Source organism: Peromyscus maniculatus, chromosome 9, assembly GCF_049852395.1.
Source record: "Peromyscus maniculatus bairdii isolate BWxNUB_F1_BW_parent chromosome 9, HU_Pman_BW_mat_3.1, whole genome shotgun sequence".
NCBI lineage: Eukaryota > Metazoa > Chordata > Mammalia > Rodentia > Cricetidae > Peromyscus > Peromyscus maniculatus.
In genome coordinates this window covers 13598484-13659431 of record NC_134860.1, presented here as the reverse complement: position 1 = coordinate 13659431, position 60948 = coordinate 13598484, and the positions used below count along the sequence as shown (strand labels likewise).

General features: G+C 46.5%; 4 protein-coding genes across 4 annotated transcripts in view; 2 read left to right on the top strand and 2 right to left on the bottom strand.

Annotated features, from left to right (window-relative positions):
- Nucleotides 1-579: 579 nt before the first annotated feature.
- Cdhr1 (cadherin related family member 1) lies at nt 580-21096 on the top strand. The gene is made up of 17 exons (XM_006976738.4): nt 580-841; nt 1361-1456; nt 2321-2466; nt 3493-3543; nt 4770-4859; nt 7158-7244; nt 8467-8583; nt 9654-9797; nt 10181-10259; nt 11427-11527; nt 13177-13380; nt 13840-13992; nt 15888-16052; nt 16758-16825; nt 17393-17621; nt 18243-18500; nt 18993-21096. The coding sequence occupies exons 1-17, from the start codon at nt 787-789 to the stop codon at nt 19527-19529; spliced, it is 2580 nt and encodes an 859-aa protein (XP_006976800.1). The 5' UTR covers nt 580-786; the 3' UTR covers nt 19530-21096.
- Nucleotides 21097-24673: 3577 nt separating this feature from the next.
- Nucleotides 24674-28816, bottom strand: Lrit2 (leucine rich repeat, Ig-like and transmembrane domains 2). Its single transcript, XM_006976739.1, has 3 exons — nt 28707-28816; nt 27631-28412; nt 24674-25431 (listed from the first exon to the last, which is right to left on the bottom strand). The coding sequence occupies exons 1-3, from the start codon at nt 28814-28816 to the stop codon at nt 24674-24676; spliced, it is 1650 nt and encodes a 549-aa protein (XP_006976801.1).
- Nucleotides 28817-37889: 9073 nt separating this feature from the next.
- Nucleotides 37890-45139, bottom strand: Lrit1 (leucine rich repeat, Ig-like and transmembrane domains 1). Its single transcript, XM_015995571.3, has 4 exons — nt 45018-45139; nt 42589-43055; nt 40472-40777; nt 37890-38863 (listed from the first exon to the last, which is right to left on the bottom strand). The coding sequence occupies exons 1-4, from the start codon at nt 45137-45139 to the stop codon at nt 37890-37892; spliced, it is 1869 nt and encodes a 622-aa protein (XP_015851057.2).
- A 3285-nt stretch (nt 45140-48424) lies between these two features.
- The window catches only part of Rgr (retinal G protein coupled receptor), a 13513-nt gene continuing 989 nt past the window's right edge, over nt 48425-60948 (top strand). The window contains exons 1-6 of the mRNA XM_006976683.4: nt 48425-48542; nt 50357-50513; nt 51411-51532; nt 54583-54736; nt 56504-56621; nt 60845-60948. The exon at nt 60845-60948 is cut by the window's right edge and continues 10 nt beyond it. Coding sequence (XP_006976745.2) covers nt 48464-48542; nt 50357-50513; nt 51411-51532; nt 54583-54736; nt 56504-56621; nt 60845-60948 — 734 coding nt within the window. The 5' untranslated portion in view covers nt 48425-48463. The remainder of the gene's footprint in view (nt 48543-50356; nt 50514-51410; nt 51533-54582; nt 54737-56503; nt 56622-60844) is intronic.

Below are 60948 nucleotides of genomic sequence, written 5' to 3'. Positions count from 1 at the left end.
TCTCACCTCAGCTGATGAATGACCCAACACGGAGAAGGGTACAGGGGACATCTCTGCTCACACTCTAGTGTCAGAGATGGAGGGTCCAAGCCCGGAACGCTCCTGGGCTTTCCTGTTCCTACTCTGTTCCGATAGTATCCTCTCTACTCTTGCTCTTTGGTCTAACTCAAAGCTAAAGGGCCTGTTTGAATTGCCAAGACAATGCCGCTTTTCAACACCCTTTCTTTCCCTCCATGCCGCCCTGGAAGAGGCTGGGCTGTTTTCCTGCTCACTATTTTATGTTCATGAATGCTTTGATTAGAGAGGTCTGACCCCCTGAAAGCCACAAAACAAAGTTAAATAAGGCAGGAAAATTCCTGCGCAGCCGGAGCCCCACCAAACCACGGGAAACCCTGAATTTCTTGTGGCTTGCTCAAGGTAGTCTGGGGCAGGCACACAGTCCCTCTGCAAAGCCCCACCTCTGCACCTGGCGCTCCTGGGTTGCTAGGTCACAGAGGGCGTGGTAGGAGGGAGGCAGTCTTGTCACGCCCTCCCGCCCGCTGCTCTAAGCTGGTCCCGGTAATTGGTCTCATTAGTTGTCTGACCGGAGCCATCCAACGGTGCAGATCCCGGAGCGCTGTCATCCGCTTAGCGCCCTCGCAACACCCGCGCTCCCTCCCTGCCACCGCTGCCGCCGCCGCTGTCACCTGCATCGTCGCCTCTGCTCTCCTCCCGCGCCTAGGGCATGCTCCGAGGTCCAGCACCCGGCCTCGGCAGTGGCCAGGCTCTCGACCAGTCTGCAGAGACATGAGGTGCTGCCCGCGGGCCGCCCTGGTCCTGGGGCTGCTGCGCATTTACCTGGGTGAGTGGCAAGGGCCCGGGAGGATGGGTGTTGGCGCTTCCTAGGGAAACACGGAGACTGAGGCTGCACTATCCAGTTGCAGACTATGGGAAGAGGGCAGCCAGTCTTCCATGCGCGAGGCAGGGCAATGGGACACTCCCTGGGTGCTTCTCCAGAGGCTGAGAGCCAGCATCCCCACAGACTGGGATGTTTTGGCTTCTTCAAACTCGAGCTGGGAGAATAGGGGGCTGATTTGCTGGCTGCCCTGGCAAGGCAGCAAGTGTGACCTTGGGCGGCACACTACCCCTCTTCGAGCTCTTTGATGGGGTGGGATTGTCCTTCACCTTGATTCTAGGTGCCTGAGATAAAAGGTGTCCCTGTAAAGCTTGAACCTAGCCCAAGCATACTGTCACCAGGTACCCCAGGGAGGAACTCCTTGCAGGGAGACAGAACCCCTCTCTCATTAGCTGGGTCCAGACAGGTGATTTTGCTGGTGTGAAGCTCCCTCGAGATGTCTATTTGTCTTCATTCATTTCCTAGCCCAGGCCAACTTTGCCCCTCACTTCTTTGACAATGGAGTGGGCAGCACCAATGGCAACATGGCACTGTTCAGCCTCCCAGAAGACACTCCTGTAGGTAAGAAAGTAGCCTTGGCCGCTGCATCCCCGGTCTCTGAGGGAGTTTTCCCCAGGGGAAACTCATCTCCCCAGAACTCAAGGGCACGACTCGTGACTCCTCGCAGCCTATGGCATGCTCATGTCCCACGGTATGGGCTCCCATGGGTACTCTGTTTGTGCTTTGAATGCCCCAGGGTAATAGCAAGGAAGGAGGTCATTGCTGCTATGGTGCCCTAAACTGGACCCCTCCTAGAGACCAGGATGAAGACCCAAAGATGGGGGTGGGCTGACTCCCTCTGAAGCATAGTTGTGAGGAGCTTGCTGCTTTTTAGGGTGTGACCTTGAGCAAACATATTCACCTCCACAAGCCTACTTTAAAACCACCCAGGAATAACCAAGAGATGTGCAGAGTGGTGGGTAGAAGGAGAGAGGGAAAGTTAACACCCTGTACTTCACCTTGTCAAGGTTTACCTAGCTCCTGGGAAGAGAGCAGAAAAACATAGGTGCTGGAATTCAGAAATCCCCTAAGAGTCAGCCCCTCCTCCAAACAACTATGCTTTACTCCACTTGGCTCCTGATCCCAGGGACCCCTCCAGCTTCCACTTCCCAGAGGGAATTCATTCCAGGCAGAGGGAAAGTCACTACAGTTAGACACCTCCTCCCCAGGCTGTATTACAGATCGCCATCTGTAAAGTGGCTGATAATAACATCTGATAACTTTAGAGAATTAAGATAACATAGGAAGCAGCCAGCAGGGGTGAGGCCTGGTTGGGCTGTCGCCATGGCACTGAGTATTTACAGCGGAGTCTCTAGCTCTGAGCATCCGATATTTTCAGGAAAAGTTGGGTCCCAGGTTCCAGATATTCCCTTTGTCTCCTTCCAGGTTCTCACGTGTACACCCTGAATGGGACTGACCCCGAGGGAGACCCTCTCTCCTACCACATCAGCTTCGAGCCCAGCACTAGGAGTGTCTTTTCTGTTGACCCCAGTTGTGGAAGCATCACCCTGGTGGAAGAGTTGGACAGAGAGGTACAAAGAAGAACAGGAGAAAATTGGGGCTACGGCTTGCTTAGTACTCAGAACCTCTGTGCTGCTCTCTGTGGGAGAGGGGATGAGGGAAGGGGTGATCTCTACACTCCAGCTCTTCCCCTAGACCAGTCACATTAGCAAAGATTTCTTTATCCCCCCAGGGTGAACAGTCGCAATCCTTCAGTGGCGGCTCTCAGCCTTGCTTGTCTTTAAAGCACATTCAACTAACAAGCCAAGCAAAACAAAATCAGTACTTGGGAGTTTCTGAAAGAGCCCCACCTCAGAGTAGGTTTTTAAGCCTGACCTTGGAGGAGCCCCACACACCACAGGGACTTCCACAGGCGAGGCTAGAGAGGGACTGAGAGAGTGCATCTGAGTTTGGGACACCCTGGTTCTGGGTACTTCTGAACCGTGGAATGATAGAGCGTACATACATAATTCAGCCTTGGCCCTGGGGCTACAGCTATTTCTGGTTCCACAGCAAAACCCACTAACCACAGGTGAGTGGAGGGGACAGGAGGGGGGTTGGGGGGACGACTGCACTCAGCACAGTGGTGAGGGTTTTGAAGTGGAGGCAGACTGCTGCCAGCACACTGCCCTGCATACCTATGAATCTGGTGACCTCCTCAAATCTTAGGAAACACTTGGGACACCATGAACATGGACCATTGCCAAACCCTGGACTTTAGAGAGGTGCAGACAAATAAGGGAGGGGAGGGGAAAAGAGAAGTGAGGAAAACTCCTCTCTTGGGTATACCAGAGTCGCCCCCTCCCCCTTCTCCAGCAGGGCAACATCTGTTGGGGACACAAGGAGCCCTCTGGATCTATGAGAACTCTGGACACACATAGCCCTCCCAAATAAGGTCTCAAGCCTGGCGGGAGGGAGCTTCACAGGCCTTGCACACTATCACAGTCTTGTTCGGCTCCTGGGCTCCTTAAAACAGCCTTCTCTGATGGGGCTACAGCTTAACATAGCCTCCAGTCTAAGCTGCTCCCAGCTTCTCGCTCAATCTCTTTGCTTCACAGAAGGAAGATGAGATCGAAGCCATCATTAGCATTTCCGATGGCCTGAACCTGGTAAGTCAGCCTTTATCATCTATGCCTGAACGGGGCATGGTTCCTCTTCCAGCTGTGGCACTCCCTGAATGAAACAAGCCAGGGACCGTGCAGGCCTGCCCAAAGTGCCCACATCTAAGGGGCACAGTCATGCCATAGGTGAAGGAAGAAAAGGGATAAGCGGAGAGCAAGGCTTCGCTTCACATGGGTCTCACCTACACCACGCATCTTCTCAAACCTGTCTACTCATTGCCCATCTGCCAGCTTCTGCTTCTGGCTCTTGGCCCGGGGGTGCCAGGTGTTCTCCCTCACTTCTCCACACCCACAGCCACTACTTTCTGCCTGTCACTTCGGTGCTGACATGATTACAACAGGCCCCAGGGGCTCCCTGACCACCCAATATGCATTCAGAGGGCTGTCAAGGCTTTCACTGTGAGACATAGAATTGGCCGCTCTCCAGTTGTGAAAGCACTGACAGCTGGCCCTCCCCTCCCTCAGGATGAAATCCAAGTTGCCCTGCAAGGCCTCCTTGTCAGGTACCATCTGTCTCTCCTAACTCTTCTCCCCATCCATCCTGCCAACCATTCAGACAGACTCTCTGTCTGTGCTCTGAATTTTTTTTGTGTCCATCTCCTCTTGGCTTTGCACATTGACCCCAGCTTCCCAGTTCATTTCTGCCTCTTCCCTCTGACAAACTTGCACAGGGTTGATACCTCTGGTCCCAGAGGCTCCCAGGTGTCCACCACCACAATTCAGGATACTTGCAGGACCTCTGGCGGAAGCATTCAGCATGAAAGACACATTGGTAGAGGTCATGGGGAAAGACTTTCTCAAGTGTTTCTATTTAGAGCATTACTCTATGGACTTGTATATTACATCGCCATTCTAATGGTAACTCTATGTGCTGATTTCTCCCAATGTCTAAGCCACTGTGGTCCCTGAAAATGTCCCATCAAATGTCCCTCTGTCTCTAGAGTGAAACGAAGTGCTTGTCATCAAAGGGTTGCTGAGCAATATTTGTTGCATGAATAAACAAAAGCAGGATGGAAAGGAGGAGAGAGAGGGGGAGAGAGAGGGAGAGGGAGAGGGAGAGAGAGAGGGAGAGAGAGAGAGAGAGAGAGAGAGAGAGAGAGAGAGAGAGAGAGAGAGAGAGAGAATAGTAGAAAACATCTTTTTAATAGTAAGCCATCTTTTTAACCTCCCAAGAAGGTCTTCCTGCTCCGACTCCTGACTCTTCTACTCCTCAGGTGGCAGAGAAAGTCGTGATACTGGTGACAGATGCCAATGATGAGGCGCCCAGGTTCATCCAGGAGCCTTACATTGTCCTGGTTCCAGAGGTGAGTGAGGGGCCCCATGCAGGGACAAAGCTCCCATTTGGGTCCCGGCCTGATCCCAAGGCTGCCCTATGACTTGTGCAGAGGACCAGAGCCCTGGGTATAGTACAGCTATCTGTTACTCACTGCACCCGCTTGCTATTTTCACCATAACTGTAAATGCCTGCTTATTGTAGAAATGTTAAATGCATTTTTAAGTCATTTTCACTCTCCTACTTTGAGATCTCACTAAATTTTGTTATATTTCCTTTTAATATTCTTATGTGTGGTTATAGGGTTTTTATTCTTTTTGTTTGATAATTGTGATTCTTAAAATATGCTCTCTATATCTTGTTTCTTCATTTCATTACAATGTAAGAATTGTGTTATTTTGTTCCTTCATTGTCAAGCTTAGGCAATTAGCATCATTTTGATAGCTTCTATCAAGTGAACAGCCATCATACAATGATGGAACCCAAGAATCCCTTATATTTGGATATTTAGCCTTTAAATTTCTACTGTCACAGAAAACATCAACCTTTAAGCACAGCTTTTTTTTAAATTAATTAATTTATTTATTATGAATACAGAAGAAGGTGCCAGATATCATTACAGATGGTTGTGAGCCACCATGTGGGTGCTGGGAATTGAACTCAGGACCTCTGGAAGAGCAGTCGGTGCTCTTAACCTCTGAGCCATCTCTCCAGCCCCAAGCACAGCTTTTAATATATTCACTTATTTATTGTATGTGTATGTGACTGTGTGTGTACCACGTGCACACACAGGCCAGAAGAGGGGGTCAAGTCCCCTGAAACTGGGGCTACAGATGGTTGTGAGCTGCCATGTGGGTGTTGGAAACCAAACAACAAAGGTTCTAAACCACTGAGCTATTTTTCCAGCCCCACACAGACATGTTTTCCCCCTTTAATTTTCTTTTTGTTGTTGTTCTTTTTTTTTTTCTTTTCTTCAAGACAGGGATTCTCTGTGCAGCCCTGGCTGTCCTGGAACTCGATCTGTAGACCAGGTTGGTCTCGAATGCAGAGATCTGCCTCTGCCTCTCGAGTGCTGAGATTCAAGGAGTACATCACCACCGCTGGGTTTCCACTTTTAATTTTGATTGTTTTTGAGCTAAATGTGGTGACATACATCTGTAGTCTTATTACTCGGGAGGCAGGAATGTCACCAAAACCAAATGGTTCTGGTTTTGTTTTTGAGACAGCTTCACTATGTAGAAAGCATGGCTTTGAATTCTGCTCTTCCTATCTCCACCTGAGATCGTTAGTGTCCAGGCTGGGGGTACAGTTCCATGGAAGAAAATTTGCTAGTAATGCTTGGAGCCCTTAATTTTCCCCCTATAAAAAGAATCCATAAGATTGAATGAAAAAAAAATGAAGTTACTGTACTGATTTGCTCACATGAATTTTTTATTACTTGTTTTTATGAGCATAAGTATTTTCCCTGAATGCATATCTGTGCACCGCATGTGTGCAGTGCCTGAAGAGACCAGAGTTACAGATGGTTGTGATCTGCCACGTGGGTGTGGAGAACTGAACCCGGGTCCTCTGAAAGAGCAGTCGTCACTCATTTCTTACCTTACCAAAGTACTTTACTAAAAGGTCGCTTTGTTTGTCCTCTGCTCTATGATGCAAGAGAGCAACTGTCTCCATCCTAATGTTTGCTAAGGGGCCACTCGGAGAGTTTAGTGGGTAAAGGTATTTGTCAACAAGCTTGACTATCTGAGTTTGATCCCCGAGACCCACAAGGTGGAAGGAGAGAATCTGACCCGCATACAAGAGGCTGTGTGAGTGTGCGTGTGTGCGCACGCGCGCGCGCACACACACACACACACACACACACACACATACACACACACACACACACACACACACACACACACCCCTCAAAAAACAGGTCTTCTACATTAGTGGTGAAAGATACTCCATTCTTGCTGTAAACTGTTCTCTGGTGGTCCTGAAAATGCCCATGTTTATGGGCTGTGTCATTGTTTGTAAATTACATATTTAAATCCTTTAGCTCTTAGTTTTTGCTAAGTCTAGTTTTAGGCCTAGTTTGTGCCTCTCACTCTCCCCTTTAGGACAGCCTCTCTCTTCTTGCCCTCCCCCTTTCCCTCCCTTTTCCTTGTATCCACTCCCTCAGCTCCCGTCTGTCATCTGTCGCTGTCCCTCTCCATTCTTGTTGCTGAGTGCTTTGTCACCACTGTTCAGTCACCCTGCCGATCCCTCTGTTCCATGGCCCCCATGCCTCTGCCTCCTGCATCGTCTTGTCATTGACACTGACCCTTCTCTGTCTGTGACCCCTCAGAACACACCTGCTGGGAGCAGTATCTTTAAGGTCCATGCGGAGGACAAGGACACAGGCTCTGGAGGGAGTGTCACCTACTTCCTACAGGTAAGATAGGACACACAGATGCAACCAGGGCCTTGAGATGGAGAGGACACCTGGATGTTCTCCATTTCCATCACCAGCTAGCATGTCCCCCATGCCTGCCAGTGTCTCTGTTCTCAAGGGTACCCCACAGGGATGAAGACCAGAAGGAGAGAGGAGACTTTGCCCCCAGTAGCCCATCTTGGCTTCCTCTGAGTTGGCCTAGACCCCCCCCCCTCTCTTTAGGATTATTAGACCCTTGGCTCTCTACTTCCCCGACCCTTTCCCCTAAAGAAGTTCTGGACAAGTAGCACCCTCGCAGGATGCAAGAAATCCATTTAGGACTCAAATGGTCATTAGGAAAAAGAAGAGAAGAGACTATGCCAAATAAGAGAGCCGGGGTGCCCCAGCCCCCTCTTTCATCCCTCTATGCTGTGCTGGCAAAGATGAGGGCCTTCTCCCCTGAACCGCTGCCTTCTCCTGCTCTCCCAGGAGCCGCTGTCCACCCTCGAATGGCAATGGCTGCTGATTTTTGCAGCACATCCTATTCTTTCCATATTTGCTCACCTGCCCTCAGATTCTCAAGGCAATACAGCCTTGTGGCTAACACTACAAGTTCTAGAGAAATCCTCTGAACTCATAAGAACTAGAGAAGAACCCTTCCCCCTCAAACACACACTGACCACTCATGTTCCTTCAACACGTTCCTTAACTCTTCTGCTGGGAGTGAGAAGCATTGCTTATTCAACCAGCATGAGGCTTAAATGTGTAAAGCTTCGATTGCAGTATCTGGAGTCTATTTCCCGACCTTCCCCAACTGGAAGAGCCCCTGAGCACCTTAGCAGAGGCAAGTGCTTTTACAGCGTGTTCCTGGTCACCCACCATCTCCTGTCAGACTTATTTTTACCTGGTCTGGTTTGAAGGTCCACAGATCTCTCTCTTTCACTACTACACTTAAGCCCCAGCTTCAAACCAAATCAGAACACTGAATGTTTCTTCCTGCTACATGTTAGCAGGCTTTGCTGAGAGGGAGAGAGCTGGTTTCCCCTGAAGATGTAGAAAGTTGAGCAAAACTATTGTTGATGGAAAATCCTGAGTTTAGACAGGCAGGACACTTGAACTTGGAATCTATGCCTGGGAGCCAGGGTTTCTGGGATAAAGGTCAATGACTCCTTCAGTGGGCAGTGTGAGAACTCCTGCCATGGCCTGGTTGCTCCTTGAGTTCAGCTGCTCCCCAATTTTACAGAACCTACACTCCTCCAAGTTCACCATGGACCGCCACAGTGGTGTGCTGCGTCTCCAGACTGGAGCCACACTGGACTATGAGAAGTCGAGGGCTCATTTCATCACTGTGGTCGCCAAGGTAACAAAGGAAGATCTAGGGGGAGCATCCAGTGGTAATTTCATCCTTTGCTAGGTTGGAGCACAGTGAGGTTCTATGAAGGAGCGGGTATTTTCAACAGCAAGAAACACAATGTGGGCAAGGCGGGGGCCAGGAGGCAGCTGCTTGGAATCTCTCCTGCCTGAACACATTTTCCAGGAAGGCTGGTGTCTCTAGGCTAGAGGGGCCACATTTCCTTTTAGGGATGTCCTATGACTCTCTAGAAACTTAAGCTAGGTGCCTTCATAGGGGAGGGAGCCATGACACAGATCTGTGTGCCTCTCACAATCTCCAGAGCCTCTCTCTATGCAGCCAGAGTGGCTCATGCTCCTCTTCCTTGCCATGTGATCAGCTGTCCTCTCTGAACTCGGTTTCCCCAAGTGCCCACTTCTGAAGCCTAATGAAGTTCCTCACTTCAGTTTGGGAAGCACATAGTTGGAAGTTGGGAATGAGCAGGCCCTCAGCCAAGCCTCTTGCCCCAGGGAGAAGGAAAACCCAGCCGTCCCATTAGACTTACTGGATTCTTTGGTAGGAAGCCCCCTTTAGATCACAGCTTGGCTGTAGGCCACCCTCCTGCAGCCTGTACCAGGAGGCTGGGTACCACTCCACCTGCTGGCTGCTCACTTCCCTTACTCTTAAACAGAGGGGTCCCAAGTCACATTCCTGGGACTCCATGGTTGCCATCATAGACTGGACATATGGAAGGTTCTTAGGAGCTGCTTGAGGCTTGGTTTCCAGCTAGGAATAGGAATTTCAGTCTGATTCTTCCTCCCCGGCACTAATCACACATAGAGAATGTACCCGGAGGGTTAATCCTGTGTCCAAAGAAACCAGTCAGACACCTAACACAACGCCCCCACGGGGTCATTTCTTTGGCATGCCCAACACCACTGAGAAAGGAGAATGGACTCCAGAGACCCAAGAACAAATAGACACTAGAAGGAGCCAACTGGCTTCACAGCCAGGAGGTGGCAGGGGTATGTTAAAGTAGAGCCTGTCACCTAGAGGCCAGCTTGTCTTCACCTTCCTTCTCTGGCCTAATTCCTTCCCAGGATGGTGGAGGCAGGCTTCGAGGGGCTGATGTGGTGTTCTCAGCCACCACCACGGTCACTGTCAATGTGGAAGATGTTCAGGATACGGCCCCTATGTTTGTGGGTACACCTTATTATGGTTATGTATACGAGGACACCCTTCCGGTGAGTGGCTGCATCACCTACCCAGCGTTCCTTGTGTGACTCCCTGGGACTACCCTGAGGGTGGCTGGATTCACTGCACACTAGCCAGTCTCCCTTCTGGGAAGCTGTCTAGGAGTCAATCAGAGGCCAAAAGTTTCTGGAGACTAATGCTTTGATTCTGGGGCCAGGGAGTGGCAAAGTTCATTCAGGTGGTTCCTTCAGCCTTGGGAGACCAGGTGTGCAGAGCCCTAAGCAAGTCACAGCAGGGTCACCTTCTGGAGCCCCCCAAAGCCTAGCTTTTTTCCTGGGTGCGATGATGCCTCCTGTCCATGACGGGGCAGTGTTGGGTTAGGGGAGACACCCCTATCACCATCAGCCTCAGACAGTGGCTCCTGTTCTCCAAGGGCTCGGAGGTGCTGACGGTGGTTGCCATAGACGGAGACCGAGGCAAACCCAACCACATCCTCTACAGACTCTTGAACGGTAAGTGAGGTTAACCCTCTGCCACATCTCTGCTTCTGTGCACCTGGATTTTGGTTTCCTCACCTATGGGACCAGGATGACAAGAAGCTGGGGGTAGGGCATGGGGGCTGGTCTCCTCAGATGACACTTTGCTCTGTGCTTGTCATTACATCCAGTGAGAGGGAACACCACAGGGTCCCAAGAGAAAACGTACACTCTTTTTGCCCCAGACATAGCTGCCAATGGCGTGAGTAGCAACATGTCTCTCTCCCACATTCAGCATTTCTGTATTTTGTTCTTTTTCTTTTCTGTTTGACTGGGGCAGATGACTGAATGACTTAGATACAATGATGTTGTGGCATTTCCGTAATACTAGGCCTGTATGTAGAAAACAGGTCCAGAAGGCCGATAGGTATTGACTACTTCTTGATTTTAATCTAAGTCAGATGACTCTAGAATGTTCTACTACTACAGCTGGACAGCAGTCAAGCAGGCCACAGTGTCCCTGGGGCGGGCTCCATGGCCTCAGGAGACCAGGCCAGCACACCTGAAGCCTGATCCCAGATGAACTTACATCTGTAATGCACTACCCTTCCCCTAAGACATGCTGGCACACAGTCACCTTCCAGGAGTTCAAATAAAAACATGCTCATGGCCACCAAGAAATCACCATGTAGGGCTACTTTTCCAGGTGTCTTCCCTGCCCACCACCTCTGAAACTGCCCTCCAGTTACAGTACGCTCATCCCACATCCCTCCTCTCCTCTCCTTTATACCCTCCATCTCCTGCACCTTCTCCAAGCTCCTCTCTGTCCTTCTCTTCCCTCCTTCCATTCCCCTCTCTCCATCTTTCTTTCTTATCTCTTATCTCTCTCTTCTTAAATCTTCTTGTTCCTTTTTTACACACACACACACACACACAAACACACACACACACACACACACACTTTTATGTATAAGAAAAGGCACATGGGATGGATCCTGAGAACTGTACAAAAGTTCAAGTTCAGATCTGTACTGGCTGAGGGACGTTAGACAAGTTACTTGGCCCCTCTGGGCAAGACACAGATGGCTAACAGGGTTCCTTCTATGAGGAGCTCTCTGTGAGATGCCAGAGGACTGTGTGGCATGACTCCCATGCTACCTCCTATGACCTCGTGCTAAACTGCGAGACATTTTTCTGTGACAGAGAGTGATGGAGTCTTCGAAATTAATGAGACATCTGGAGCCATCTCCGTCCTTCAGAGCCCTGCCCAGCTCCGGAGAGAGGTGTATGAGCTTCACGTGCAGGTGACACCCCATTTGCTTGGCTTATCCCCCACCCCCTACTCTTCAGTTTTGGAGAGCAACAAAAACTGATGAGACCCAAGGGCTCAGTCTGGGGAGGGATTGAAATGTTACTCCAAGGAGCACCTACACCAGGCTGTAGCAAACACGTGCAAAGAGAAACATAAGATCACAAGCAGGGTTACTGAAAATGCAGAGGGTGCATCCCTCCGTGGGCTTGAGCCTGGACTCCATACATAGAGAGAGCTAGATGTGTTGTAAGCAGCAGGGAGCTAGCAACACGAACACATACATTCCTTTTGCTCTGGACTGTGAATGCTGTCTGACCAGATGCCTCAAGCACCTACTTCTGTAACTTCCCAGCAGTGATTAACTGTATCTGGAACAGTAAGGAGGAGTAAACCCCTTTCTCTCCCAAGATGCTTTGAGTCAGGGACAGCCACTGAAAGAAAACTAGGACAGGCATGGAGGGAATGAGACAGTCCCCTGAGAGGATAGTTGTTCCAGGAGAGGAGCTGCTGGCAACATCCGCAACTACAGAGCCTCAGAGGCTAAGGGTGAGGAGGATGTGGGGAGCAGGTGGAAGAAACAGCAGGGACTGGAGAAGTCTATGAGAATGTGCCAAGAACTGACTCACATAACCAAGGGAGCTGAGCCCTCTGACGCTAGGATGGTAGCGCCAGATGTTGTGTGGAAGTCTGTGTGAAGAACCTAAATGGGGATGGGTGAGAATTGAGTGGGATAGGAAAGAGAGACAGCATGCAGGGGCTTCTGAAAAGGAGTAGGTCTACAGATAGGTGTGGATTGGGGTCTGGGAGGGTCATTTTAGAGCAGTGGTTCTCAACCTATGGGTCATGACTCCGAAGACCATTGGAAAACACAGATATTTACTTTATGATTCATAACAGCAGCAAAATTACAGTTATGAAATAGCAATGAAACTAATTTTATGGTTGGGGATCACTACAACATGAGGAACTGTAATAAAGGGTTGTAGCATTAGGAAGGTTGAGAACCACTGCTCTAGAACATCTTTTTAGAAGTATAGAAGTAAACATCCTCATCCAGCACAGAAAGGAGCTCCTGGAAAAGGGATATTTGTCACAAGTTTCATGGGAATGTCTATGATCACCCAGTCTTGGCTTTACAGCCTGTATTAGTTAGCTAATGCTTCATGAGAAATCACCCCAAGCTTAGTGGCCTAAAACAATATACAGGGGTAGGGAATCCAGGTTCAGCTTGACTGGATCTTGGATTCCAAGGTCATTCACATAGCTGCAATCAGAGACAGTCAGGGCTGGGATCTCACTGGAGGCTTGGCTGGGGAAGGACTGGCTTTATGGCTCACTTGGTTTTTGGTATGACTCAGTTGTTCACTGGCTGTTGCCTATGGGTGACCATTAGCTCCTTATCCCATAACCTCTCTAGCATAGCTGCCTGCTTTGCGAAAGCCTTGGGAAAGGGAAACTCTGCTAGCCAAAAGGAATTATAATCTCTAGTAATCTAACCACACTGCCAGTCAAAAGCAAGCTTTCAGGTCAGGCCATGCTTAAAGAGAGGAATTACAAGGGTATGCACACCAAGAGGAAAAATTACTAGGCCCAGTAACAGTCTGCGTGCCACACAGCCATAGCCATCTGTTCCCATCCTAGGTGACAGAGGTCAACTCTCCAGGAAGCCCAGGTGCTCAGGCCATGGTCCCAGTCACCATCAGGATTGTGGACCTCAACAACCATCCTCCAACATTCTATGGAGAGAGTGGACCCCAGAACAAGTTTGAACTATCTATGTATGAGCACCCACCCCAGGGGGAGATCCTTCGTGGACTCAAGATCACTGTCAATGACTCTGACCAGGTATGTGGCCATGCCCTTGACATTGACTGGGTCTATGTCAGCGCTCAGTATCAGTGAGAGGGTCCAGGCAAGTCACAAATGAATGAAAGAAGATGGTGCAGCTAAGACGTAGTGGGCGAAGGTAGTCAATCCCATACTATTTGCTTAGACTTAATAATTAGTTGCAAAGTAAAAGGCAGTCAAAGCATGGGTCTTCTGCATTTGACCTTCTGACTGCACATATGTAAATGTCTTTGCCTCCTCCAATGCTCAGCACAGAGTCAGGCTGTATTTATCTTTTACCTTGCTTAATTGTCATGCCCTGCTAAATCTGATTCTTAATCAATTCACCTTTATAGAGAAAGACTACTCACTGCTTAGGGTTAAAGGCATGTAAGGCCTCCTCAGCTAGCACAAATATATAATGCATTTCTATTCTTATTTATCTTCTTTTTTCTCTCTTCAAACTCCATTGCCTAGGGAGCCAATGCCAAATTCAACTTACGGCTGGTGGGACCTGGAGGCATCTTTCGAGTTGTGCCACAAACGGTCCTGAATGAAGCCCAAGTCACCATCATAGTAGAGAACTCAGCTGCCATTGACTTTGAAAAATCTAAGTTGTTAACCTTCAAGGTAGGTGAGGCATTGCACTGCCCTGAGTGGGAAGGTAGGGCTGGGAGTAGGCTATCTCACATCACTGTCTGTATTCAGTGTGTGTGGGACCATTGTCATTCCCAGACCTGAGTGGTTCGACTCCTTTTTCCCAGAGTCTCTGCCCATCCTGTGGGCATGTGGACAATAGGAAGTAGGGTGGGGCTGGGGTGGGGACATTACCCTGCATCCCATCCTCCCCCCTCCCCCAACACACACAGCTTCTGCAAAGTGCTCACAGCCTCATTCTTACTGAGGTGCCAGCTTCTAAACCACCACTGGCTGAGGAATTTGAGAGCTGGGGAGTCGAGGGCATACCAATATACTCTCTATTAACTACCAATATAGTTTGCTGTGTCAATAGAGGGAGAGAGAAACTGTGTGGTTATCAAAATAGAGGTTTCTCAGGTGCCTTTGACATTTATCATCTGTTCCAGTAACAGCCTTTACAGAAGTGGGGAAATATATTTTTGATGTCATTTATAATTATTTAAAACTATGAATATGTATAAATTATTTCTGTCATATATTAACATGCGAGTAATATATTAATTAAGAGGGAAAATAAGTACTTCAATAATATTATTTAGCTCGTCATTATTTATAATTGTATACACACACAGAGTGTGAAGCCAGCGTCATGATAAAAAGTGAAATACTAAAAGGCTTTGTCTGAAGTTGGGAGTAAAAAGTAAAACACAAATGTCACCAAGATGATTTAGCTCAACGTTTGGAATGATGCCATTCCAGACAAAGAGGAAATAAGAGCCAAAAATTTTCGGAAGGAGGAGCTAAAAAGTATTATTGTTTTCTCAGAAAAGAAAATCTAAGAAAAATGATTGAAAGACTATCATAAGTAAAGCAAAGTCACAGCACAAAGTCAACACTCTACAGCAACAGCTTTCTTAGGAAGTGAGAGGAGGGGGAAGAGAATGTGAATACAGTGGAATAAGAGACACTTTTGCAAAAGTACTTAATGCAACTTTATTAGGAATTACCCTAATGAGAAACATGTGACACTTAAGTGAAAAATGCAAGTTTTCCCAGTGTTACCTAAGGAAGGCAAAGCTAGGAAGGTATTCCTGCCTTCAAAAATGCAAACCTCCCTAAGTTGGTTTTTGTTTTTGTCTTTTTGTTTTTGGGTTTTTTTTTTTGTGTTGTTGTTGTTGTTGTTGTTGTTGTTTTTAAGACAGAGCCTTGCCATGTAGCTCAGGCCAACATGGATTTCACTGTGTAGCTCAAACTCACAGTCCTCCTGCCTCTGCCTCCTGAGTACTGGGATAATAGGCAGGTAAAGCTATGGCTACTCAAGCCAAATTACCTTTGACCTAGAATTTCCTTTGGTGAGAAAACTTGATAGGATTATACTGGTTTGTATCTGGAGAAATCAACTCATAAGAACAGCTGGAAACTTGGATTAGAAAGGAATATGTAGATCCATAGAACAAGACAACCACAATAGCGATCCCAGGCCTGGGTACATTGGGAGTGACAAGAACACTAGGATGACAGACTCACAGGGAGGGATGAGGAGGGACTGTGAAGAAGGTAGCAGGGATGGCCCACCTGGAGCCAGAGTAAGCACCGGATGCAGGCTGGGAGTGGTGGTACATGGCCGTAATCTTAGTGCTCAGGAGGCTGAGGAAGAAAGCTGGTCAGTTAAAGCTGGAGTTTGTAGTAAGACCCTGACACCAATAAATAAATAGATAGATAAATAAATAAACAAACAAATAAATAAAAATGCAACTCCACAGCAACAAAAGACAGAGAGAAGAGCACACAGTTGCAAGACCAGTTCTCTCGGAGGGATGGGTGGTAGTGGGCTTTTAGTGGGTAGCTGCCCTCCCAGTCAACTGTGTTTCTCCATCTTCCTCCAGCTCCTGGCTATTGAAGTGAACACCCCGGAGAAGTTCAGTTCCACAGCAGACATTGTGATCCAGCTTCTGGACACCAATGATAATGTCCCCAAGTTCACCTCTCACTACTACATTGCCAGGATCCCAGAGAATGCTCCAGGGGGCTCCAACGTGGTGGCTGTCACAGTAGGTTGAGGACTGGCTCACAAAGCCTACAGTCATGAGCTGTGATCTTTTTGTTTGTTTGTTTGTTTTGTTTTTCAAGACAGGGTTTCTTTGTATAGCCTTGACTGTCCTGGTACTAGGTCTATAGAGCAGACTGGCCTCAAACTCAGAGAGATCCATCTGCCTCTGCCTCCTGAGTGTTGGGATTAAACGTGTGTGCCACCACTGCCCAGCTGTTAGCCGTGACCTTGAATAAGCTCCTTGCCCTCTCTAACTCTCTGATTCTTCACCTAATGATAGTCCGTCTTCCCTCACTGTTATGTAGCTGGGGCCATATGAGGAAAGTGTCCCGTATCATGGCAGAGGGCACAGTCTCTTATAATTTGCTCATAAAGGATTACCTCCTTCCCTTTGCCATGTGTTGTAGAAGCAAGTGGTGGGGCCAGGTCCTGCTGGTGATAATGGAGATATGTGCGAACGCCAAGCACAGGGCCTAAGGTCCACTCCCTCTCCTCCTCGGTTATGAAAGAAGAACAGTTGTCTTCCAGACATAAAGCTTTTTGGTTTGCTCACATTTACCACCTCCTTGAAGAAAAGCAGGGCACAGAGCGACCCCCAGGCTACTTCCTCCCCAGCGGGACACACTCCAGGCTAGGCCAGCTTTCCATTGACTACCACCTGCCTCACCACAGTGCGGGTCCCATTAGAGGCTTTCTTTTTTTCCAGGCTGTGGATCCAGATACAGGACCATGGGGCAAAGTCCAGTACTCCATCTATGGGACCGGGTCAGACCTGTAAGTAGATCCAGAACACCAGACAAAGCCGTCTACAAGGCTCTGGGTGAAGGGAGCCTCTGCTTAAGCGGGGTGGGGGGGACCAGTAAAAGGATAAGAGCCAGCTTAGGGAGGTGAGCATCCCAGGGTAAAGGCTAGAGAGGGACAAGGAATGGAAGGAAGCCGTGGAGAGCCTGAGGTAGAGATAAGGGACACGCTAGTGAGGTGACTGGGAAAGAAGAAGGTCTGGGGTGTGGGTGTTGACCTCAGAAGGCAGGTAAGCCAGGATAGGATGGGGTGTGGATGGGGTGACAGGCCAGGGATAAGGAAAACAGACTGCAGTTTGCATTGTTGAGCTCCATAGTCAACGGCTGGATCTGCCTCCTAGAGTCAGATGGTAAGGATGGGGCAGGAGCAGGTGGGATGCTTGCAGAAGCTGCCTGATGTCTCACTGAAGACTTTTGGATGCATCTTATTACTGCAGGTGTGTGTGTGTGTGTGTGTGTAGGTGTAGGTGTAGGTGTAGGTGTAGGCATGAGCATGCATGTACAAGTGTGCATGAGCAACTGTGCTTTCTGTGTTTGGTAGATTCTTGATTCACCCATCAACTGGGCTTATCTACACTCAGCCCTGGGCCAGCCTAGATGCTGAGGGCACTTCAAGGTACAACTTTTATGTGAAGGCAGAAGACATGGATGGGAGGTACAGCCTGGCTGAGGTGTTTGTCACTCTGTTGGATGTCAATGACCATTACCCTCAGTTTGTACAGAGCATCCAGGAGAAGACAATGGTGCTGGGAACCCCAGTGAAAATTGAGGTGGGTTTCAGAGACAGCTGAGCACTCCTGACTGAGCCACAAGAATTTAACTTAAAATAAATGTATCCTGATAAGGGCACTAGGCTACATGGCACTATACATAGCTTCTTTTTCACCCCAACTAGAAAACTTCCCTAGGAAAGAACACATCATCAATGAAACACCTGAGGCTCAGGGGGTACGAGTCCTGTTCTTGCCTGAATTCATGTAACTGACCTGCCTGCCTACAAAGCATGCTTTTCCCACTGTACACTATCTTCTCAATGCAGAAAAGTCATACATTCTGAATCCCAACAGACATGCTTTGAATACCAGATATCCCCCTTCCACCTCATCTTGGACCCATCACTTGGCATCCAAACGTTCATCTTTGCGTGTATAGTAAGGAGTCACCAACACCCACTTCACAGACTTCTGAGGACGGAGCCACATAACACCTGCTAGGGCCTAACATAGACCATGGCTCAGAGTAGCACACACATTCAACTCTATCTACTCCAAATAGGATCGGAATCCTTTCCCATCAACCCAGAAAGCCTCACTTTATATACTGACTTAGCCACTATTCAAAGACATCTTCCCCAAGTGATCCTCTATCCCCCACCCCCCTGCCCTGCCCAGGCTACGGACCAGGATGCAGAGGAGCCGAACAACTTGGTAGACTACTCCATCACCCATGCAGAGCCAGCCAATGTGTTTGACATTGATGCACACACGGGAGAGATCTGGCTCAAGAATTCCATCCGCTCCTTGGAGGCCCTCCACAACATCACACCCAGTGGAGATTACTCATGGTCCCTACAGGTACAGGCCAAGGACCGAGGCTCCCCATCTTTCAGCACCACAGCCTTACTCAAGATTGACATCACAGACACAGAGGTGAGTACAATGCTGTGGTCAGGAAAAGGGGGCAGAGAGCAACTTGTGCCAAAGGATACTGAGTCCTGTCAAGGACTTTCTGTGAAATCAAACCCATAGGCTTGGGAATCAAGTTGAAATTCTACCTTCAATATTAGTAGTGTGACTCTAGGCTATCTAAGCCTCCATTACCGTTCCTGTGTTAGAAGGTAGAAGTGAAAGCATTATATGTAGTTCTCAGCTCAGTGTCTGGCAGGAATTCATCATTTTGGTTTATGGCCCTCCCTGTAACCAAAGACAAGCAATATTCTGTTATTTCAAGGAAAGACTCCAGGAGTTTGAAATCTGCAGGAGACTATTGTGGTCTGTCTCAGTTTATTTTGCCTGAAGTTCTTAAAGGGACGCCTTGGCACAGGATGTTTAAGCCTGTCAGGCTTAGGGAAGCTCACTCTATCACTGTCCTCCAGGGAAGAGGAGGAAGCAGTTGACACAGGGTGTGGCTTTTTCTTCCAGACGATGTCCCGAGGCTCCATGGCTGCCTTCCTGATACAGACCAAGGACAATCCCATGAAGGCTGTGGGTGTGTTGGCTGGAGTCATGGCCATTGTTGTGGCCATAACTGTCCTCATCTCCACCGCCACCTTCTGGCGTAACAAGAAGTCCAACAAGGTCCTGCCTGTGAGGCGTGTGCTCCGAAGACGGCCCAGCCCTGCACCCCACACGGTTCGAACAGAGTGGCTCAAATTCAGGAGGGCCAAGGCTGCTACCAAGTTCATACTCAAAGAGGATCCCCCCAATGAGAACTGCAATAACAGTAGAGCAGGAATCACAGTGCCCCCCAGAGCTCCAGCTCTCCCGCCACCCCCTAAAATGTCATCCAGTACAGTGGCCCAACAGACAGTGCCTACTGTATCTGGATCCCTCACCCCACAGCCACCCCAACAATTACCCAAGCCCAAGCCCTCAGGAGGCCCCATTCAGTCCTCTCTGGTCTCTGAGCTCAAGCAAAAGTTTGAGAAGAAGAGTTTGGACAACAAGGCTTACTTCTAGAGTGTGTCCCATGATGCATCTCTTCCCTTCCCCCAGTACTGACCCTCAGGGTCACCTCTATTTTGTACAATGTTGTAACCCTATATACAGGGCTCTGCAAAGGGCTTTGGGCTGGAGAGTCCTCAGATGGGGTGCAGCTGGCAACCACAGGCCCACTACCCAAATCCTTGGCACAGCTACAAGGCTTTCTATTCTTCAGAGACTGGAAGCCCACAGGGAGTCAAGTCTGTGTGTTTCTACTCACCAATCCTAGACCCCATAGGCATTCGAATCCTACTGGGACCTTGTCATCCTTAGTTGAGAAGTAGGGCCCAGACCACGGGTGACAAGACTGGCAAGAATCTAGATCCTGAAGCTTCAGCTAACATCAGGTTCATGGAGGTTTGTCCTCAGCTAAAGCTGAAAGTCAGTGAGCTTTGTGAGCTATAGAAAAGGGCAAAAATGCTCTAAAAACTCATGCTAACTGTTTAACTAGATGCAATAGAACTGGCATCGAGAAAAGACTGTGCTACAGACCTGTAGGTGTAAGGTGAGCTTTTCTAAGAGTGAGAGCACATGTCTCCAGGCTGGCTTGAAGAGAGAGGGCAAAGCAGTAGGTGGATATCAGGCCTGAGCTCAAGCAAGACTTGTGTGTTGATCCAGCTCTTCTCAAATCACATGACCTTAGAGATACTGTTTAAACTCTAATCGTCTTCTTCCTTGTCTGTAAAATGAAGCAAACAGTGACTCTGAAGGCTTTCACCAAGTGCAGAACAGCATGATTACAAAGTATTTGTCCTAAGCCAGTTCTCTGGCTACACTTCATCCAGAAAGTATTAGCACCTTCAGCAACTCCAAGTGTCCTCAGGAGGGACTATTCTGAGATTGGGGACAACCATCATTCTAGACAGCCACAGTCTGATCATGGCTTTTCCTGGACTCACACAACTTTCCCTCCATTCACTCCTCACCCCATGTCACTCTCAAAGAAGCTAAGTCAGGCAGTAACATCCAGTCCAAGTCTATTTTGCTGACACAAAGAAATGAGTCTCCCAGAGTGCTTTGCTCCATGAACACAGTGGATCAGTAGTAGGCATCTAGTCTGAGAGCTCCTGGTCCACACTATTTTTCTCTAGTTGGGACACAGCTTGTTAGCGTATGATAATCTTACAGGAGAGAAACCCTGCAAGCTGCCATGGTTAATACATAAAGGTTCTGTTGGCCTTTGAGAAAGCACTTTAAGGAAATTTAGATATGTACACTCGGCAAAGCCCTCTAGAATTTTGTGGTTTCTAATGTGAACAGATTGTATGAATATATGGTTTTCTTGATGCCCTAGTCTGTGTTCTGAAGTGTTACACAGATGTGCTAGTATGCAGAGTCCTCACCTGGAGATCTGCTGTTGCTGGCCTACGCAGTATTAAGGTATGGACACTAAAAGTCCAGCCTGGAAGGCACTATCTAGCCCACGTTTCAGGAAAGTGCTGGGCTGGATCATGTTTGCCAACCCAGGGAGTTCAACATCCTATAATACGCATGCAGTCAAACTCTTTTGTAAGTGGTAAATAAAATCCATTATTCAAAGGATAAACTGACCTCCTGGCACTCTTTTATTTATGTTTACTGATTTGTGGAGACCAATATCACTGACCCCATAGCTCATTCAGTGGGAGATACTATTCATTACCTCCATTCTGACACTGAGGGAGATTGCAACATTTTGTCTAAATTGTCTGCCTACATCTTAATTTCAACACCTTTGCAGACCTTGTCTTGTCCTGGATTTAAATTCTATTTTTCCTAATCCATAAGGATCCAATCAGAATTGCTTGGAGGAAGAAATAGGTGTGAAGCATGGGCTAATGACCCCTAAAGCAGTCCAGGAGGGGCAGGATTTGTAAGGTCTCATGTGGGCATGAGGTCAGAGAAGCTGTTTATTTCTGGCAATGTAGTAGGGAAGACCTTTGGACTAAAAGTTCTGTTCAGCACTGTGGTCCTTAGGAGGAGAATGGGTTTGTAGCCAAACCCAGGACCTTGACCAAGGAGAGCCAGTCTTGGAAATGATCACAGAAGAAGAAAGGGCCTAGTAGCCAACATCAGCCACTGGAAGAGAGGAGGATAGAGCCAAACAAGACCAGCAAACGTGGTCAGCACTAGAGAAGACCCTGTCAGTGGGGTGAGGCCTCCAAGTCCCACAGCATGAGGAAGTGGCAAGCTGAAGGGCAGCCTACTCTAGCATGCTGAGCTAGGTCCAGATCTGCAGTCTGCCTTGATGATAGGTTTCCAAGTCAGTAGGTGGGAGGGAGACAGAACAGCTGCTGAGAATGCCATCCTCTTTTCAAAGCCTGCCAATGGAGCATTAGCCTCATGCGCAATCAGTAGGGGTGATTCTAAGGGATCTGAAGCCATGTTTCTGTCCCTGTGAACTTGGACTCGTGTATATGTGTGTATGCAGGTACACTGTGGGGGATACCCATGCATATGAGGAGATCAGAGGTCTCTCTCAGATGTCTACTTCAATTACTCTCCATCTTGTTTATTGAAATAGGGTCTCTCACTTTTACCTAGACTAGCTGGCCAGCAAACTTTAGTAATCTGCCCATCTGTCTGTGCCTATTTGGGACTACAAGCATGTTCCATAATACCTGCCTGAATTTTTTTTTTAATGTGATTCTCGAGATCAAACTCAGGTCTTCAGGCTTGCATAGCAAGAGCCTTACTGACAGAGCCATCTCCTCAGCCCTCCAAGCTCAGACTTCCTCATTTTAAGAAATAATAAGGTGCTTTTGCAGTTTGACAGTCTTAGGTGTGAATACAGGCTTTGTTACTTATGTGTGAATTTGTGCAAAAGACCAAGGTCGTCTGGGTCTCACATTTCTCATCAGCACAGAGTGCAAAGGCTTATTGCTGTGAGGGCAGCAAGAGCTAATAGATGCAAACACCTAGTGTCTGCTTGGTAGCTACTGGTAGAAGCTCAGCTGCTATTCTGAGTAGTGTAAGGTGCATTTGAGGATGCCTTGCTGTGGCCCACATACAAGAGCACATGTCCTGGAGGAAAGAACCTTTGCCCACAGCCTTACACATGGATGGTCCACAGAGAAGGGGGGGCGGACAGGTGAAAAGAATTGGAGGAAAGCAGGTAGACACACTACAATCCATCTGTAACTTGGAGCCTTTTGGCATCCTCGCTCCAAGCAAGCTGTCACTAACAGAGTCTGTGGAACTTTGTCTTGCAGCTGCTCTCCCTCAGAGCCAAGCTGGCAAATGTGATAAAAAGTGGGGATGAGAAAACTGTCCTCATTTCTCAAGACCTTCAAGGATTTTGTCTACATAAACAAGGGTGCTTTGTTGTTGATGTTTGGTTGTTGAGATAGGATCTTACTGTGCTGATCAAGCTGGTCTTGAACCCATGGGCTCTAATAATCCTCTTGTCTCAGCTTTCTGAGTAGTTGAGACTATAGACTCCAGGTCACAATGGGAGCTTTGAGAGAATCCAGACTCTGAAAACCTGCCGTGGGTGTTTGGTTGGCAGCAACTTCTCTGATGGTTATCAAGACTCTTCATTGGGAAATGGACTGAGATAAGAGAGAAGATGCCACATGAGAACTAAGGCTATACCTGATGTATGGACACATGGAGGCCCCTTTCGGAGGATCAGGAAGAACTGAGGGATGGGGCTGGGTGGCTGCTCTAAAAGACTCAGTTTCTATCATGAGGTGACAATGTAATTTTTTTCTACCTTTAGTACAATAGTGTCTTAGTAGAGTTTCCATTGCTGCAATGAAACACCATGACCAAAAAGCAAGTTGGGAATGAAAGGGTTTACTTGACTTACACTTCCATATCACTGTTCATCATCAAAGGAAAGCAGGGCAGGAACTCAAAGAGGAAGGAACCTGGAGGCAGGAGCTGATACAGAGGCCATGGAGGGGTGCTGCTTACTGGTTTGCTTCACAAGGCTCATTTAGCCTGATTTCTTATAGAACCCAGGACCACCAGTCCAGGAATGGCACCACCCACAATGGGCTAGGCCTTCCCCATCAATCATTAACTAAGAAAATGCCCTATAGGTTTGTATCATATGGAGGCATTTTCTTAATTAAGGTTCCCTCTTCTCAGATGACTTTAGCTTGTGCCAATTCGATGTAAAACTATCCAGCACAAATAGGGAATTTCCATTTAAAAAGGTTTATTTCCTCTTCTCAGAAAGAAAAAAAAGAACCTAAAGAAATAAAAGATGATTAATTTCAATATCAGTGTTGTCATTAATTCTCAAAATGTTATTTGACCTGCCATTGGTTCTCAGTACATCCTGATGAGCACAGTGGTTGTAGTAAGGTCACGCTCTGACTCATTTGTAGAACAAGAGGATTCATCCTCTGTAGACCAGTGCTCTGCCACCTGCTAGATAGATGATGGGCAAATCATTGACCTTTCTGAGGTCAAGTTTCTTTACATACAATAAAGACTATTCTGTCATTCTTTGAAGGATAATGCATATGAGATATCCTGTGCTCTGTAGAACTGAGTATATACAAAAATAACATTCATTAATTTCTAGCCACTGTCAGGCATAATAAAATGACCAGTTTAGTAAGACAGAGCTCTATTGGCTTTAGGTATGTGAAGATAAATACTGTGTTCCTTTTCTTATGTCTGAACTCCCTCCTTCAAGTTCCTTGTATAGAATACAATGGATACTCAACACATACTTGTTCGATAAATGGGTGGAACCAAGTTGTTCTGTCATGGAAGGTTTGTTTCAGGGACTGGAGGTGTTGTGGGACATTTGTACACTATGTGAAGGTATATTGCTGTGATTGGTGTAATTAAAAGCTGACCTGCCAATAGCTCTGCAGGATGTATAGGTGGCACTTCCAGAAACAGAAAGGAATCTGGGAAGAAGAAAGGCAGAGTCACCAGCTCTGCAGACACAGAGAGGAGACACGAAAAAAGGAGGATGGGTAGTACATGACAGAATATAGATAAGTAAAAACGGGTTAATTTAAGTTATAAGAGCTAGTTAAAAACAAGCCTAAGCTGAGGCCAACCTTTCATAATTAATAAGTCTCTGGGTCATTATTTGTGGGCTAGTGGTCCAAAGATAGTCCAACATGAAAGCTTGCTACATGGAGGTCCACCCATTTCCATTCCATGGTAGGTTGTTAACTGTTACTCTCTTTTTCTATCTCCTCAATCCCCTCCATGACCCTGTGACCGTCACCATCCTCGTAGACAGCTGGAAGATCTTTGAAAGAGCTATCCTTGCACTGTGGTCTGGCTTGGGGGCACCTGAGGGTTTTCCTGTGAAGAGAGTCACAACATAAACACCACTCACTACAGTTGTATGGCCCCTGGGCAGCCCACACATAAGCACCCACGGGCAGTGCCAGGAGCACAGCACACAAGACCACAGTGACATGCAAAAGGCGCTCACGACCCTCCAGTCCACCACTGTCTTTGCCTGTCATGAAGACAACACACTGGCCCTGACCTGAGGGCTGACTCCTCAGGCTGAGGCATGCTTTATATTTTGTAGCAGGGAGGAGGTCATCCACGGCATATGTGTTGATTCCAGGGCCTATGTGGACTACTTTCTTCCTGAAAGCTTCATCAGATTCGATGTGGAGGGTGAACCACTGCTCCTCTGGGATGTTGGCCACTGTGAGCCACTCCAGCACGATGCCATGTACTGTCTGCTTGACGACCCGCAGGTCAACATAGGCACTGCCTTCTGAGGAGATGGAAAAAGAGTGCAATCCAGGCATAACCTGGGCTGGCTGGACGTAGAGTGAGATGACAAGGGAGCTTCTGCCAATGGAGTTGAAGGCCATACAAGTGTAATTACCTCTGTCTATCAGATGAGCTGCTGGAATGACCAGCTGGGACAGGATGGTATCTTCTGCAATTGATGAGGCCAACACTGGGTGAAAAGAAGAACAAAGCAGCTGTTCATTTCTTTGATAGATAACTGGGAAGTTCTAGCATTGTTAGGTCTTGTGTTAAAAGGATGGTTACTATTTATTAAGCATGTACCTGTGTCAGGGGCTATCTTTCTAGAAACTCTATGGGGTAACAACATAATTTGCATATAAGACATTGAGGGTTGGAGTAGCTGATTAACTTTTCCATGGTTGTTCACAGACAACAATTATATGGAGCCCATTCTTCTATCTAAGGAAGTCATATTCTTTTAACATTAGTAGTGCCCACTTTGGCCTTGCTGAGCCTAATACCACGGCTTAAGGAGATTTTTCAAAATGGGGTGATTAAGAGATATTGTGAGCTCCAAATGAGTTCTTACTTTCCAGATGTGCCTCAGAACCTGGAAATCAAATACCTGGGCTCCCCGCTCTTTCAAGTACATGGTCCTGGGCAAAGTGCTTAAGTTCTCTTAGCCTCAATCTCTTTGTCAAGAAAGTGAGATGTCATGCACTCCACAAGTTTTATAGGAAACATCAGTAAGTCTTACCTGTTAATATTTCTGGGAGGCTAGATGTAGCATATTATTAAGAGTAATTATCATGGGGCTAGCAAGATACCTTAGCAGTTAAGGATTTGGTCCCTAGCACTCACATGGTAGCTCATAGCTACCTTCAACTCCAGTCTCAGGGGAATCCAATGTTCTTTTATGGCCACTGCAGGCACTAGGCATGTATGTGGTTCACAGACATACATGAAGGTAAAACACTCCTTGGGAAGCCTAGTTTTATGTCAACTTGACACAAGCTAGAGTTGTTGGAGAGGAGGGATCTTCAATTGAGAAAATGCCTCCATAAGATCAAGCTGTAGGCAATCATGAAGAGCATTTTCTTAATTAGTGATCAATGTGGGTGGGACCATCCCTGGGCTAGTGGTCCTAGGTTCTATTAAAAAAGCAGGCTGAGCAAGCCATGTGGAGCAAGCCAGTAAGGAGCACCCCTCCATGATCTGTACCAGCTCCTGCCTCCAGGTTCCTTCAAACCCTGTTTGAGTTCCTATCCTGACTTCCTTCATTGATGAACAGTGATGAGGAAGCATAAGCCAAATAAACCCTTTCCTCCCCAAGTTGCTTTCATCATGGTGTTTTATCACAGCAAAAGTAATCCTGACTAAGATGCTATACACATAAAATAAATAAATGAAACATTTTAAAAACAAGCAATGGTAGAGCATCTCTGGAGACATTTCTTGATTTTAAAAGAAAACTACAATGATGAATTGTGTCCTTCTCTGCTGTTAGCATTCAACCCCCAAGTCCATAGGGTAAGATCAAAATAAAGAGAAAAGTGAAAAATTCAGTCAATTGTTTATTTTTAACCACCTGGGGGTTCATCATTTATGATAACTGACTTGGCTGCAGCCCTCAAATTTTACTCCATTTCAACTGTTCTAGACAGAGGAAGAGTTAAGAAGCTACAAATGTCCTTCCAGCTCCAACATGCTCCTGGGGAGCCTTTGCCTGGCTTTGGGAAATGCTGAAACCTACTTCAAGAAAGGAGGTGCAATATCAGGTCCCAGTTTTGGGCCCCTGGAAGTCATTTCCTCCCCATAGGCCCTATTATAATTTTGAACTAATATTGAAGCAAATATTCAGTTGGTATGTAGGGCTTGCTATCCTTATCTTATGGGGACCACTCAAGGGGAACACCATGGGAGTGCATATGTAACAGTGCATATTATTGGCCCTGGACTCACTGAGTTCAAATCTCCAGGGCAGGACCTTATAAATTTTATTTCAAATAAGCACCCCACATGATTCTGGTGACATATGGTAGAATAAGTTCTAGTTAGAAATTTTAGAATTCTAAAATGTCAATATTATGCTCTTTGTCTAGAAGGTTCCCCCAAATTTATTTGTTCATATGTAATTCTATTAACATTTACATGCTATATGAAATCATCAGCTCCAGTATATTTGTTTACATATGAGATCTGCATGTACCCACTTTAAACAGTGCTGATAGTAGAATGCTATCTTGGACTCTTTTTTGTTCTGAATAGTTAATGCACATATATGCCTATTTTACCTGCACCCATCCTTTATGACAGGCACAGTTTAAACCTCTGTAATGGGACAGTGTCACAGATACACCTCTACACTGCCTCTCCCATATATTTCCAGAGAGTGCATGTGGCTTACCATCAAATTCTCTCCACGTGCTCAGAGGATACTTCCATGCTATGCTTGGTGAGGGACTGGCTTGTGCCAAGCATTGCAGGGTTCCATTCTTTCCTACCTGGATAGTGATGTTGGCACTTGGGGTTGAGATTTTTGGCTTCATACAAACACCAAGCTCAGTCTCATGTAAAAGCTGTCCTGCTTTAGAGACAGGGCCCTGGCATATCAGGTAAGAATTCACTAGGATGAATGGGAGACCAGTGGACTTGACAAACTGAACAAGCCCCCTTAAACGACAGTCACATAACCAGGGATTATTGTGCAGTGCCAACACCATGCTGGAGATAATTCCAGCTCCAAAACCATGCTGCTGGCGTTTCTGATAGACTGGCCAGTTCAAGAAGACACCCTTGGATACAACTGTCAGCCTATTGGAGGATATGTCAAGGTATGTCAGGTTGGCTAGGAACTGAAGAGCCAATTCAGGGAGTGCATCAATCCTGTTGTGTTTGAGATCCAAGACCTGTAAGAGAGGGGTGGTGCGGAACGCTGTCCATGGTACTGAACGGAGTTTGTTCCCCTCCAGTCTCAGTTCTCTCAGCTCTGGCAGATCCTCTAGGGCGCCTGGGTGAATCACAGTGACATTGTTAAAGTTGAGCCAAAGGTATTCCAAGGTACTCATGTTGGCGAAAAACCCCTGGGGAAGTTCAAATAAGGGTGAGTTTTCAATTCTGACTTGCTTGAGTTCTTCAGGAAAGTTGCCTGGAATCTTTCCCAAAGGCATAGACATGCACTGTAGACTCCTGTATAAGAAAGCAGAAAACTATGATAAGCATCAGGGGACCTAGAAGTGGTATTGGGTGGATATCATCATTAGACATGGGGATTAAATAAAAATAATGAACTTGAACTAAAAGTGATTGACATTGGTAAAAACATTCTGCTCAATAAACTCCAGAACCAACTAGAATGAATCCCACGGAGATTTAGCTGATTTCCCACAAGCTCTAAGCCTGGGTCACTCCCTATCACTCCAGAAGACAGCCCACTCCCCCCTCACCTCTATCACCCTCTGGAATCCTATCAGCACAGCGCACCTGCCGAAATTCTCCTCTGAGCAGGTACACCCTGGCAGACAGAAAGACTGAGCTGCATGTATATCCCAAGAGGCCAGAACTTGCAAGAAACAGTAAAAAACAAAAGCCATTTTTATCTGTAGGCAATACCCTGTGTGTTTTGAGTAGGTATGGTCTCAGCTTCTGAGTAGCAAATCCTATTATTGGTAATCCATGAAGATGTAGGTCAGCACAGCAGCACGAAAGCCCCGAATGCTCTGAGGTCTGTTACAGTCCAGCTCCCAAGCTCAGGCTAAGCTCATGTGGAAGGAGTTGGGCCTCTTAATTAAAGTGAGAAAGTCCACCAAGCTCTGCTTCTTGAGTTTGGAAAGAGAATTATAGATCAGACATCAAGTTCTATTTTGCTTCTACCTTCTCCCAGCCTCTTACAAAGAATCTAGGGGAAATAATCACATGTTGCAATCCTGAGCACCACCACTCAGGACTTGGCCAGAATGCATCTCATACTTCCTAATTCACAAATAAATGCCATTTTCTAACTATTTTCTTGAAGTGAAAGCAGATGATGAGCAACAAAGCAATTCTGTGATTCTGTCCCTTGCTTGTTGTCTGCCAGCACCATGGGTGATGTGCTTAGTCATACTTCTACTGCATTATGACATCTGCTTCTGTAACTCATATCACTAGAATCAGGGATGCATCAGGATGCCCTTTCCCATGGAAGTTTAAAAAACATAAAGCCAAAGCTTTGGCATCTGGGGCATGAAGCTTAATGGCATATCTTTTCCTTGACTTTCCCAAAACACTGCCTCACACCAAAAAGAGCAAATTTCAAGCTTGTAAATGTTATCTGTGGTAATCCATATTGCTATACCACTCTCCAGTCACCCAATATTTATTGTTTATTCACTGTAAGCCATGTTTGCCAGGCACGATGGTGGTGAGAAAAACTGCTATAGAGATTTCCTCATTTAGTCTTCTTTGTGTCTATGCTTCTGAGTCTGAAGGTTTGGGAAATACCTTTTAACCTGTGAGCCTCTGTTTCTTCTCTACAGAATGAGAATATTAATAAACATCTTAAAATATGTGCAGGAAATGTTTAGGTTAATTAAGATGCCAAGCACACAGTCATTGCCCAATAATTTATCCCTGATAATGACAGAGTTTAGATGAGCAGAAGGATCAACTTTCTCATTAACTGGGGCCACTACAAGAAAATACCAAAATTCCATGAGTTCTTGTTAAAACTCATAATATATGTTATACCCTACAAAAGGCTTCAGTGAAAACAAATCCGCTCAGTAGCTAACCAGTGAGGGGAAATGGGTCACCAGCTAAGCTGCTTACATCCCAGGCCTCCCACTCATGCCAGATGCATTCGCTGGCATTCCTAGGCAATCTAACTCATATGTCTTTGCAATTCCTTTCAAAGTAAAAAAAAAAAAAAAAGTGGGCGTGTGCTGTGGACACAAAGTCTAGGTGAGATATGCTGCTGTCATACATTCAAAAGAAGAGGAGGTGATCCTCAGCTGCAAGGAGTGATTTCACAAAGCAAGGTCCTTCCCAGAGCATCACACATCCAGCAGCAGGTTGGAGAGGATATCAGTGTCTGGCCAGTTTGACCTCAAAGAATCAACATGAAGTGATTTTTACTCCAGAACCCTCTGCCAAGTTTCCCAGGACTTAGGTTTACTTCATGGGACTCTGCAATTCAATGGATGGGTATCTGAGAGCCCAAGAAAATTCCTCTTTCCTTATATACCCAAATATAAAAGCCAAACAAAACAAAACAAAAAAACAAACCTCCCTTTCCTACAATGTCCTCTCTGTCCACTCCATGTGCTACTTACCATAAACTCAGACCTACTCACTTTCCTAGACGTTGTCTTAGAGCTTGTAAGGAATGTCTACTGCCATGTCATCTTAGGAATCGCCTGGGTCATTCAGCTCTGCAATTTCTTTTCTGATCATGATCCCCTTATTTTGCAAAGGGGCATATGAAGTAGCTGTGGGGGAGTATAGAGGGAACAATTAAAGCTAGCTTGGTGGCAGCTCTGGCATTCAGCAGTAACTGTAGCCAAGTCAGCCTTGGTAAGTAGCAGTCCATGTTGTCAAGTCCATGGCCATAATCTCCATCTCTGCCACCATGGCCACTTTGGTTGTGGGCTAACAGAATAGGTCATCTTATTTACTTAGTTATTGAACTCTTCCTCTGCTGAAGTTACCTTCTGATGAGCATTTATATGGGTCACAAGTATCTTCACATTCTTTACTCATTTGAAGAGATCTATCCACATACTTCATCCTCAGATGTCTTTTTCACCAATTTTCTAATCACGTCTAATCTAAGTCCCTGACCATACAGCCAATCCATTGGCTACAGCCCATGAATCAGTGAACATTCACAAATCTGGCCATTTCCAAAGAGTCAGTGATCAATCATACACCCGGCCATTTGTCTTGTGGACAAAATGTAAGACTATGTGTACTGCCTGAAGTTCTACACACTGTGAAGATTTCCCTTCACTGATGTCTTTTAGGGTTGTCCCAGAAAAGGACTGTAATGCTGCAGCTATCCACTTATGCATGGTGCAGGCTGTGGTCCAGCTAGTCTAACCAGCCAGCTATTTGATAAAAAGTTAACTGCTTTGGATCACTTCTTCCATGGGAAGGACTTTGTATTATACTGGTTATAGGTTTGCCTTTCTTGTACATAATGCTTCTGCCAAAACCACCATTCATTGACTTACTGAATGCCTTACCCACCACCATGGTATTCCACACAGTGTTGCTCTGAGCAAAGAACTCACTTCACCTGCAGAGAAGAGTGACAATGGGCTCATGATCATGGAATCCACTGGTCTTACCATGTGCCCCACCATCCTGAAGCAACTGGCCTTTTGAAGACACAGTTACAGTACCAATTAGGTGGCAGCAGCCTGGAGGGCTGTGGCAGGGTTCTCCAGAAGGTGTAATATGCTTTAAATCAGTGTTCAATATGTGGTATGATTTCTTCCATAGCCAGGATGAATTATGGGGTGGAGAGGGGTGTTATTCACTCGCTATCACCTCTAGTGACTCACTAGAGAAAAATTTCCTTCCTGTTCCTGTCACCTTAAGTTCTGCTGACCTAGAGGTTTTTGTTCCAAGAGTTCCAGTGCTCCTGCCACGAAACACACACCAAAAAAAAAAAATTCCGCTTCTCTTATAATGCAATATCAATTAAGAGAATATCAGTGCTTATCATATTTAATTTTTGAAATACCAAAAGAGTTTCCCTCAAGAGACATTACCACTTATTCTAAAATTTATAATGTGTTTGCAATTGTATGAGAGATAATTATATCATGTTAGGCATAATTATGATCTGGCTATTGTTTTCATTTGGAAATTAAGCATGACATAAGGAGGTATGATTGCATGTCAAATTGACTAAGGGTGAACTTGTGATGGCTAGTCTCAGTTGTCAACTTGATTAATCTGGAATTAACTAAAACCCAAGCAGCTGGGTACACCTGTGAGGAATTTTTCATTCATTAAATCATTCCAAATGGGGCCGGGTGATGGTGGTACATGCCTTTAATCTCAGCACTCAGGAGGCAGAGGCAGGAGGATCTCTGTGAGGTCAAGGCCAGCCTGGTCTACTGCCACACCAACTCCAGGGTCATCCGTGTGACATGAACAGTTATGTCAATAATAGCAGACAGGAGATACATGTCCCATGAGACTAAGCTCCCTGGAGGTCCCTGGCAGAGTGCCCGTGTTATGCCTCCTTCTTGAAGGAGACGTGCTTCACAGATCATGAGCTCCCTGGGCTATGGGTTCTGTATAACTGCTTTTCTGATAATGTTCTAATTAATCTATAAAACACAGCCAAAATTAATGAATGCTTGGGTTGTGAACTATGGAGGAAAGGGGAAGCTGGACATGGATCTTAATCAGATATAACAGAATGAGCTATTTCTTAAAAACCCCAGACTGCTAGATAAAGAAAATATAAAGGCTTAGACACTTCTAGGGGAATAAACACTCACCCATTAGAAATCCTTTGGGAATCCCAACTAAAATGATTTATGACAAAAAAACCTTATCTCATAGGAGGCAGATGGTGGGCCCCTTTCGTTGAGGAAGTTCAGCATGGGAAACTTAAGGACTACTGCAGAACAGCAGAACCCCTTCCCCTTACAAGTGTAAAAGTACAAGAGTCCATATTCCAGCAGGTAAAAAGGTTTTATATTAGAGAGATATGTGATGGAAAAACTAAAGAAAGACTTAGAGAGGGTCTGCAGCATCCAAATTGGCTAAGTAGGCCATGAGAACCAAAAAAGTAAAAATGTATAATAAACTAGAAAACTGCTGAGATAAGATAAGGGACACAGCTGCAATCGCAAGAAGTCTACACGAGTCTAGGGACTGTACTAAGTTTAAAAAACACAGACTGCTCTTTGGGTCATAAAGTTCTTGTAGGTGAAGGGATATGTCTAACGCTGATTAATAATTGTGTGCCTGCTGTTTTTTAAAGATGATGTAATTGAATTATTGGCAAGCTCTTGTTGTTCCTTGTATGACTTGATAGTTTTCTTTTCTGTATATAAACTACTGATTTGCAAAAGTAAAATTACAGCAGATTCAAACCACTTCTGAGTGTGTTGTCTGTCTGTCATTCGCTGAATCCTTGCCTTCCTGACTACCCAAGCCCTGGTTTTCCTACGGCCATGGTACCCCTGATGGGCCAGTCCGTAGCAATCTACAGAGCAAGTTCTAGGACAGCCAGGACTACGCAGAGAAACCCTGTCTTGAAAAGAAAAAAAAAATCATTTGAAGTGGGAAGACTCATTTTTTTTTTCCTTCTGAGACTGAGTTTCTTTGTGTAACAGCCCTGACTGTCATGGAACTCGATTTGTAGACTAGGCTGGCTTCACAGAGATCTGCCAGCCTCGGCCTCCTGAATGCTGGAATTAAAGGTGTGAGCCACCATTCCAGGTGGCAGGAAACCCAGTTTTAACCTAAAACTTTCTTTTAAAGTGGGGAGATCCACCTTTAATCTGAGACACACCTTCTGCTGGAAGCCTATATAACAGACATGAAAGAAGAAACTTGGCTCTCTTTGCCTGCTTGCTCTCACCCTCCATGGCAAGTCCATTCCTTCAGTGGCACTGGAACCTACTTCTTCAGGATTCCAGCATATGTTGAAGACCAGCTGAGACATCCAGCCTTGTGGACTGAACAACTACTGGATTCTTAAATCTTTCATTGATGAGCAGCCATTTTTAGAATAACTGGACCACAGCCTGTAAGCCATTCTAATAAATACCCTTTCTATATCTATCTAGATGTATTTATTAGAATATCTCTCTCTCTCTCTCTATATATATATATATATATATATATATATAGAGAGAGAGAGAGAGAGAGAGAGTTGATATAAAGACTTATTCTTTAAATTCCATTTCTCTGAAGAAGCCTGATTAATACAATTACTTGGTTAGTGTTGTTGTTTAGCTTAATTAACATGCTGCCAAATGTAGTCATGAGACCCTGATATCAAAGAAGAGAGGATCTGAGGGTATTTCATCTTTATCTCCCCTCTGAAGAAGGCTTTTAAGAATTTGGATTATAGAATTCTCTCAAGAGATAGTTTTTGGAGAATTACTGTGTGATTGTGGTATAGATATAAATTGCTATGGGAGACAGTTCCTTTTTACCTGAACAGACTCCCAATAAAAGAATATCCTATTCAGCTGGAAAGTGCCCCTACTTCCCAATATCAGCCACTCTGAGAAAGCCTAAAGCAGTCAGAACTGGGTGAGCCACCAGGTAGCAGATAATAACACTCTGTTTTCTCTAGATAAAGTCTTTGCCCTTTCTAGCTTTTATGTTTTTTTGAGACAAAGTTTCTCTGTGTAGGCCTAGCTGTCCTAGAGCTTGCTCTGTAGGCCAGGCTGGCCTCAAACTCATAGATCTGCCTGCCTCTGCCTCTGTGTGCTGGGATTAAAGGCACGTGCCACCATTGCTTGGCTTCCCTTTTTATCTTTTGACAACAATGTCTAAGATGGCCCCTGGGCCACTCATGTTGTGTTGTATGGCAGTGAAAGAAATGCAAAAGGCCACATTTCAAGGCTCCCTTGAAATAGTTAAGCCATAAGACCCATATTTTGGCCACTGAGATGTTAGAAGTAATGATGTTTGAAGATCCCCTCCATGATTCTCTGGATTTGTTTTGTTTCTCCTTGTTGAGGTAACTGTTGTTATTCCGGATGGTGGGGTTTCACCCAGCCTAGGTTTTTGAGTAAGTGAAGTAGATCCCTCCCTCCACCATTCCCCACTCACGCAGTGAGCAGACTGCTAGAGCAAGAATGACTCATTATGTGCTAAGCTGCTGAAGTGTGGAAGCTGCTGCCATGGCCTAAGTGGGATATGTCCTGCCTACAATGCCCTTGCAAGTCAACAAATGCTCAGGTGCCTGGGAATTGATGATTATCTTCAGTAGATTCAGCTCTAGCTGAACAAGCTCTTTGGGTTCCTTGATTAACAGCCTAGCCTGACTGCTTACATCCTCTTTCCAGCACATAATTTGGTTTTGCCTTTTTGTATCCTGCAATGTGGAGAGGCAACTGAGAAAAAGTGACTTGGGACACACCACCTGTGTAGGCAGGAGGAATACAACCATGCTGTGGCCTGGAGAATATATAACAGAGATGCCATGACACCATGTAAGCTGATTGACATTGATTGGCAACTCCTAAACTAGCTACCCAGGGGCAGTGTACCACAGGATCACCATAGCCCAGGTGGCAGCTGGCCTTTAGTACAGAAAGACCAGGAGCTGTTTTTCTAGGCTATTCAGGGAACGTCCAGTTCTCAAAGGATGAGTTATACTAAAAGGTTAGTATGTAAACCAGATACCATTTATTTATTCATTTGCCAGAGGAGTTTGTTTTAGTAACATAAATACTCATGAGAACAATCCAGAATGACTCTTCCCTATAAGAGAAAAATCAAGAAAAACAGAACACATAAAGGAAAGCTGGTACATGGACATTAAGAGGCCAGCATCTCATTGTAGGCAATGATCACCCACACCCTGAAGATAGTCCTACTAGATTTTGATTCTCACCCCCACTCTCTCACATTCTCCTCTCCTTCCTCCTCCTGTATCTCTTGGTCAATATTGGGTATACTAATTTTATTTTTTGCTTTCAAGTTCCTGATTTTGTTACACAAAGTTCAATAAAGCTAATTGGATGTTGTCTCCAGTTTGCCATCTGTCCTTGTAAATGTTTTACTGGATCATATCCATGCCCATTAATTCATATATAGTCTATATTTGCTTTTCCTTCGTTCCATTAGCAATGGCAAAACCTGTGATATTTATTACCTGGTTTTGTTTACAAAAAAAATTATGTTGATCTCTGATGCAGACATGGCTATTACTGTCGAACCAAAAAACTTTTCTTGCTAATGGTGATGACTCACAAGTCATAATCAAATGCAACCTTCAGGGGCAGGGGACAGAAAAATATCCAAGTTTGCTGAATCTATGGTCATGTGCACATGTGTTCTTGTGGTTCTGATTCCAGGGTTTGGAGGCTGCCAATATTTATTTTTCATTGTAAACGTGTTGTGGACTGCACTTTAGAGATTAATACTGAATATAGACATTAGGATATGGATTCCAAAAGATACTCTATCTCTCCCTTGTATACACATTTAGTTCTTTGGCTCTTAATTCTATATAATCTAATATCCTGGCCTCCAGAACGAACTGATAGGAACATTTTATGAGGTCTTTTGCAAATAGGAGGGAAGAGTTATATCTAGTCAACATTCACGTGATGTGAATTATCTTGTTTGGTACTAGTTAAATGATTTCCTTGGATCACATCTGACTCTGAAAGTCTACAGTTGTTACCAAAAGACTTGATACCCATCTTCTCTGTAGACAAGGGATAAATGGAGGTCTTCTGCTAGGAACATTCACTCACTCCTGTGCATAAACATCCGTACTTTCTCTGCCTTTGGCAGAACTCAGCAGGAATTCTCTGAAGGAGTCTGCCGGGTGACCAAGAAAGCTCCTAGATCCTCTCCAAAACCAAGAAAATTTCAGAAATCATTGTAAGGGCTGCTCCATGGGAATGGCCTGGGTGTGAAACAAGATTGGTATGACAGTTCTCTCTGTTGTAGATGATTCTTGGCTCTCTCCGGGCATGCTGAGAACAAAAGAATAGTATTTTCGAGAATTCATTGCAGAAAAAAAAAGATTATCTCCAGGCATCCCGAAGGTTAAATGTTAGAATTCAATAAGGGGGCATGATATGGATGAGGTGTGTGTGTGTGTGTGTGTGTGTGTGTGTGTGTGTGTGTGTGTGTGTTAAAAACATGGCTATGTATAGAAAGACTGTGTTTATGAGTTGACATAAATGCAACCATAAAGGAATGTAGAGAGAGAGTGGTAAGGACTTTTCAGAAGAACCAACTGCCCAATTGCTAGGTCCAAAGCTGGAGCTGCCACTCCCCAGTGGCAGTACGATAGTGGGCCGTATCGTAAATTTGCTTCACAAATGTTTTGTCTCCCGTTATCATCTTCAGAGGACTGGTGTCTTTGCCTGCCTTGTTAAAGTTGCGTTTGGCCATGCGACTCTCTTTGGCAGATACAATACGGGCAGAAGCAGCAATGTACCAATCTCACACTAAGACATTGAGAGGTACTGCATGATTTTACCATTCCTCTTATGTCATCTGAGAGAAGTCTGCCCCAGGTAGCCACTGTTACACTCCACCTCTGGGCCCCGATGGGACGCACACAGTGGAGCCATGACAGTCAATCTACAGACACAGCGTGTGAAAGTAAGTATCTTAATGCTGCATACCAGAGAGTTTTTTGCTTTTATTTGTTATGTAGCAGAAACTGACTGATACAGGCAAAATACTTCACACCTGTTTCTTCTCCAGGAAAATAGAGAGAAAAATGAGTCCTGATGCTAATGGTTGTTATGAGAGCCCAGTGAGCTAACACCTATGCAGTGCTTTGGATACTTGCTAGCACACAGTACGTGCTTAATGCGCCGTGTCCGCTGTTGTTGATGTAAACGTACATGTGAGCAAGTACCCGGACCTTAAGGGTGGCTGAGCACACAGTCAGGTGTGGAAGTGTGTGAGACTGAAGGGGGAGAGTGTCCAGGCCCGTGTGAGTGGGGCTCAGGCTCAGCAGAAGTACTCATTGATACGCCTGCCACCCCTGACTCCCAAGACCTGGGAGTCCAGGCTGGAGCGTGCTGAGAGAAGCCTATCTGCCTCACTGAGGCTGCTCCTGGACAGCTCTGAACCATCCTCGCTGTGGCCCAGTCTTTCCAAATTAACATAGGCACCAGTCGCCTCTGCAGAGCCCCGCGTGCGGCACTTGTGGCAGCGTCTTCGGAGCGCACCGCAGCAGACGAGCAGGGTGGGAGGCAGCGCGATGATGGCTGCCACGCTGATCACCACCATGTTGATGAGCCGCTGGGTGCCCTCTGCATCTACCACCTCGTCAGTAGAGAAGATGACACACTGCTCCTTCGTAGGCACTTGGCCCCGCACACAGACACATGCCACGTACTTGGTCTTTGGAGCAAGCCCCTCGATGGTGACACTAGTCTTCCCAGGCTCCACAATCACCCTTCGCATGTCGCTCTGCCCAAAGACGGCGTAAAGGACACTAAAGGCAGTTGTGTTCCCAGCCTGAGGGGCTTTCCACACCAGTGACACGCTGTGGTAAGTATCTCCCACCACCTTGAGAGACCTGACCATCTGGGCCTCCTGCAGTTCTGCTTGCTCTCTGGAGAGCTCTCCTGGGACATCCATCTGAAAGTGCTGGAGCTCCAGCTCCTCTTTTATGCTGGGCACTGAGGGCTTGGTGGCCATGGCTACAGGCTCAGGAATGTGGGGAACATGCCTGGCCACCAGCTTGTTGTTGTAAGCAGCAGCTTCGGTCCCTTCCCCTGTCCTTGCCCACAGGGCCCTTGGAACCCCGCTGTACTCTGTAGAAGTCTGGGGCTCGGTGACAATTAAGGAGATAAGGGTTTCAGAAGCCCCTAGAAAGTTCTTGGCCTGGCAGATGTAGTCTCCAGAGTCAAAGAGAGACACAACAGGCAGATCCAGCAAAGTCCAGCTTGAGCCATCGCTGGAGACTTCCTGGTGCACTAGGGAGAGAAGAGGCAGATATGAAGGAAGGAAGGAAGGAAGGAAGGAAGGAAGGAAGGAAGGAAGGAAGGAAGGAAGGAAGGAAGGAAGGAAGGAAGGAAGGGTCTTCACAGGCTTCCTTCTAAGGCTCAGGTCACACATAGTCCCTGGTCTACACACACTGTAGGGAATACCACTCATCCCGATGAAATATGCACTCAAATCTCAAGTTCTTCAAGGCCTATCTCACTGGATTACTCAAGAACAAACTGTCAGTGCAGGACTAACTGCCTTCAAAGTCTGTTATGCCCAGAATTTCCCCTTCAGCTTCCAGAGGGCTGCAAAGGTGACCCTTCAGGGAAGCAGGCAGATGCACTGGGGGTAGGTAGGTTCAGGGGTGAGTGTGAGGCCGAGGGGACAATCTGGAAGTGCCATACCCCCTTGCACACCCCAACTGACACGTCTAATCAGCGTCCTCACCTTTGTGTTCTTCCACAGTGGAGCCTTTTGCACTGCTTTGCAAACTAATCCAAACTCCCTATTCTAGAGCAATGGTTGTCAGCCTTGTTTAGGGAGGCGGCAGAAAACTGGGAGTGATGTGAGATTTTCTGGTTGGGTCCTAAGAAATTATTTCTCCTCGACTTATTTTCTGCCTGTGTATGACTGATTCTTGTCCCCGCTGCCACCGCAAGAGATGATCCATCTCTGCCACACAACTCAGCCAGAATAGACCCTTCATACACACTATGAATCCAGTGCTAGACTCACTTCTTCAGATAGGAGCTGTGCGATGCGGGGCAAGCATTTACCTCTCAGCATTTCCATTTATTTGCATGAATAAAGACAATAAAAACTCTTGCTTTTTACAGTTTTATCTTGGTTTGGCTCAGGGTGGGGGTGGTTCTGATGAAGGTCCCATGTGGCCTGACTGACCCCTAACTCTCAATGTAGTTAAGATTGGCCTTGAACGTCTGATCTTCCTGCCTCTCAAATGCTAGGGCTATAGACTCAGATCATCATGTCCAACCTTGCCTGCTTTTTAAAGTTCAGTGACATTATGGACATAATTTACTTAATATAATATTAGATCCATAAGAATATCTCAACAGATGGCAATTCCATCATTTTTTACCCTTGATAATTCTACATTAATATTTTAAAAAGAAAAACCTGCTAAAATGTTAAATGTATTGAGTATTTTTTCCTAAAAATCAACTTTGTGCTGGCTGGGTCAATGCACACCTTTAAATCCAGGAGGCAGAGGCAGGCAGATCTTTGAGTTCAAGGCCAGCCTGATCTACAGAACATGTTCCAGGACAGCCAGGACTACACAGAAAAACCCTGACTCAAAAACAAAACAAAACAAAAATTAACTTTGTATTGCTCCCAACATGGGCCCTGAGTTTCTGATAATAAAGTGACTAATGAGAAATAACAGGATGGGTTGCCAGCCATTGACATAATCAATGTCCAGCATATGAGCAGATTCTAGCCAATTGCATTCACACAGATCAGAGCCCAGGCTGGCTTATACCAGTCCCTGATAATTCTGTCCACTCTCCATTTGGGAAGCTGACCCACGTGTATCAATTCAGCACTCAACACAGAAGGCCTTGTTGCTCACTTACCTGTGCCATTGAGTGCTCGTCCATTGGCTCTCCTCCAGCTCATCTCAGGACCTGGGATCCCAGTTGCTCCACAACGTAGCAATACTGTGCTACCCAAAGGGGATATGATGCTGGTCACCCCTGGACGGAGCTCTGGGCTCTGACACTTTCTCAGCTCCAGCTGGCTAAAGGCCACTCCGGCCAGGCTGCGTGGGCTGGCACACCTCAGTCTAGGTTCAATGAAGACCAAGTTTGAAGTCCAGCCATCTAGGAGATGAACCAGGTCATAGAGTCGACAGTCACATACCCAGGGGTTGTCCTGAAGCCCTGCAGAAATGAGAAAGTAAGCAAGGGGTTAACCCCAGATCTCCAGGTCCATTAGCAAGTCCATGTCCCCTCTGGGAAGACGAGGCTGTTTTTCTGCTCAAAGTCAACAGAACTGACCTCCCATCCCAGCTCCTCATCTTGCTAAATTGATAAACTTGATTTTTCATTTTCTGTGACAGCATTGTTTTCCCTCACTGCTTCTCTCTTCATAAAGTGCTTCTAGTATCAAGAATTGGAAATCACTCAAAAATACTCACTGGGTATGAGGACTTGGACCAGTGAATCCAGCCCTTGCTGGATGAGTCTGAGGACCAGAGTTTGGTTTTCCTAATATGCATAAAAGGCAGGCAGGCATGGTGGAAGCCTGTGTTCCCCATCCTAGGAAGGTGGAGACAGCGACTCCCTAGGGCAAGCTGCAGTGAGACCAGCTGAATCAGTGAGCTCTGGGTTAGTGGGAGACCCTGCCTCAATAAATAAAATGGAGAATGGCCATGGAAGACAACTGACATCAGCTTTAGGTTGGTACATTCATATGCGTGTGCACCTGCACACACACACACACACACACACACACACACACACACACGCCATACACATGCAAGCAGATATACACACATGCCACATACACAAAGTATGACAAAGACTGAAAACTGTATCAGCCTCCTTAGAAGCCATCAAACTGAATGTAAATATTTTAACATGTGTACTGTATTATCTGGCAAGTTCACTTCTCAGTTTCTATCCTTCAGATGCATTGGCATACACATACTAAGAATCCATGGCTGAGAATAGTCTCTGGCACCAAAGGTGTTAATAAGACAGTGAGAACAATCTAAAGACCTTTGAAGTGAGGATGGCTGCTTTACTGTGGAAAATGAACCTGCTCATTTGTAGTTATCTAGAAAGAGTTCTGAGATACATTGTCGAATGAAAAAAAATTGGTGGTGGTTAATATATACAATATGGTTTAAAAAAATTAGCACCAGGGGCTGGAGATGGCTCTATGGTTAAGTGCACTGGCTGCTCTTCCAGAGGATCTGGCACCGACATGTAGGCTCACACTCATCGGTAACTAGTGATACAGGGGATATAACACCCTCTTCTGGCATCCAAGGGCACAGACACACATGTGGTACACAGACAAATACATTAAAAAATTGTAACATTACACAGCTTCTCTCTCTCTCTCTCTCTCTCTCTCTCTCTCTCTCTCTCTCTCTCTCTGTGTGTGTGTGTGTGTGTGTGTGTGTATTTGTATGCACATGTAAATATATTGTAAAAGATAAGGATCTTGTAAGTAAACATGATAATTGGAAGCTGCCCTTGGGAGAGGGATTAGGGTAGGAAAAGGGACAAAGGGATCATTAGCCTCTTTGCTTTGTTTTTAATGGCTTTTCCAGTTACGGCTGTACCTGTCAGCCCCAAGAGCAGGTAGGTGCCCTGGGAAGCAAAGCCTTGCTTGTTTACTTGGTAAACCTCCAGTTTATTAGGAGCAAAGAGGCAGAAGGTCTGGTTGACATACTGCTCTGACTCATTCTATCCTGAGCTGTGAACCTGAGTTTAACCAGGCCACACATTGGTTGTGTGACTAGGGACCTCTTGAGTCTCAGTTTTCTTATTTCTAATGCTGGAATATGAGCTGGTTCGGTTTGTCTAGAGCTACTAAACCTGAGATTAATGCCGACATCTTTCCATCTCCCCTCAGGTATAGGTGAGCATGATGTCAATCAGACACAGAGAGGCTTGAAGAGTTGCCTAAAAGCCCAAGATGCACCGGGATGGTTCAGGATGAAGGAAGCCATCTTGATTACCTAGAACTAGCCTGGCGCGGTGACCTGAATGGAAGGGTCCGATCTTCAGGTGAGCCCAGGTGTCTAGCAGCTCCAGGGGAAGCCTCATCAGCTGGTTGCTGGAAAGGTCCAGGAAAGTAAGGTTCTCCAGGAAGTGTGCAGCCTCAGGTGGCAAGGTCGACAGGCGATTGGCCTGCAGGTCGAGCAGCTGCAGTTGCGGAGCATCCCTGAGCGCAGCCCAGGGGAAAGCAGCCAGGCGGTTCCCAGGCAGACGCAGCTCTCGCAGGCGGCGCAGGCCCCTAAGCATGAGGGCACTGAGCTCGCTGAGAGCATTGTAAGGCAGCCACAGCTGTTCCAGGCGGCTGAGAGGCCGGAAGGCCTCTCCAGGCACCCTACGGATGGCGGTCCGCTCCAAGCGCAGCTTGCAGGTGTCCGGAGGAATCGAAGCTGGGGGCAAGGTCAAGTCAGGGTCGCTGCACACCACTGTCCTGGTCACAGAAATGGGGGATATTTGCACAAACATCCTTCCCTTATGAGCCCTCAGATCTGCTTGTTAGCATAGACATCAACATTGCATCATAGTCACAGTGCCTGCCCACTGCTGTTGATAATCTAGCCGAGAAAGAGATACCCTAACACATACATAGAAAGACCCTAGTGCATAGTGCATAGACATACAGTGCCGATGTGTATGGGTAGGATGTTAATAAGGAAGGTTTGGATCCAGATAAAGGAAGGGAATTGATAGGGAAATTGTTCCTAAACTGGGGAAGAAATGGTCAAGGGAAGACTTAAAGGGTAGGAAGAGCCTAACATGAGCCACCTTAAAAAACTGTGCACCAAGAGAAAGGGGAAACATTTGTTTAGGTGCCCATATTGCCCTGGCCAAGCCACTCCCCGACACACACAGCTCCAACTCTTATTCCCAGAGGCATACATACTGTGTTCAGGATTTGAACATGAAGCAGGAAGGGTGCTAGGATGCTACTCTACAAGGTTAGAGCTGGGTCTGAGGAAGGTATTTAACACACAAAAGGTGCCTTGATATCAGTCTATGCCTGTGGTGGCTAGAGACTTGGGCTTCCCTGCAGCCTTTCATGGCCTCACTGACCTTGTAGGACACTCTATGTAGAAGGCTGAATCTCCTGCTCCCCATACACGGCAGAATTCCCAGTGTCTAAAAATTAGATCCATGGATTCTGGTACTGGTTCCATCACCAATGGAATGTGACTTTGAGGCATTTGCTCTCTTTGGATGATGTCACCTTTGTGACCAGGGTGACAAAAAGCACCCTCACCACCCTGTCCCGAGTCATCAGCCATTTTCCAGGCTGATTAAGTATCATTAAGCATCAGCCTGTCTCACTTAGTGAAAGGAAATTTACTCTCCTTATTAATGAAATCATCAAACACATCAACAATGGAATGCTTTCTTTTCTCCAGAACATACATGTCATCTTTTCTGGAGGTCCCTCTCCATTCCCAGCCTCCATCATCCCCGATCAATTCAACATTGCCAGCATCATGTGAAAAAGGTAGTTCCAATAAGTTCATTTCCACCATCATAAACCATCAGTGTTTCTCCAGTATTCATGTAAAACAAAAAAGAAAAGATGATGGATTCAACAAGGTTGGAAAGCAGGTAGGAAAAGCCCTGAGTGAGGGACTGAAATCCTTGAGACATCAAAAAATAAGTTCCCTCCGGAATAAGCCAAGAACATTGAGAAAAGATGACTTAAAGCTGCCTGACAAAAGGAAGAAATCGAGCTCCATGAGAAAAGCTAGGGTCCACCAATCACAGCGGCTTTGGCTTCAAAGATCCATGAAGAGGAGAAGAAAGTGTAGCAGAAATCAAGAAGTGGGCTGAGGATGAAGGGAGCTTCCTGCAAGGGAGTGGGCACTGCTGGTCTTATAGACATCCAAGTAGGGGGGAAGTACATCAGGAGGCATGTGTCCCACCATGGGTTAGGGGACAAAAGGCACCTGAATGAGACTGGGTATTTTGTGGAGGTCAGGCATGAGAATGAGGGATACCTAGAAAGAAGGAGCTGGGGGACACCGAGAAGAAGATAAAAATGGAAGGAAGCAAACGGAGGGAAAGAATAAGATAAGGAAGAAACTTCTACATGTTTAAAGAGGGTTTCTCCCTACCAGAAACATGAAGGAAGGCTCAGGAAGAACTTCCAGAACCTGGCCCATGTAGGGCCCGCACACTTCTGGGCAGAGTAAACCCCCTGCTTACTGAAGATGACACAGCACTGACTGTTTTCACAAGACCTTGGGTTTCTAGGGTCCCCCAAACCGACGTGTCTATGTGTATCAGATGGCCTCAGGTGGGAGCAGGTGTTTTGTAAGTGGACAGCTGCCGGGCATCCAACCCCTCCCCACTCTGCCGAGCTGGTGAACCTATGAAGGCCTGATGACCCATCCCACACCTGGTGGTGTCTTACCTGGCCTTGCTGCCATCACTCAGGATGTGCAGGCTGCAGCTGCATTGAGAGGGGCAGAAGCTCCAGGCCTGGTGAGGTCCCCCAAGGGCAAGGAGCCAGAGCATGCCCACAGCCACCCACATGGCTTCTGGCTCCTCTTGGGCCCAGGCAGGGGGCCTGTCCCGGGAATGCTCCGTCCTGCTTGTCCAGTAGGTCCAGCAGCTACCCACTTGCTCATCACTCTCCAACCCCCACCCCAAGGCCATGGGATAAACACAGGCTGGGGATTAGGGAGGGAGCCCCAGCCCCAGCACTCAGCAGCTTATTGCTTCCTGAATCACCCAGTCTTGAGGGGAGGGAGAGAATCCCTCTATAGAAACAACCTCAGGCCACAAGAAGCTGGGGCACAGCAAGATAAAGCAGATGGGCAGCTGCCCAGGGGCAAGTGACTAGCGACTAGCTGAATGGGCTGTCTATTTGCAAACAACTCTATTTCGACCAGGCCATGGGTAACATCTGTCTCCTTGAGGTGCTAGGCTCAAGGAAAAAAAGAAAAACAGACTGTGGTCTCTAAGAAGGGCCTTTGAAAATTGTCTCTATGATAGTCTCTAGAAAAAAGGAGCAACATGAAGCAAGGCTTTCTGAAGACCACGCAAGCATTAGAAAGTCTGTGCTTCAGGGCACAACACCTGCATTCAGACCTCGGATCATCGGTTACAAAAGAAAATAAAGCTTTTCCACCTGGAGTGCTGCTGAAAAGTAGCCCAGGCTTGCCCATCCTTGACTGTCCAGGGGACAGAACCTTCCCACAAACTGTAAATTCCTGGAACTTGCAGGCACTTGCTCACAGAGGAGATTCTGACATTGCAGGGAGACATTAGAGATGTCTACATATGCTCATGAACATGGGCAAACATCTGTCTTTCTTTAATGCCCCATGGACACCCAGTCTCAGAACCCAAAGCTGTCAGTGGGCTACCTTTTGAGGCATTACCACCTATGCTGACGGCAAGGGTGTCACTGCAGGAGGAGAGAGGTCAGCCCTCTTCAAGGGTCATGCAGGAAGGGTCCTAGAGCTGGCTCTCACAGAGGTTTTTGGAGATTTTTTTTGTTTTCTCTTCTCTAACTCCATCCTGGAAAATCTTCTCAAGATGCCGGGGAGGAGTAAATATTAGACTTCCTGGTAAGTCACCCATTCACTGGCTTTGCTTTCTGTCTCAGAACACTTGGTCCTCTGGCTTTTCCACCAGGGTCCACAGTCTGGAATGCTCAAGAGCCTAGTCAAGCCTAGGCGGATGAGGTTGGCCAAAGAAGATGCTGAGGAGTGTGCTGGATAGTTTTATGTCAACTTGACAAAAGCTGAAGTCATCTGTGAGGAGAGAACCTCAATTAAGAAAATGCCTCCATAAAATCCGGCTGTACTGTATATTGTGTACTGTGTGCTTGTAGGACATTTTCTTAATTGGTGATTGATTAAGCCAGGACGGCTCTGTCCATTGTGGGTGGGGCCATTTCTAGGCTGGTGGTCTTGGGTTCTAAGAAAGCAGGCTGAGCAAGTCGTGGGAAGGAAACCAGTAAGCAGCTCCCCTCCATAGCCTCTGTGTCATCTCCTCTCTCCAGGTTCCTGCCCTGTTTGAGTTCCTGTCCTGACTTCCTTCAATGATGAATAGTACTGTTGAAGTGTAAGCCTAATAAACTCTTTCCTCTCCAAGTTGCTTTGGTCATGGTGTTTTGTTGTAGCAACAGTAACCCTAAGACAGAACCCAGTGCATACACATACAGTGTCTAGCTCCATGCCAAGCCTGTCTAGACAGTATCAGCTCCCGAAAAATGATGCTTCTCATATCTTCTCTTCATATCCAGCCAGTAGCATTTTCTCAGTGCTAGGACAGTACCTGTCACCCTCCTCCTGAAATCAAAGACTTCTCTACCTGCTGCCACACCCAGGCCGCCTTTTCCTCTTGTTTGGAGTGAATGCTTTCACTCAGACTTTATCTAGTTGACTTTGTACTTTACTCCTAACCTTGTCCCTTCTCTTCTTTCCTGATGTCTTTGGTGATCTTGTGGGCATGGGAAGACAGTCACAGGTGTTAACCAGCAAGTTAGAAATCAGAAAAAGAGTGGGGAAGGCCCTGGAGGATGTAGCTGGAATTTCAGGCTCCAAGAGTCATTAAATTCAGACTTAAGTAGGTATTGACAGGAGGGGAGGTTTATGACCTGGATGTTACCAGAATAGAATGAACTGCTCTTCTAGAGGGGATCAGAGGTCACCAATGGGAAATGCCAGGGCCTGCAGGATGGAAAGCAAGAGTGGTTGCTTTCCACCCCCACACTCACTACACGGCCCTGGACTGATTCCTAACTAACTTATCTCCATTTTCCTCATTTAAAATGGAGGGGAACTGGCAGTTTATTCGTGGAGTTATTTTTAGGAGTCTTCTGATAATCATCCATTAGTGTAGTCCCTAACTTTAATAGACGTGAGCTATTTTGCTAATAACCCTTTGGGACTTGGTTTCTCCATCTGAAATTAGTTGTGGCATAGTTTATTGCTTTCTGAAGTGGATTTCACTGTGAACCAGTATACAATTTGTACTAAGACCTTGTGTATAGAAGCCAAAGTACTTAGTGAGTACTGAGGCACTTTGAAAGAGTGCAAACCATCCTTCATCCTGATATATTTTATGCATGCATAGCTCAAAGTCTGGATGGGAAATAGGAAGTGAAGCCCCAGAGTCTAAATCCACAATGGATTCAACCATTCCCTAGCACTTAGCTGGGAAAGGGTATGGCGCACATATGCCCAAGTTGAAAAGATAATGACCCAATGGCTGCAGTGCAGAACATAGAGCCAGTAATGGCAGATTCGAAGCCAGAAGCTCAGCGTCTGGTCCCAGTCTACATTTGTTTTATGACAGCACATGACTTCAAAAGCCTTCCCCTTCCCCCTGCACATGCCTCTGGTTCCGTGAATGGGCATGCACACACACACACACACACACACACACACACACACACGCACACGCACACGCACACGCACATGCACATGTACACACAGCTTGTTGGCAACTGTGCACATAGAAGGGCTGGCTACTCTCCAATTCTCAGGGACAGCTGCAGCTCAAATCCTTTCTTCCACTTCCCTCCCTGGGTTATGCAACCCTTTCCCAATTCAGCTTTCAGTCACACACCATTTGGATCCTAGACCTTAATCCTGCCTAGTGGGCTGAAATGAACAAGGCAGGGCTCGCTCCAGCTTCACAAAGGCTGCACTGTCTTTCTACTGAATGGATTCCTTCTGTGTGAGCCAAGAGGGAGACTTAGAAGGGTGAGAAAAACCGAAGGTGTTCTAAGGCTACCGTAGTAATCCCCATGTGCCAGCAGGTGGGGTGGCCCTTTAAAAAGGAGGAGCCTGGCTTCAGAGAGCCAGGAAAGAGCTGGGCAGCTAACAAGAAGGGAGTCCAAGGATGGCAGCGCCCAGAGCCCTGCCTGCTGGCTTTGGGGAACTCGAGGTGCTGGCTGTGGGAACAGTGCTGCTGATGGAAGGTGAGCCAAGCAAGACCTTGGGCGGAGCAAGGGCCCAGTGGTTCCCAGAAGCCAGACCACAGCTGTGGAGTGGGCATATCATCTTGGCTGCCTCTCCTCTGTGTCTGGATCCAGGGCTTATTCTCTTCACAGCCCCCTCAGGATGTAGCATGTTGCATAGGAGCCAGGGAAAAAAGCCAGGCAGAGTCAAAGAGAGAGACACTTGGCAGAAGATACCTGCTCAGGAGGTAACTGGGCCAGGCCTAAACTTTTCATATCCCCCAAGCCAAGAGAAAATTTAATTCACTCCCCAGAAACTTTGCTAAGACTCTCATATAAGACCAGGCCCTCAGATGTCTCCAGAGACAGACAGCTCAGGCACCTGCTCTCTGTGGGATGATACCAAGTCATTTCAGCTTTCTGACCCTCAAAGTCTAATCATTATAATGTGTGTCTGCAGAGGCTAAGTTGAACCATTAGTATAAAGTCATGGTCTAAATAGACATCCAGAGAACTTAAGTTCATTATCCCCCTGCCACCTCTGCCTTAGTCTGCCACTACGTCCACCAGGTTTAGTCCTACAACCAAAGGTTTTTCTCCAACAGCAGCTACTTAGGTCCAAGAGACACCTGCCTCAAGCTAGAATCTCTAAGATCCCCAGTGGGCACAGAAATAGAATCCTTCCTGAAGCCAGGCTGATGAGGTACAGTCTTCATTCAAACCAGACCCCGAAGAGGAATCTGTACATTCTTTTACATGCTGAGGACTGACAATGGGGGGGGGGGGTGCCAGCCACTAGGACCGTCCTGAAGATACTGGACACCACTGAGCAGGCCCCACCTCCTGGGAACTTAGCCTGCTTTCTGGTCCTCTAATATGCTGGGAAATTTTACTTTACATCTTTACATATGCTTCTCTCTCTGGAATCCTTTCCCATGCACTAACCTCCACAATTTTAAAGGAAAAGCTTTCCCTCTCCATCATCCCCACCCCCTTTCTAGTGAGAGCAAGTTATAACTAAGGATGTAACCCAGGGCCTTCTACAAGCTAGGTAAGATCTCTACCACTGCATTATATCCCTAGTCCGTTTTTTACTTTTTAGTTTTGAGATAGGGTTATATAGGCTGACATTAGACTTGTGATTCTCCTGCCTCTGCTTCTTAAGTATCTTGCCGAGCTCTCTTGCTCTTTTGAAACAAGAAGCCAAGGGTAAGAAAGTTCAAGGAACAGCAAGAGTGTGACCAAGCTGAAATCGAGGGTCAGGCCTCTGCTGCTAGAGACCCTTCCTGCAGCTTGCTGCCTGGAGTCCTGGTCACTCTGTGCTCTAAGTTGGATCCTCTTCTCCAGGTCCCTCCCTGACATTGCCCCCCAGCCCTTGAAGAAGGCGTTTTGAAATCTGAAAGACTTGAGACTGTCCCTAGCTCTGCCCCTTCCCATGTGCACTTACAGTGCATGCTCGCTATCTGGCATCTCTGAGCCATGGAGAGAAGATTGAAGGAAAGGATGCATGCAACAGGCTCTCCAGGGTGCCTGGGCCCCCCACTCGTCCAGCACTGGTCAGTGACCAATTATCACAGCATGAGCCACACTGGCCTGTGCGGTCTTCTCGTACATCTTCCTGTTAGATTGTCAGTAGGCAGTGAACAGGGAGAACCATGGATTTAGTGCCTGGGGTCATCCCACCAGAGTAGCATTTGAAACGCTGTGCTGAGGGGTTGCTGAGGTGGAATGTGTGAGGTTACTGAAACTCCATCAGCCCCAGACCCTGCTTCTGATACCCACGCGGGCCTCACCTCGATAGCAGCCTCGATACCAGCCCTCATCCTTCCTTCCAGCGCTCTCTGGCCTCAGCCTCAATGGCCTGACCATCTTCTCTTTCTGCAAGACTCCAGATCTGCGGACTCCCAGCAACCTGCTGGTACTGAGCCTAGCCCTGGCCGACAGTGGGATCAGCCTGAATGCCCTTGTTGCAGCTGTATCCAGCCTCCTCCGGTACCAGCCCCTTCCCCTTCCACAGGCTCTGGGGACTTGCTTGGAACATCACCGGCAAGCAGACCAGAGTCTTTCTTTCTACCTATAGAAAACTGTCACAAGGTCAGAGGTTAGGCAGGCTGAATCAAGTTAAACTCAAATTCCTGATTATTTATGAAGATATAGCCAATGTCTAGAATGAAGGGGTTGCTCAGACCTGATCAGAGACAGTGGGCTGGAGGGATTCAGAACCTGAGCCCTGTATTCATGTGGTCTAGCCTTGAGTCCTTGCTCCATCATTTCCAGTCCTGGGATACTTCTTCAATTACGTATTACAACCTAATTCATGTTTTGTTAGATGTACTGGTTTAATTATTTACAAATTATGAACTAATACTTTCTGGTAGGCCCTAAAGAAGTGTTTGGTAAAGCAAACATGATTTAGACCACACTTTAATACCTTATGTGCAAACCAGGGTCTTGGCATGTGGCCTGCAAAGATGTCTTTGGAGCCTGATTCAAAAAGAATTCCTCCTCTTTGAAGGAGGATGAATAAGAGCTTCTTCCTCTGCTTTGCCATGGGAATGAGAGTCTAGCTATTTGGGGGTTTACCTCTGGCTTTGTCTTCATCTGTTGTGGTACCCTGGATAAGTAATTTTTTTCTCTTGGCCTCCATTTACCCACCTGTGATGGAGACATATGGTCTCCATCTGAATGCAGAAAGACACTTTGGCCCATGGTGGTTCATTGGCCCACTTACCTAAACCCCAAGGCCCCAGTTGCATCATGGGAAGACACTGATAATAAGGTCCTCCTTGCAGGAGCAGGGATAACATCCAGGGACTCTCCAGGTTCCCCCCGGGCAGGTGTGGGGAGAAGGCTGGAGGGAAGGGTCACTCTGCTCATTGTTTCCCACAGGCGCTGGCCATATGGTTCAGAGGGCTGCCAGGCTCATGGTTTCCAGGGGTTTGCAACGGCACTGGCCAGCATCTGTGGTAGTGCAGCTATCGCCTGGGGCCGCTACCACCACTACTGCACCCGTATGTGTCTGGGCCCCCTGACTGTAGGGTCACTGCAGATTGTAGGAGGATAGAAGATATGGCGGGGTGGTCAGTATTCATTTCAGTTCAGTGTTTTCCAAACAAGAGTGTGGGTGGAAAGGAGGTACATGCACACAACTTGCAGCCATTCATTTCCGAAAAAGAGGGAGAGGGAGGGTGGACAAGCCTGCTTTGAGACGTATGTTAGAAAGACTGAGGCTGCCCTTGCTACAGCCTTGGTGACTCAAGGCTTTGAGCCTTAGTTTTCTTCTCTGCAAGATCTCAGAGATTCATTTTGAAAATCAGATAAGATCATGGACATAGAAAATGTCCTGGCAGTCAGATAAAATTGGAGGACAGAAGGAGGGTGAACATGTGTGTGTGTGTGCCCGGCCACCTTGCCATTTCCTGGGTCCATGACAGAGCCACACAAAGATGAATCCAGGTCTAGATTCCCCAAGGCTCACTGTGAGATTGTGTTATCAGTGTGCCACCTGCTCTGTGGTTGCCTGTCATTTTTTGTTTGTTTTGTTTTGTTTTGAGGCAGGGTCTCTGGTAACTCAGACTGGCTTCCCACTCCCCATGAGTACTGAGATTACAGCTGCGCACTTCCATGCCTGGCTCACGCAATGCTAGAATCAACCTAGTGGCTCCTGCGTGCCAGATAAGCACTGCACTAATGAGCTGTGTCCCTAACCCTTGCTTGTTATTTTTTTCCCAACAAGTGAGTTACTTTTAAAAATGTCAAACTTTTCTTCTAGTTTTATGAGTTTTGTTTTATTTCCTTAGTTTTGTTTTCTGACAGTCTCATGCAGCTCAGGCTGGTGGTCTTGCTCTCCATATGAAGGCAGGGTGACTTGGAAATCCTGGTCCTCCAGTCTCCATTTCCCAACAACTAGGTATTACAAGTGTGATTACTATGCCCTGCCCACTTCTCTTTAGAACTTAGTTTAGGATCTGGTTAGATAGCTCAATTGGTAGGGTCCTTACTTAACATCTACAGGCCTTGGATCTAGCAAAAACGCAACAAATTCCTGGCATGGTGGTGCACGTCTATAATACTGACACTGGGGGGTAGAGGCAGGAGGATCAGGAGTTCAAGGTCATTTTCAGCTACTTAGTGAATTAAAGGCCAACCTGAGTTACACAAGTCATTGTCTAAAAACAACAAAGAAAAATCCATAATTTTTATTCTTCTTAATGTCTTTTCTAAATGATAACCAATATACGTTAAAACACACAGCATTATCATTACCAGCGAGAGGCATATAAACATACTTTGAGGAACTGTGTTTAACTGACCTAGACAGAAAACCTCCAGTGTGTAGCCTAAAAAACAGAGGCCTACAGAAGGTAAGCAAGTAGCCCTGTGTGCCCAGGAAATAGAGTTAGTTAGGGCTGGCATTGAGTATGACCAGGATGTCTCCAGAGGTGGCTGTTCCCCTTCTCAACTGAGTCCAAGTCTTGTGTGGTGGATTTTCTCAGCATGAAGGCTCCTGTTGGGTCCATGACCACCACAGCCTAATATTCAGGCATCAGGAGCCCCTCTCTCAGTGAAAAACTGCCTTGTTTTTTATTCCGAGTGATGATAGGTTAGCCTCTCCTGTCAACATGACCCTGAGGCCGCCACTTTACTGCTTTACTGCCTGTTCCAAATATCCCCAGGATCATCACAACACACACACACACACACACACACACACACACACACACACACACACACAAAACACGGGGGAGGGGGGGAGAGATGTCTCTGTAATTGACCTCCAGTCCCACCAGGCCTTCACATCAGATCCCTTCCTGCCTTGGAGGGTGCAGCAGAGCAGCATGAAGATAGGGACTAGAGAGGAGGAAGGCCAGGCTCATCTGCTCCATTCCTGGGTGACAGTGAACACTTTATCTTGGAAACCTTTTTCATGCAAAAAGGCTTTTGCCACATGTGGGTCAAGCAGTGGGCCATGCTCTCTGTTGGAGTAGAGAGTGCCTTAGTGGGCCTGGGCCACTATGACAAAACATCAAAGGGCAGATGGCTTCAACAATAGAACGTCATTTCTCTCAAGTCTGAGATCAGTGTGCCAGCACGTCCAGTCTTGCTTAATGCAGTTCCTGTATGCAGATGTTCACCAAACTACTTCTCCACAAGGTCATTGCTCTCATGTCTCTCCCTATACCAATATGAGAGTTGTGCACACGGTGCAGCCTAGAAAAATCCATACTAAAAGAGCACTAAACTCACCAGGGACTACCCCTTCATGACTAATGCCCTCCCAAAGTCCTGCCTTCAAATGCCGTCACACTGGAAATGGAGACCTTCAGCACCTGAATTTGAGGACACAACCTATCTTTAGCAGGGAAGCACATTCAAGCAAAGTCCATCTGAGGTGATGTCAAGAGAGGCTAGGTGTGGGGTGAGGGAGGTTATAGGCCTGTTATTCTTTGCTGGTTCAAGCCTATCTTGAGCCCTGTCTTCTGTCATGGGATCAAAAGGGATCAACAAGTAATCCACAGACAGATGAGGATAGCTGGGACAGATGTGCTGAAGTCAGGTCGGTAATGAGGCTACAGAAGACTAGGAGCAAGACCACAGCTGTATTACACCACACCCTAAGAGACCGTCAGGACAATGGTTTTTGCCAGTAGTACTGAGATAGGACCTAGGGCCCCGAGCTTTTGTAGAGCATTGTGGAGCAGACACCTTGCCTCTCAGCAAGTACCCTGCCTTTACCCGAACTACTGTGTATGTCTCTTCCTTAACCTTGGCTTTGGGAGACACATCTGTCTCTTGTTTCCACTCTTTCTCCTCCTCTCTGTTCTCTGAAGATGATTTAGGATATTTGAGGAGACCATCACTACCCATGATCTCTTTTGTTCATCATAGTCCTCAAAGGGAGAGAGCTTCTTGCTCAAAATAGAGAAAACTGAGGCTCAAAGATACCCATGCTATTACTATTGGACTAGGGATCTGGGGATGCTCTGAAGCTACAAAGACTATTCTTTTCCATGTAGTCAACCTATCTCTTTACAAACTATCTTTCCTCTATCTCATGCAGGTAGACAGTTGGCATGGAACACGGCCATCCCCCTGGTGATGTTTGTGTGGCTATCATCTGCCTTCTGGGCATCCCTGCCCCTGATGGGCTGGGGCCACTATGACTATGAGCCTTTGGGGACATGCTGTACATTGGACTATTCTAGACGTGACAGGTGAGATGAAAGTTGCAGTTTTGAGGCTCCCTTCCACAGGGATCTTGACTTTAAGCTTCTGTGAGAAGGATGTTCCAGATGAAAACCCAACTGGAACAATGTCAGTGTTTGGGAAAATCCAAAGGATGATTATACAGTGGGTTGTTGGCCTGCGTTGATCATAACTATCACAGAGCCCTACTACTCTTTGGCCCTCTTCAGCACATGGAGTTATCTTGGCTCAGTATGCATTGATTTTGGGAGGCACACATGCCCTTAGATCAACATATCCAAATCATGTAAGGGCTTTGCATTGGTAGGGACTTCCCAGCATGGAGACATGTTCTCCATCTTCTCTCAGCACCTACTGTGGGCCAATCCCTGATAAGATGGGGCTGAATGCATGCAGTCTCTACAACCATGGAATTTTCTTCTACTACCACACTATCTGTGTGGCTCCAGGGAGAAAGAGCTTAGAAAATCCATCAGGGATCAATTTGGGGACTGGTCACATGGCTTCTAGCACCATGCCTCCCATCTCTTCCACTTCTTGTTTCTGGCACAGTCACACTGCATTCACGTTTTACAGACATTGCAGACTCCTGAAGTATTTACACCTGATAATAGGCTTCTCAGGTGAAAGTGACCTGTGAGCTTGGATGGTCCCAATGTCCCTCAGAACATCACCTAACAAGGATTCTTCATACTTCCCACTAGTGAATGTATCTCTTGAGAAGCCTCCCCTTCATGAAGTCAGGATCTGTATCCTGGTGATTTTTACTTGTTTCTGTTCATCCTCCCATCTCCTCAAGGTCCTCTGTGGTCCCTTTAATGACTCTGCCATTGTTAATTTTTTGAGACATTAGCACAGGATGTCCTGAAATTCACGCTAGAGCCCAGGCTGGCAGTGAGCTGTGGCACGCCTTCTGCCTTGGCCTCCCAAGTATGAGCCACCACACCCAGCCCCTTTTATTGACTTTTTTTTTTTTTTGGTTTTGGTTTTTCGAGACAGGGTTTCTCTGCATAGCTTTGCGCCTTTCCTGGAGCTCACTTGGTAGCCCAGGCTGGCCTCGAACTCACAGAGATCCGCCTGACTCTGCCTCCCGAGTGCTGGGATTAAAGGCATGCGCCACCACCGCCCGGCTTGACTTCTTTTTTTAAAGATGTATTTATTTATTATGTATACAGTATTCTGCTTGCATGTATGCCTGTTAAGTCAGAAGAGAGTACCAGATCTCATTACAGGTGGTTGTGAGCCACCATGTGGTTGCTGGGAATTGAACTCAGGACCTCTGGAAGAGCAGCCAGTGCTCCTAACTTCTGAGCCATCTCTCCAGCCCCCTTTATTGATTTCTTAAAGAGATGGTATCCAGTCTCTGTCATCCATAGGTTATTTTCAAATCCTTAGGCAATGCAAGAGATTTCCTTGGATAGTCTTTCCTCTTGGCCTACGAATACCTCCAGGATTTAGTGAACATATTTTCCAAATTGAAGAATCCCATCTATCCTCAGCTAACAAACAAGACAGCAAGGCTGAGCATTTGAGCTTGAAGAAATCCTTTTTTCATCTTAGCTCCTGGTTCCCAAAAGCAAACTTCAGGAAGACCTACAGCTCCTGACTACTGAGGAGAGTTCAGCTGGGTACAGGAGCAGCTACTCTGAGTGCCTGTCTAAGATGGGATGACACCTCTCACTGTCCAGCACAGATGTCAGTGGACCTGGGCTGCTGGTATCCTGGGCTGCTGGCATCCTGGAGTTGACCTCTGTTTCTCTACCCTCTACCCATAGAAACATCATCAGTTTCCTCTTCATCATGGCCTTTTTCAACTTTGTTGTACCCCTCTTCATCACACTCACTTCATACCAGCTCATGGAACACAAATTCTCCAGGAGTGGTCATCTGCAGGTAAGAAGCCAGCTCCTGAAGCAGCAGGAGTCTCTTGATCTCTCAGAGACTCTGGAAACATGCATGACACAGCAGAAATCTGTGTTTTCTGTGTTTGCAAAAATACTGAGAAAAACCAGCTTGCACAGGGAATATGTTGTTAGGGCTAGAAAACACCCTCCCGTTGCTCAGATTTCCAGAGCCTAGGCAGCAAAGGCCAGAACAAGACAGATTCACCCAGGCCTTGCAACCCTGAGATCCAGGCTCCTACATTACATCATGCATGCTGTTACACTCCAGTCTCCCTAGGGATTTGAGGCTTGGCACTAAATTGCAGAACTCTTCAAATGCTGCTTTTTAAATTGCTTTGAGATGTTTAATTTAATCACAGTCACAGGCTATTACCCACCACATAAAATCACACCTGCAAGCACATTTGTCCAAGAAAAATGATGCTTTGAAATAAGACCTCCTGGCCATTTCAGAATTTCTATATTAAAATTCCCTTGCCAGAGATTTTCATTTGACTCTGCTACCTACAAAAAATTAACAGATGAGTCACAACAAGCAACAAAGATTGTTTTTAATGAAAGCAAATATTGATATTATAGACGTTATATGTATTTTCACTTTATCTTTGTGAATCTTTTCTGATGAATGAAAGTTTTATGACTCCCATGTCACAGACTGGGCTGAGGCACAGACTCACCAAATGCCACACATTTAGTAATAGCAGAGATGGATCAAAACCCAGACCTGGAACTCTTCAACAAATTTCAGCGCATAAAAATATTCTTTTTATTGAGACAATCTGCCACTTAAATTTATTACTATGAATTAGAAAACAACGTTATAAGTTACTTTCATCTGTGAATCTAGCTAAAAGGTTGAGGGCTGCACTGGGACAATAATCTTGTATCTGCTGTGGAATGATGCTTTTGTATACTGGTTTAATAAAACACTGATTGGCCAGTAGCCAGGCAGAAAGTATAGGTGGGATAAGTAGACAAGGAGAATTCTGGGAAGAGGAGGGCTGAGTCAGGAGACACCAGTCCGCCGTTCAGGGAGCAGCATGTAATGGCACACAGGTAAAGCCATGGAACACATGGTGACATATAGATGAACAGAAATGGGCTGAGTTTAAGGGTAAGAGCTAATCAGTAGTCAGCCTGAGCTAATGGCCAAGCACTTTTAATTAATATAAGCCTGTGTGTATTTACTTGGGTCTGAGCGGCTGTGGACCAGGCGGGACACAGGAAAACTTCCAGCTACATGTATCCTATTTTGGAGGCTAGAGCATCACCTCCTAGGTTCTCTTCCACATTGATCACCTCAATATTAGAAAAATATTTTTTATTAATTCTTTGAGTATTTCATACAATGTAGTTTTATCATTGTTGTGCCCAGATCGTAACCCCCAGAGAGACCACCAAGGACGAGCATACCAGAAAGCAAGATATATCTGTTACAAGTCATGACAGGGAACTCAACTCAAGCCATCTCAAGTGAGGCAGAGAAGAGTTACTCTTTCTTGGGGAAGTTAGTTTTTATAGGCAAAACCCATAAAATTTCTTAGAGGGGAGGGGGTTAGTACGGGTCCATCCTTGATTGGTCCAGTTTTTCCCGGGCCTGGACTTTATCTTATTCTAGCTTGTCTGTTTGCCCTGTCAGGAGTTTTACAACTCCTCTCCAGGGTCTGGTCATGTTATCTCCAGAGAGGGGCATCTCGTGGTTAATTGGTTACCATCAGACATCCTGACTCTGTTCTTTTGTTCCTGGGGCTGGCGCCATCATTTCTGGGGACTTGAAACTGGCCTGGGTCTGTCTATATTGAGATATCTTTGTCTAAGACCCCCTTTTTGAGATAATAGAGTGAGTGTCTTGTTGTGCCTAGATCACGTCCCCAAAGCCACCACTAGAGACTTTAGGTACAGAATGCAAAAGTAAGGTGTTTTCTAAGTTTACAAGCCTCCAGGGAGGCTCTTCCAAATCTCTCACTCACAGCAGGGAGGTTGGAAGGAGTGCTCCCCTTTCTTTGTGAAGCTAGTTCAGGCACAGACCATATAATTTATTTTAACCCGCCTCCCTTTTTAGTCTTTTGGTCGAATATCCTGACTGTGTTTTCTAAAGTCCCTGTAGCAGATACAGCCACCTGGGGAAAAGGGGTCTAAGTTCTTATCTACACTTAGGAACCCTGGTTTAAGCTTCTCTTTGTCTGTAGGGGATAGAGTGGGGGGTTTTACTGAGGTATCACAATCATATTCAACCCCTACTCCTCCCCATAACTCCTTTCAGGTCCACCCCTACTTCTTGAATCCCCAGCTTTATGTCCTCTTTTTTAATAACTTAATTCACCAGCCCCAATGTGTGCTACCCATATATTCACACACACAATACCATCTACTGGAGAACGGTCAGCTGTAGCTAGAGTTTTCCGGCCTTGCCCACAGTCAGGACAAATCTTTGTCACCCGCCAGTCCCACAGCCGCTCAGACCCAACCAAGTAAACACAGAGACTTATATTGCTTACACACTGTATGGCCGTGGCAGGCTTCTTGCTAACTGTTCTTATAGCTTAAATTAATCCATTTCCATAAATCTATACCTTGCCACATGGCTGGTGGCTTACCAGTGTCTTCACATGCTGCTGGTCATGGTGGCATCTGGCAGTGTCTCTCTGCCTCAGCCTTCCACTTCCCAGAATTCTCCTCTCTCCTTGTCCCACCTACTTCCTGCCTGGCCACTGGCCAATCAGTGTTTTATTTGACAGACAGACCATCCCACAGCAGTCAGCTAACACAAGTCCACACCCTTCAAAGCCCTCAACTGCTCATAGCTTCTTAGAGGTGGAGCTCATGGACACTCCCACTCCATGAGCCTGAACTTTAACAATTTGTACCCCATCTTCCAGAATAATAGTTGTAGTTTCACCCCTGGGGCCTACGAGCTCCTCAACAATGGGTTTTTGGCTGGATTTACAGTACGATGCATGTTTTTCTTCCTGTACAATGGGCCTTAAATCCTATCAGAAAGTGATTGGTTACCCCTGTAACTTTTGTGCCATTATTACACCCATGGACATATCTTACCATGCCAGTCATTATTGTAATTCACAAGGTTCACAGCTGGGTAAGACTGTTAATGACTTTTGTCCCCACCTGCCTGCATAGCACCTTCCAGTACTATGAAAATTAGTCATCATGGAGCAGTGTCATAGCATCAGCAGTGATATCCCTGTGTGCTATGACCAACATGTATGGCATCTTCATCAATAGAGTACTGCTATCAAGTTCTTGTGGGCAACTAAGAACAATGGCAATAGCTTGTATTGTTTGGGGAATCTCCAGAATTCCTATGACCAACTCAAGGGGATATCTCATACCTGGAACTGTGTTTTTCATTTAGCAAGCTATGGCCTCTGGGAGGAGCATAGCCCTATGTTGATTAAAGTCTCTTATCTGAATGAAGTTTAAAAACAGTAGATTTCCATTTGGCTTGTTCAAACATCTTTAGTGTTAGCTACCTCACCCCCACCCCCCCAGCTATACTCACAAACCTCTCCCCACCTTTCTCCCTCCCCATTTTTCTCCCCTTTTATTCATATCATCGATGCACTATTATACCCTCTCTCTTAGATCTTCCTCCTTACCTCATCAATGTCCTTTTCCAGTTTCCTATATTCTATAGGTACTCCAAATTCAACACATAAATATAAAATATAAAGATTTGATGCTAAGATCCACATATCAGTGAATCACATGTGTGATGCTTGTCTTTCTAGGTCTGGGTCTCACTCAGTATGTTTTCCAGTTCCACTCCATGGTTATACTGATATTGTGAAAAATTTTGAGCCTAGACATGATGATCTCATGAAGTGACTGAGGCTACTGATAGTGAGTTCATTCTAGGCCTGAGGAGAGCTCAGCCCTGGGTACCCTACGTCAAAGATTCCTCCTAAAGAAAAAAGACCTGGAAGGAAGCTCATTATCCACCCCCCCAGGCCCTACCTCCAGGCAACCCAGCTTTACCTTACCATTTTATAGACAAAGCAACTGAAGTCGGGTAAGTTTAAATAACAGGCTTAAGGCAACACAGCCTTTCAAAGAGCAAAGAGCTCACATGATGCTGAGATCTTCTGCTGGTTCCACCTCTTCCTAGAGCCCAGTCTGTGCTAGCACCCCTGCTTCTGCATGGCTATGGCCACCTGGAGTGACCAGATGTTTCTTCTGATGTTTTCTTCCTAGGTGAACACCACTCTGCCAGGCAGGATGCTGCTGCTGGGCTGGGGCCCCTACGCCCTCCTGTACCTATATGCAGCCATCGCAGATGTGACCTTCATCTCTCCCAA

What these genes read in the sequence shown, in the direction of transcription:
- Cdhr1 (XM_006976738.4), top strand. Translation starts at nt 787, where the DNA reads ATGAGGTGCTGCCCGCGGGCCGCCCTGGTCCTGGGGCTGCTGCGCATT. An exon ending in TTTCCGATGGCCTGAACCTG is followed by an intron (nt 3,544 to 4,769) that starts GTAAGTCAGCCT and finishes TCTACTCCTCAG; the next exon opens with GTGGCAGAGAAAGTCGTGAT. An exon ending in TGTATGAGCTTCACGTGCAG is followed by an intron (nt 11,528 to 13,176) that starts GTGACACCCCAT and finishes TTCCCATCCTAG; the next exon opens with GTGACAGAGGTCAACTCTCC.
- Lrit2 (XM_006976739.1), bottom strand. Translation starts at nt 28,816, where the DNA reads ATGGCTTTTGTTTTTTACTGTTTCTTGCAAGTTCTGGCCTCTTGGGAT. An exon ending in TCAGAGGAGAATTTCGGCAG is followed by an intron (nt 28,413 to 28,706) that starts GTGCGCTGTGCT and finishes TTTCTTATACAG; the next exon opens with GAGTCTACAGTGCATGTCTA. An exon ending in CACGTGGAGAGAATTTGATG is followed by an intron (nt 25,432 to 27,630) that starts GTAAGCCACATG and finishes CTTTTCACCCAG; the next exon opens with TGTTGGCCTCATCAATTGCA.
- Lrit1 (XM_015995571.3), bottom strand. Translation starts at nt 45,139, where the DNA reads ATGTGGGTGGCTGTGGGCATGCTCTGGCTCCTTGCCCTTGGGGGACCT. An exon ending in AGTGATGGCAGCAAGGCCAG is followed by an intron (nt 43,056 to 45,017) that starts GTAAGACACCAC and finishes TTCTGTGACCAG; the next exon opens with GACAGTGGTGTGCAGCGACC. An exon ending in CCGCGCCAGGCTAGTTCTAG is followed by an intron (nt 40,778 to 42,588) that starts GTAATCAAGATG and finishes TCATTTCTGCAG; the next exon opens with GGCTTCAGGACAACCCCTGG.